Here is a 72,089-nt window from a genome sequence, read left to right on the forward strand (position 1 = left end):
TCTTGGAGTCTTTTTCCAGTTTTGGCAGACAAGTACTACAATGCACTTTCCAACCCTTTTAACAATTTGCAGACACTTTCTAAAATAGAAAGATGATCTTTCCATGCTTGCATTTTTATTTTGATATGAAATATCTTAATTTAATGCTCTATCAAATTTCCTCGGCTTCAAATCTAATATTATAGATACATCACAAGCCCATTTCATTCAGCGTCACAACAAACATGCACCAAGACACATTCACCAACAAACATTATTTTTGATTTGTCTAATATTGATAGGTTTTGAATTATGATTTTTTTTGTTGCTGCACTTGGAGTTGTAATTGAGGTATTTTCCTCTCAAATTTTCGTTGTTATATATATATATATATATATATATATATATATATATATATATATATATATATATATATAAGTCGAAGAGTTTCCCTTACTTAATCAAGAATGTGTCTATTGATTGACCTTTTTAAGTTGAGGTTGTTTACCACGACACTAGATTCATATTTTACAAGTGCTTTTGTTGTGCTTTTTGTAGGATGATAGCTGTTGTGTTTGAAGTTTGGAAAAATTTTACAGATACTATTGGATTGCATCTTGCTCAAATTGCGCATTAAATCCCATTGTGTTGATTTGTAGGCCTAAAATCACTCAGTTTCATGGTGATTAATTTATGGAAAGGGGGATAATTGTTTGTATTTTGAGCTTTCCATCTTGTAACTTTTTGTGTGTGTTATTTTTAGGTGTTTCGTTGGTTACGAAACAAGAGATTGTCAATATATATGATGTTGGTATTCCTCAAGCTCATCAACCAACGCAGTGATACCAGTCTTTAGAAGGAGAATGAGCTGGTTGATGCATTGTTAAAATGGAGTATGGATTATTAGTGTTTTACGATTGTAGTAAAGTGCTATGGTCGTGCCAAGGAAATAATTAGTTAAAATGATTAGTGCAACCTAAAATATTTCTCACATAATTCAATCCATTTAAACGTCAAAAATAACCCTTCTACTATCTTTGCATTCTTAGCTATCTATACCACGGGAGTCAGTTGGTTCAACTACTAAATCAGTACTAGACTCGTTCTCAGTTAGTCCTCTTCGAAGCTACTATTAGACACATCCACGCCTTCTATATCCCGCCCAACCAGCCTAGTTAGGTTCTCGCAACCAATTTGAAACTCATGATCCCGGATCCTGACCTTATTGGTTATCTGCCTAAAGTGGTCAACTTTTCATAACTCCACTTGCATCTATTCAGTCCTTTGTTACTCGTGCCACAGACTAGTTTTTGGCTGTTGTATTTGAACTCCTAGCTCTATCATAAACTTTCCTAAGTTTGCCTACCATATGGTGTGTAGAAATACTTTCCCAATCCTATTCCTTTTTGCCATCACAGCTAGTACAACGCAGTGAGGGTACAAATATAATTTTCAACAACCACACCTACGGCCTCTGATGTGCCTAGGGGCACAACATCTAACATAGGGATGGCAATGGGGGCGAGTGCCCGCGAGGGGCTCTCGGGGCGAGTGCCCGCGAGGGGCTCTCGGGGCGGGGGAGTATACCCCCACCCCATCCCCCGCCCCGCCACCCGCAAAACAAAAAATATATATATAATTATATATAATTTGTAAGTTAATTAGTTATAAACTTATGATAATGATATTATTAGTTAGATGTATTATATAATGTATATTAGTTTATGTAATATAATTGATATTATCAATTATATGAATAATTATACATGTCTACTAATAGAATTTATTAATTAGTTATACTAAATTTACTAATACATTTATACTAAATTTCTAATTACACTTAATAGAATAACACTTTTTTCTCAAAAAAAAGCACAAACACAATAATGAATTAGTGATTGCATTTGTACTAAAAGTGAAAATTTGACTATTTTAATTATATTTATTTCATCGTATTGGATTGTATTCAAATAACTTCTGTTTGATTGTTTTTATGAGTTTCAATTGTAAAATTACAATGAATAATAATTTGGTGATGTGTTGATATTTTAGTACTTGATTATTTATTAAAATTTAATTATAATAAAATTATATAATAAAATTTTATTAACTCCGCGGGGGAAGTGGGGCAAGGCGGGGCGGGGGCAGGGCGGGGCGGGGGGAGCGGGAGGCGGGGGACGGGGGGAACTAATAGACAACGGGGCGGGGGGCGGGGGCGGGGGACCCTTCCCCCGCCCCAACCCTTCCCCGTTGCCATCCCTAATCTAACAGACTGCCTGACCCTTTTTTGATAAGCAATAATTGGGAAGTGTATAATGAGGTGCCTGACTCTTTCATCTGGTCATGACGTATAACCACAATTATAAATACATGTAAATATACGTAAGGTTGCCATTTAAGTTCAAATAAAACGAAGGCTTTACATTTAAATAATTCATATTCCTAGAATTCGCACGCATAATTCAACCTAGACTTCGATGTCACTTACTTCAAAAGTAACCCTTCTATTGTTTTTTGTATTCTTTTGTCCCAATGTGGGGTGAGTGAGATGTCCCACTTGGACGAAAGAGGAAAATTGAATGAAATATAATTTTGGACCCATGAACTACAAAATAACTTGGTTTAACCACTTTAAACTTGTGATTCCATTTAAAAGTTATTTGGACCAACCTATGGATCCAAAGCATTAGAGTTAAGCTCTTTAGAATTGTTTAATAGGACACGAGTGTATTGTTAGACCAATCATCTGGTAAATTTTATGAATTTGGAATTGATCATGGTCTACATTTAGAGTATTCTAGATAAATTGAAATTGTGAAGTTTTGAACTAAGTCAAGCATGAACGCTCTATTCTGTTTGAAACAAGTCTTATCAAGCTTGAGCTTGTGTTTTCCTTTTCAAATCCTTCCACGACAGAAACAAACAACTTGGAGTTGAGTAGCTATATTACAATTATCACTTTAGACCTCTCAAAATGATAGCCTGAAGGAAATGAAAGAACTAAGAGAACCTAGCTAAAAACTAAACTAGTGGTCTCTATTTTGGTTCCATATGGTTTTGGTTCCGGCTTCTTCAGTGAATTAGAAAGGAATTTAAGAAATTGGGAATGTTAGATGATGAAAAAGAAAGGATAAAATTTGGTGTGGGCGAAAGTGAAATTTTGAAGCCTATTTATAGTAAAAAAAGAAAGAAAAGCAAAAAAAAAAAAAAAAAAGACAATACCATTGGAAGCAATGATTATTAAATAAGCCTAGTCCAACGATTATTACATAAACCTTTAAGTCCAACGTCTATCTAATAGCCGTTGCAACAATCTAATAGCCTCTAAGTTCCAACTCCATGTCCAAGCTTATCCTTCTTTTTAATGATGCTTTGAACTGAGATAGGAATTGCAGTTCCTGTTCTGGTTCTTTCTTTGAGAACCAGAATCGCAACTTCTACCTACCGTAACCTCTCCATTTTCGGTTCATATTCTGGTCTGAATCTGATACAGTTTGGTCTAGTGGGGTTCCAGTTCAAAATAGAACGGCATCTTTACTTTCAAATGTCTTAAACTAAATCTGCATTTTCCCCTTAATACTAGTATTTTTTTTTACCTCACGCTACGCGTGAGCGTGCCCAGGTGCTGGTTTGATGAAAATCACAAAATTCCTACTGAAAGTAAGATATGTTTACAGTTAAAAAACTCTGCTATTATTGCAAAATAGCACCAGTTAGAGGGGCTCTATACCTGTAGTGAAAAACTCAGGGAAACATATTATGACATATGAAAGACTATAAGTGTTGGAGCATCTTAGAAACGGTTCGAATGAATGTATACTTTTGAAGTTCTGGTTCCTGATAATTAAGTTCATCTTTGTCAACGACTAGGATAATTCTTGTCATTGATTTAAATGAAAAATGAAACAGAGGAGTAGAGCTTTAGCAATTATACCTGTGATAGAAAATGTTTCACCAACATCAGATGTTGTGTAGTTCAATGCTGGGACTAAGAGCCCACAAAGAGAATATCTAATCAAAGAACATAGCAAAGACAACAGAGAGACAATTATTCACATTGTCAATTGAAAAGCACCGAAGTTGGTAAATAATCTACTTTTCTTTTATGCATAAAAGTGCTTAGTTCTAAATGTGTTGATTGTGTCAATGCATAATGTAAATTATGTGGCATCTCAAAGGTCTAGTGTCCCAAGAAATATGAGCGTAGTTTCTTTCCACCAGTTTTAGATTATGAGGTTCAGATATTGAAAAGGTTCTTTGAGTCATTTTTTTTCGTTGTCCATAAAATGAACTCATAGTAGCAATGAGAATGATTTACACAATTTATGGTAAATACATTTCATACCTTCAAATGATATAATGCACTTAAAATAACAGTGCTGAAAAAAAACCTAAATCGACTCCTTGAAGCCTAAAAATTCGGACCTTTCAAACAGCCAACTTTGTCAAGAATTATGCACAGTTCTCTATAAAATCTGTTTTACGTATGTATAGCTATGTGTACTTTCAAAAAGCAGTAGAAGTTGGAAATTTGGGCAAAAATGTTTATTTAATATTGCATTATCATTGTAATGATGATCACCTCCAGTTTAAATTGTGATTTCATCCTCACTTATCTGGTAGGAAAGGTGTTCATTGATATCAATAATTCTACTCATTTCTTTTGCAAATATGCAGTTTGCTAAGGTGTAATGTAAAGGTTGCTTGGGTAGAGCGATTTATAAGTGTAGTACCTGTTGCAAAATTGATCATATTCTTCAATGTTGGTAATAGTTTGTAATGAGAATGTTGAAGTTCATTATCCCACACTGAAAGAGGATAGGGTGCTTATTGTCTATATATGCATCGTTGTCTTGTTTCCTTCACAAATTTGTTCCAAAATATTAGTTTGGAGGGAAAGTTTGGTGGGAAAGCTATTTCAGTTTATATCTCATACACTTGAATATGAATTGACAGATATATAAAATCTTGACAAGGGCACTTGGGCACTCAGGGCACCTTGGGGATTTCTTATTCGGATAAGATGTTAATTAATTAGAGGTAGTTAACGACGGTTACATTTAGCAAACATATCTGTTAATTGGTTAACTACCTATACACCTATTCAATAAGGATTGCATCCTCTGATGGTGCCTTGGATAGGTGCTTCAATCCTTTTAAATAGTAGGATTTTGACAGAATTAAATCACTTTTACTTTTCATTGATAGTTCTTAGACTTTGTTGTATCTTAGAGGTAATTTGTCTAATAAGAGCAAATAACACCTTAAAGAAAGTGCTTTCACGCCTCAAAGTCTCTGCATTTGTCTAGTTTAGTTTTGTTATTTATTACAATTCTCTAACATTCAATACATGGGTTGTTCATCCGAGGTAGATGTGTCTCTTGTGGTAATAGAAGGAGTGGAAGTTTCTAACGTTTGGTAGTCCATGCAAGGTTATTCTTCTTGTTGGTACTCTGCCAAATAATGTGGCTCTGTTGAAAGTGCAGTCATTGTACAGATATAGTAGTTAGGATCATGACGTCTGGGATAATGCCTTTCTTGCAACGATGTTGTTTTCTTGTTTGTAATCAGATATGTATATGTGTAGTACAAGATTCACAATTGATCAATAGTAGCACTGACGAAGAGTTTAGCCTTCAATCGATGAATTAACAGGAACATGATCATGTAGAAAAAGGTCCAAGTAGTGTTTAGCTTCAACAGTAAGAATTGTCAGGAGCTTGTGGTGAGGAAGAGAAGCGTTGATGTCAGTGAGAATGTTGTGCAAAGTATGTTCCATTATGAGAGCTTTTAGTGTTCTCTGGCCTCTAGTAGAGTTGTAGAGTTGTACCAGTTACTTATGCAATACAACTATACAAGGTTTGTTGTAAGAAGTTTGTCCACTTGGAAGAGCTTGTAGTCTCCTTTGATCTCTGGTTGAATTGAAGAGTTGTACTAGATGGTTCTGGGGTCCTGGAGATGGAATTGTCCATTGTTGGTACTGGTTCAAGTCTGAGTGGAAAATTTCCTTGTGATATGATCATCAACAAAGGCATGTGATGTGCTTGGTAGAAAGAAAATAACTCTAATATGCTTGTTCAACACATTTAGGGTATTTTTGCTTACTGTCTTTCATGTTCTAGAAAAGAGGATTATTTTGGAACAGCTTTTAGTTTGATCTGGCCCACAGTTGAATTCAAGTGTTGTACTAGATGTTTGTGCGGTGCTAGAAATGGAATTTGCTCAGTGTGGATACTATCTCAGGCTTCAGTGAAAAGCTTGTTAGCAATATAAGGATCAAGGAAGGCATGCAACGTGCCTAGGACATAGAAGAGAATTATAGTATTTGTGTCAAACGTAACATATTGATTGGGGTTATTTAACAAAAAGTGTTGATTATTACCTGGAACCATTTAGTGGAGAAGCCTTCAATGCTTAAGACACTGTTGAGGGGTGTCAATAACACTGGCTTATCCTGCAATGAAAGTGTAGTTAGACTTAGGTTGATGATAGTGTAGGTAAAAGTATAACTATGATACAAAAGATAATAGGCTGGAGAAGAGAAGGCATGGATTGTGTATAAACATGAAATCATTTGCTTCGCCAACTTTATGGTGTTTAACATTGGTACCCTGAGGTAATAACATTCATGACAAATTAGAAGGAAATCAAAGTCAGTGATGAGTATTTCTAGATGTGCATTTTGCAATTCACATTGAGATGTCCCCTTTCATGAGAAACCAGCATACTAACTTCAACCACAAAGTGTTTGTTAGCATATTTCTTGAACTTGTTCAAAACAGTAGTTGTTTTTAAGTCAAGAACAAGCAAAAATATGTGTATTAGTGAGGACAAAATACAAGCTAACTGAAGAAAGGGAGCATAAAGAAGATAATGAGAAGATTCACTAGCTTCTATTAATGTGCAACTCTGTGCACGCCTGTTCTTAATAACCTGAAACACGTAAAGAATTAGATTTTATCAGTCTAAACATGCAAGTATAAGAGGCTTCCAAAAAAAAAAAAGAGCACGCTCAAAATAACTAGTATTGAACAATTCCAAAATGCAGAATCAAAACTCATGCATTAGTTTTGGCCTGCAGATTTGATCCTTAAAGGAAAACCCAGTAGTATCTGTATGTTTTGGAATGCTTGTAATTGTTTTCTGTTAGGCTATTTGTTATAGTTGACTGCCTGGACAAGTGTTAACAGAAGTATATTATCACATAAAGTAATTTTCACATAGAGAAGAAAGCTATTTAGAAGTCAATCATTGTTATCAAAGTAGAAAAGCAGCTTGAAAGAGTTTTGTAATGGCATCAGTGAAGGTGACTATTATTATAATACTACTCCCTCTGTTCCATAAAATTTCTCATGTTTGTCACTTTTTCTTGTCCCAAATTAATTGTCATCTTAGAGAAGTCAACCCACTTTTTTTCAATGAAATTTTATCCCTACCCTTCATGTGGCCCGCCACTTATTCCTCATAATTATCAATACATCACATAAAAGATGGCCGCCACTAAGGATATAAAAGAAAAATGAAAATTCTCTTTCCTACTAATATCACTATACATAAATTGCAAGTTTACCCAAAAACAACAAATTTTATGGGCCGGAAGGAGTAGAATAAAAAGTGTAGGTTGGCAAATGATAATATCTTGTCAATTTCTTACCTGAATTTTTACTGATTGAGCTGCCTAGTTCTAAAATCATTAGTTGCTGTGGAATTTCTTTTGATACCTAGATTTCAGGATGGCCCTTGTGTTCACGCTTTTCAGCTGTGCACAAGATATAATATTGTCAGATCAGAATGTAAGAGACAGAATGATGATGAAATGAGGTGTAAAGGAAAGGGCAGCAGTTGTTATAAGTATGTTTGCTGTGGAGTATAGATTGTCCTTGGAATCCAGGAAATGCTTGCTGGAAAAATAAGGTGTGGTATTGTCCTTGAAGGTTACATTTCCTGTATTTTCTTACGGTCTCTCACTTTGCCAAGATCTGGCAGTAGAATTAGTATTGTCAATGTGTAGATTGATTCAAGTATGTAAAGGAAACAGCATTTACCATGTCTCTTGCTCCACGAGAATGGGGAAGCCGATAGAACTTTCGTAGTAGCAACTTTTCTACGACAGGTGAAGTGCAGATCATTGTTTATGAAAAGTAGATAAAGAGGAACTTATAATAGCTGGAGCAGTGGAACCAAATTACTTTATACAAGTCAAACTACGCAGAAGAAACAAGATAAGAATCACTAATTGTATAATATTCTATTCATGCAGTGACCTTGGTTAGAAGTTGCAGGATAGCTTCAATTGTTGGAAGGGCAGGGGTAACTCCATTTTTTGTTACGGCCATTATACCGCAAGAACTGGCAAAATATAAAGCCTTCCTCAACTGATTCTCGTGCTGTGAATATTCAAGAAGAATATTTCATCCCAAATGTGTTTTTGCTCTACCCTTACCGATTTAATTCTTAATAGTTGGCAATTATAGAGCATCATAGAATTTCTCCAAGGTTGTTTGTAGCTCATCAGTGAATGAATCTAAATTTGATTTGACAATTTGAAACCTTAAAAAGACACTGGCAACAATATCTACATTTTGAACTAATATAACAATGAAGGGTTTGAGGAAAGTGATGAAATATAGGTTAATGAATTTAACCATGTTGAGCTTAAAGTCTCAGAAGCAAAGAGTATTAAATGGCACTGGACATTTATGTAACTACACATATGTCAGCTTACTTGATAAAGATTTAGGTCAGAAGCCAATCGGCTTCAATAATCTGCCAAGAAATGGATCACCAGTGCCAGTGGTGTGAACAGGTTCAACTTTCAAACAAGGAACTCTTTGTTTAGATTGCTGTGAAAATGAATTTTCTTTGTGTGAATGTCGGAGTTACTCAAGTACTTCATAAAAATATTTGAGCTGATGCAAGAAACTGTCCTGAAACACATGCACATGTATTAGTTAGACATCCAGGGCTAAGTCCAAGCCATAGAAATATCCTGTTCACAAGAAACTGCTTCTTATCTCAGGCAATAAGACATGATACGCGTAGGAAAATTGAGGTGTAATCTACTTTATAATCTAGTAAGCCTTATTTATAATGGCTTAGGTTACAGGATGCTTTACTTGAGATTGGTATAGGCAGAATGTTCTTAACAAAGTAGTTAAAGTCCTATTCCTTTTTCTCAGGTGTTAAACAAGTTCAAAATGAACAGCATAGTTTTGCTAGCAGGGAAATCCATAAAAGTCTAGACATTTGTAGAGATAAGTAAAATCAAAACAGTAAAGCATTTACTGCTCCTATGACTCCTGGTAATAAACGTCCAAGTGACTTTTACTTTTGTCTACCCCTTTTTCCTTTCTTTCTGTTCATGTTATGATGTAGCTAATTATCCTCTCCACCAGCAAAATCTTGCTTAAGCAATTGTTTGAGCTCGACTTCCTCTGTGTTTGCATCCATCCAAGTATTGTACAATTATGTGCAAAAGACAAATTGTTTTCTAAGTTACACTATTTGCATAGTTTAAACTTCATGAACTCAACATTATTTTACTTAAACGGTAGGCGAGCTCTTAAGGACCCTTGAGGTCTTGGATTCGAATCTTACCCTGAATTTAAACCCCTGTGACTCACCTGGAATCACTGCGTGGGGCCGTGGCGCACTCCTCTGGTTTGGTGTGCCGGCTCGGGTTCTAAGGATTCGAGTCGAGGCATGTTTCGAATTACCAAAAAAAAATATATATATATTATTACTTAGCTTAGGGTCTCACGCATCATAATTGTTACATTAATCCTAACCCAAATGCAGGCAATTGTCACATTGAACAAGGGTGCACACTTTCTGAAGTATAGTAGAAGAGGGAAGCCCAAATTCTGCCCTATTTAGGCCATCCATTGTAAGCTTAGAAAAACCTGACATGAAATTTGTTGTGAGGCTCAACTGTACAAAAGCTCGTAGTTCATCTTGTGAGTACTAATAGAAAGTCTCATTCAGGGGTCAGTGGATGCATTCATCTTATCCGAATATTGTCTGATGTGTTCCTTGAAAGTGCCTACATTAGCTAGGGAAAAAGCTGTACAAGACATTGGGAAATTGCGGTAATCTTAAATTTATACCAGCTAGCTAGCATCTACTGGTGTCCTTAAGGGCCCGTTTGGGTTGCTATTTTCTAGAATTTTTGTAGAAAAATATACTGTAACAATTTAATGTATGTGAAATAAAGAGATAATTGAGAAATAAGTTTTTTTGTATCTATCAACTGTCAATAAACAACATTCTACTTAATAGTTTCTGAGCAAAACAGAAAGCGGAATGATGATATCTTTTGATTTCAGGACTTCAAGTTTCATATCAAGCAAATTATGGGAGGAACATATTTCTTTGGGAAGCAACTAATAAGTATCTAGTGAAACTTGAAATGAACATTATTTAACCAATAAAATTATTTGTTATGTACATTACCTCAAGCAACTTTTTAACATATCTAGTCTATGCGCGAATGTCGCTGTTTCCAATTGAATTCTAATTGCTGATGTGGCACGCTGGTATTGGCTAATTGGTGGTCGTCCGGCCCGTGCGAATTTCCAATTGATGGTCGTTCATTCCTACGCGTGAATTCTTTTGTTTGCTCAAACATTTAGCAATCCTTTTATTTCTTTGTTTGTTGTTTGCCTGGACTTGACAATTTGACAGCTTTTTGGGGATAATTAAACCACTTTCTCTCTTCGTAACAGCTTTTTTTGGTGGGATTTGATAGGGCGTTGGGCTCGATGCAACAAAAGTCTCCTCTTTCCCTCTTTGTTCATCGACCGTCACTCTCTAAACCTCTTAGAGCAACTTTCTCTCTTCTTCTTCATCTTTCACCTGAGAACAACAATGACCAAGATGGTTTTCTTCATCTTCCAATTGCTGGGAGTTTTGTTGGCTTGAAAAAAATAAGAAACGGTTTTTTTCTCTTTCATTTTTTCCATCATCGTCTTTCTTTACCTTATCTTCCTCTTCATCAATTATCCCCCCATTTCTCTCATCTTCTTCATTTTTTTCTTTTCTTTTCGATTTTGATTGAGAACAACTACAACAAGGAGGATGGTTGGGATTTTTTTTGGGTTTGTAATCTCTTCTTCTTTCTCTCTCTAGCCATTTGGATCTTTTTTTTGTGGGGGGTTTAGCAGTCAAATTTTTATATACCTTTGCTGTTGCAGGTGCAAAAAATTGGAAATGTCTTTCAGCCTCCAGCATCTCAATGAGAGTAAGGTTGTGTAACTTTTTCCCTTTTTATAAAGTGAGTCTCTTTTGTTTTTCTATTTCCTTCCTAAGTTACTGCCTGATTTTTCAGCAACTGGTAGTGGAATTCTCTAGAATGTATATGTTGGAAGAGCTTTCAGGTTAGATTTTGAGATCTAAAGAAGCCCTTACCGTCAAGATTTTGCATAAATCCGAAGGTTAGAATTTTGGAACCCCATCTCGTGTCTTGATGTTTTAACTAATATGCTCCAAGAGATCTAGGATCTTTCAGAAAAATATGGAGTGTCGTTTTATGTATTTGTATACATTGATTTATTGTGTTTTTATTTGTTTATTTGTTATTGTTATGGTATAGATGGAGAATTAAGAGGCGAATTTGACAGAAAATTTGCAGGCTTGGAGTGAATGGTTCCAATAGAGCAAAACGAAAGTTTCCCAAAATATCATACCCAAGGGTTCTCTCTCTCTCTCACACACACATATAAAGTGTGCGTTTTTATCTGTTTAATCCACTATTGATTAATTAAGTTTAAAATATGAAAATTTTTTACTGCAAATATCCTTATCTTAGTATAATTTGCTTTAAATTACTGGTAGTTTAAAATGCTTGAAGTATAATTTTTTTGTATTGAAAAATTTTGAAAGTAATCTTACTTGATGGTCAAAGTAGAACCATATGAGGCCCTGCTGTTGTTATTATCAATGGTTTCTTACTACAAGCATTTTTTTCTTTTATATTGACGATATTGAGGACTCTTAAATGATAGGGAAGGTGGGTATGTGATTTCTGAGGTATAAAAATTGCTAATGAGTCAGGAAATCCTGAAACAAGGTCTCTAACCCTAGGCTTGAGAAATCTTGAAGGTTTCTGAACCTCCTGATTTGGCTTGCCTCTCCGTGTTCTGTAATTTTGTTTTTCAAAATTAGTGATTTGTATCATTTTTATACTGTAATAGCATCACAAAGAAAGCTGCACCTTTTCTCTCTTGAATTTCTTTCTGATAGACGACAACAAAATCAAAAAGTTGGCTGGAACTGTTTTGCTTCAAATACTCTCATTGCTTCATTTTTTCCAAAGTATCTTTATTAGTCTTTTAGTTCTTTTTTCCTACTATAATTTACAATTTTTTTCCCTTTCTGATGGACATAAACAAAATCAAAAGACTGGCTGGAATTTTTTTTACTTCAAAAACTCTTCTTACTTCTTTTTTCTAAAGCATCTTTATTAGCCTTTTGGTTTTTTTTTTCCTCCTATTATTTACCAGATTAGTTGTCTAATTTTTTCCCTTTTATTATGTTGTGATGTTGCAGGTACATAATCTGGAAATTTCCTCCACCATCTTCATGCGGTTTTCTAAGCCTTGTTTTTCCCTTTCGGAGGTAGATTCTATAAGGTTATTTTCTAAAAAAGGTGTATTCTTTAACATTGTTTCTCATGCATGTTGAACCCTCTCAGTTTAAGGAAGAAAATAGAAAAAGCATATCAATGTTCCTGAAATAAATCACATGCTCTTATTTTTTTTCTTTTCACATGTAAATGCATATTTTTCCTTCGCCTCGTTAGCAGAATATTTTGCGCTATCTCGTTCTTTTGGCAGCTTGGCAAATTGATTCGATAATATTCTTAAATGTTAACTGAATTCTTTTGGCATTTAGGAAGCTTCATTTTATTTTCTTAAATTTGTTTCTAACAACCTTCCATTCTTTGTTTGCTCACTGCATATTCAAATGCAGTTTATTTTTGTATGATATTGTGCATTTTTTTAAATTCTTCTTTTTCCTTTGCTTGCATATAGTTTTGGGATAATCTGTTGTTTATACATTTTCCCCTTTGCTTGCTTTGTTTGTAAAACCTGTCATTCTATAATTCTTTAGGGGCCAGATTTTTTTCTTCTGATAGAGTTGTTGGACGATAGGCTCAAGGCAGAAAAGGGGCTGGTAATCTCCCCCCCTTCCCTCTATCGATTTCTCCCATTTCTCCCTCTTGTTCTTCTTCATCTCCCTTCCTCTCTCCCTCGAGTAATTATAGCTAATTTTTTCTATTTTTCTGCCATCTTCTTGGCAAAAAACAATCAATTTTTCCTTCCTCTTTCATGTCCTTTTCAGAAACAGCGAGAAAGGGAAGTTCAATATTTCGTCCCGACTATCTATGTGAATTTGTAGAATACAGATATGGTAATTTTTCTTCCCTTTTCTTTCTGTGATTAATGTATTTGTTGCATTTCAGTTTTTTATTTTTAGTTCCAAGAAAAACTTTTAATATGATCTGAGATGGTGAATAATTAATTATTAACTAGCTTTTAGATATTTATTTACTTTATTTTTTGTACCTACTTGATTTTTTTTGTTCCATTTTTCTTTTTCAATTTTTCCTTTCTTGGATTTCTTCTGCAGCAGGGAGGAAAAATGACCACCCGTGAAAGGCAACTATTGTGGGAAAAATATAAGTTTTGTTTTATTATTCTGATTTAACTTTTTTCTTTATATTGCTCTCTTCAAACCTAAAATAATGGTATGCTTTTTTTTTTAGCCATTTTCTTTGGCATTTGCTCTTTTCGAGTTTTCTTTTTGTCATTTTCTTGTGTCTTTCGTGCTGGTGTTTTGTTGATCTCCTACTCAGAAAAAGCAATCCATATGGTAACTAAAAAGATTCACTTGTTTAAAATAGATTTTTTGATCTTTAAAATGTCTTTCTATTTGCTTCAGTTCTTCCTGTTCCCTTTTCTTCATTGGGTTTTCAGTACTTGATGAATATACTTCTCCTTTGGGAATCAGGAACTTCCCTGTCAAGTTAATCATTGATCAACATTTTGAGTTACACTAGCAGTACCTATTATCTTTTGCTTGAAGATGATTAATGCAAAAGATATTAAAGCCAAATTTATAATCGAGGCAGCTAATCATCCTACTAATCCAGAGGCAGATGAGGTTAGTATGGAGGTCAAAAGGCATAGTGTTTCAAAGCAAAAATAACATGTGCAGGGAAGCAACTTAACTAACCTTGGCTTTACTTTACAGATATTAACAAAGAAGGGAGTTGTTATACTCCCAGACATATAGGCAAATTCCGAAGGTGTTACAGTCAGTTACTTCAAGTGGGTTCAGGTATCCATTTAGCCCTTCATTTCATAACAATCCAGAAAACCTCTGGTCTTAGTTCAACACCTGTAGTGGTTTTTTCCTCACAAAAAAAGCATGCTATGTCTTTGTGTTTGTTTTCCTAAAAATTTTTCTAAACTTCTCAATCACTATATGGAATAACCTCTCAATCACTATATGGAATAACCTCTGGTCTTAGTTCAACACCTGTAGTGGTTTTTTCCTCACAAAAAAAGCATGCTATGTCTTTGTGTTTGTTTTCCTAAAAATTTTTCTAAACTTCTCAATCACTATATGGAATGCAAGTCATGGTTTTCTTTTCTTTTCTTTTTTTATCTCTCTCGTAAGGATTTAGCTGACTTTTTCAATATATTTTTTTAGTAGATTATGTTGGACTTGGAGAGATGGCTGTGTTTTTCATTTTCTTTCTTCAAGTGGAAGATGATAAAGAAGATTGAAGACTAAATGATTGTGATTTTAATGGATGTTCTGACATTATTTTATTCACGAAGTGATTATTAACTTAATAATTGTTTTTACAGTTTCCATTTTTATCCCTATTCTAAAACTCGCTTCTTGTTTTAATGGCAGTTATGTGATAGAAGAAGAATGAACAACAACTATTGGTAGGTTTTTCCTTTTAGTAATTTCACGTCTTTTCTTCCATGCAAAATGTTTGTTAAACTCCTAGCTCACAAAGGGTATTCCTTATGGTTCCCTGGGTATTTAAGAACTAGAGAAGTAAGCATTTTCATGTTTGTTTCTTTCTCTTGTCTCTTTTATCTTGTGCTTCAATTATTATTATTTTTTTGCTAAACATCTAGTCAAGTGGAAACAATGGAACAAGGCTTTCTTTTATGTATGTGTATATGTGGTTAAAAAATAAATGATTATTTTGAGCAAGATAATGAATAAATTATAAATTGTGAGATTGGCATTTAATGGATGGGAAGATGTCTTGCTGGAGTTATCTCATGTCAAGAGTGTTCCAATCCTTTCTATCAAAGAAAAAAAAAACTATTCCCTCTTCTTTCTATGCAAAAAACAAATTTTCCCTCTTTGCTGGTGGGTGAAATACAAATTCCTGTATCTGCAACAAATTCTTGTATCCACCTTTTCTCAATTAGGCAACTAGAATTTTCTAACACCTTTATGTAAAAAAGAAAATTAAAATCTAAGAATTACATAGAGAATAAATTGCGTTTCAGGATTTAAAAAGTAAACTCTTAACAAATACCAAACTAATATATTGAAATTTCTCTGTAGCTTTTGCTTTATTTTTTGGAGCTCTTTGTTCTATCATTGAGCTTTTTAAGAAAGAAGAGAAAATTTTCTTTTAGTTTAAATTGATGTCCTATGTTCATTCATGTTGTCTTGGCAAAAATGTGGCATGAATGAAATATAACTACATGATTTATAGGCTAAAATGCATATGTTGTTTTTGATTTTCTGTTCTTTATTTGTTTACCTAGCATTCATGTTTGAGAAAAAATTGGTTGGCAGGAGGTATTTATCCGAATAAGATGGTGGCTCAAAATGTATCTGCTGTTTATTGGCTTTCTATTCTTTATTTATATATCCAACATTAATGTTTGAGAAAAAGTTGAATGGCAAGAGGTATTATTAATGGTGGCTCAAACTTAGGAGTAGGGAATGTGTTCTTGACGACTTTGTTTATATTTCATGTTTTACTATTTCCTTACAATTTTGCAATGAAGTGTGGCAAAAACTACGGGTGCGTTACCTGTGATTTAACAAGATTGTCATTCTACTATTTACACAAAATGTTATTAAATTCTAATATGATTCCTTCTTGGCAGATCTGATTGATATTTGGATAGCTGGAACTTGGAAGCCAATGGAAGCTTATGGAGTTTTGTCATGAATGCTTGATACTTTGTTTTATCCTTTCCAATATCTTTACCAGAAGTCATTAGTTACTTCAATAGCCACTTGCTATCATAGAGATATCAAACTTTGTGATGCTTTTTTTTTTTTTTGAAATTTTGACCACTAATACATAGTTCCACTATAATTGGCTGATTGAATGCGACAGAAGATAAGAAAGACGAGAGGCATTTCTAGATATAGCAGTCACTATTTCTGGATGAATGTATCTTATATCTTAAATTGTAACTTTTCACAGGTAATGAGATGCATTGTACAGTTGGTGAGCTTACCTCAATTATGTGTTATTATGCTCTTCAACTTTATTAGTGTTATTTCTTTTCTTAATTGAAATGTTGACAAAATGCTTCATTATCTACCACATACAGAAAATGATAAAAAAAAATAATTTATGGTTGGAAAAATAAAGCCAATGAGGGCTCTGGTCATATTAGCCTTTTAACTTTCCACTGGGCATGTTAAACTTGTAACTTCACACCGCACATAGTGCGGTGTTCCTCTCCTAGTATTACATAAACTGGGAGAAGAAATCTCAGGCTTGATACTATATAAGAGTAAGCCCCAATATTTTTGTGTACTCTTTCTTTTCCCTTAATAAGTTATTCCTCTTACTAATTACCTTGCCTAGTTTGTCCCTGACAACTCTTGTCCTACAAGGATGCTCATTTACAAGCCAACGGTGGAATAAATAAACAGAAAAATAAGGCATTGTCATTGACATTTATTAGGACCACTTAGTTACAAAGTCCCTACAATTAGAATTAAACAAAAAGATATGGCCTCAATTCTATCAAAATTAAGTTGAATCATAACCATGGTTCAAAGTCTCGACCGAGTCATCACCGGAACAGATCTCTCAGTTCTGATATCGAGATGAGATAACTCTGAAATATATGGATTGCCGAAAAATCAGCCGAATCACCGAGAACTCAGCCGAGAAGTTTTCGATATGGATAGTCTCGCTCGAGTCATCCAGAGTCAACTTTGCAAATTTACGTTTTACAGATTTTATTTTGCTTTTTTTATTATTTTTGTTTAGCATATTTTTTAATCTTTTTCACAATTTTTAGAATATTAAATGTTTCAAAATTTGCGTCTCACCGAAACTGTGACCGATATGTCAAGACCGATGTGGAACGGTCCGAACTGCAATCACGATCGCAACTTTGAACCATGATTATAGCAATAAATCCAAAAGAACTTAAGTCAACCACGTCAAAATTGAGAAATGTAAAGAACTAAACCATCTCAATTCACAAACATGAATTGTAAACCGTAGTATTGGTGTGGAATGGTGAATTAAACTAAAAAAGAAAAAAAAACCATAACCTGAAGACAAAAAAAAAGGTAAGAAGACCATAATAATGATTAGAATGAAGGAAATTAGAAAATCATAATCATATCTGACATAGTAAAGGTAATTGAGCAAAGAGTAACCATGTATAAACAACTAGTAGCTTTCACAGGTAAGAACTCATTTTCGTATCCCAACTAATTGCTTTGAATTACAAGGCCGAACGGCTCAAGACTCGAGCAAAACAGCAATCGGTAAACAGAGCATGCTATATCTAATTTGACAACCGACCAAAATGTCCAATTTAAACTAATCAATCTATGATCAAAACATTGTCCATTTGATCCGGTTTTCAAATGGATTTGAGGATCCGGATCAGGTCCATTTGATCCGATTTTGAGGATTCTCATTTTTAGCTTAGCTAGCATACAATGCGATTGGATAGTTGATTGTTTGACGTTTTTTAGAAGAAAAAAAACTACTGTAACATTTTTTTTTATATAATATATGTGAGAAAAAAATAATTGAAAAATATTTTAATGATGCAAGTAATATAATTGGATGGTTGATTATTTGACATATAATTTTTTAGAAAAAAAACTACTATAACATTTTTTTATGTGATATATGTGAAATAAAAAATTGGGAAAATCGCCAATTTAGTCCTCAAACTATTTTACTAAAACCGATTTGGTCCCTCAACGTTTTATTGCATGAATTAAGTCCCTTAACTAAAATCATTGTGCCAATTAAGGACCTATACGGCGTCGCCACCCAAAACATATGTATCTGTACAGAAACCGATGGCGAGGCAGGGGCAAATTTGGAAGTACACATCCTAATTTCTACGGGAAGCAAGACAGATCCCATTTTGCATCTGAATTGGGGGAAACCTGTGAAATTAGGGGTTTTCCAACACAAAACCCATTTTGCATCCAAAATAGCAGGCAAAATTTGGGGCTTGAAACCGATTCAAATTAGCAGCAATGGAGGGCGATAAGATGACGAAAACAGAGCGGAATGCAGAAATTGGTTCACGGGCAGCACAGGAAAGCAAGGAAGAGCTCGAGGATGAAAATTCCGACGGAATGGCAGCGAGGATTTCCGGTAAGTGTCGGCCTGCATGTGCGATGTTTGAAGTTAATTTTTTTGCTAATAAGTTGAACTTCGTATCTGGTTGTTGAACTACAGTTGGTAGATTTTGCCTTTTCTAATTTAAATGATAGGATTTTGGTAGATATGAGTTGTGGGGTATGTGTAGTGGACTCTCTTGTTATTTTAGTTTCAGTGGTCCCTTTGCTGTGAAAAATGTACTATGTTGTTGTTGTCATGCTACCTAATTGGGTTACAGGATAGTGACCGAGCATGTTGATGCCTAATTAAAAATTTTTTTTGTCTTTTATGCCAAAAAAAAAACACAGGACATGAGCTGGACTGCTTTACACTAAAAATATATTACGGTGGGGCATATTTTGGACCACCACAAGAAAAGTATGTGGGGGGGAGTATGGAATCATTTGAAGGTGTTGTTGCAAATGTAGTTAACATGGCACATCTCCATGGCTTTTGCACTCTTGTCGGATGTGACAAAAATGTGAAACTGCTTTATAGAGTTCCTTGTGGAGATTGTAGCTTCAAACTACGGAATATAGAAAGTGAGGATGATGTTATAGACATGGCATGTATTGGGAAACAAACTGGCATGGTTGAGGTGTACTCAGTGCAGGAATTTCATATTAGATTTATTGATAGTAAAGTAGGCAGTTCTAATGTGGATATTGGAGAGGCTGGTATATCAAATGAAGATGCTTTTTATGTTGACATCACATTTGAGGAGTCTACCACATTTGAAGAAACCACGGTGCCAATTGAATTAATGGAGGAAGAAAATGGCTATGGGGTTGAAGAAGATGTACAATCAGATTGTACAGAAAGTGAAAGCTTGGTGGATAGTGATTACGACTTTAGGGATGATGAAGATGATGTAATTTTCAAAAAATCTGTTGTCGATGCTGATAAAGAGCTTGAAAAAGCAAAAGAGACAGCAGAAACAGTTGTTGATGAGAGCAAGAATGAAGGCAGAAAAAATGAACAAAAAAAGCCTGTTGTTGGAGGAGCATTTAGACAGCAAAATATTCATGATACAACTACTGACTTCAAGTTGTACCATGAAGAAAATATTCAAATGCATGAAGAATCAGAGTCAATGAATTCTGAAGAGTTAAATAGCAATAATGAAACCTCGGATGAAGATAGTTCAAAGAGGAGAAAGCCAAGATACGTGAGGTTTAGACCTGAGCATGATATGGTTGATCCAAAATTCTTTGTTGGGCTGTTGTTTGATGATAAACGGATATTTAAACAAGCTGTTGATTATTATGGAGTTAAATGGGGTAAACATTTTAGGTGGGGTAAAAATGACGCGTCTAGAATGCGAGCTAAATGCAATAGTGCAAATTGTGGCTGGTTCATTTATGCTTCAAAAGAGGTTGATAGTGACGTTTTTGTTATTAGAACCATGGGACCATCTTGCAATTGTGGTAGGACTTTTCATCACAAGCGTGCCAATTCAGGTTTTCTAAGTAGACACTATATGGACTTTCTTAGATTAAATAAGAAAGTGAGTGTCACAGAATTTAAGAAGAAGGTGCACTTAGAGCTAAATGTGAATATCACAAGAGACCAAGTGAGTAAGACCTTCATGAAAGCAAAGCTTTTGATCTATGGCAGTTACAAACAACAATACACAAAGCTGTGGGATTACTGCGAAGAGTTGTTAAATTGCAATCCTGGCTCAACGATACATATGGAGACAACGGTTGATGATATAAGTGGTAAGGAAAGATTTCAAAGGATATACATATGCTTTGAAGCATTGAAAAAAGGTTTCAAAGCTGGTTGTCGACAATTGATTGGTTTAGATGGTTGCTACTTGAGGGGTCCACATCCAGGAGTATTGTTGACTGCTGTTGGGATTGATGCCAACGACTGTATCTACCCCATTGCATATGCAGTAGTTGAAATTGAGAATAAGAGCTCATGGAAGTGGTTCGTGGAGTTTTTGAAACATGACTTGTGCATTCATGAACAAGAAACATGGACTTTCATCAGTGATAGACAAAAGGTAATTACAATCTTCTTGTTTTTTGGATTACCTAAGTTGCAGTTAATGATAATATAATACGTATTTTTTTAAAAAAAAAATTGATGGTTACACCCTTAACAGGGATTGGGGTCTGCCATTCATGAAGTCACTCCGGGTGTGGAGCATCGGCATTGTGTAAGGCATCTACACAATAACATGAAAAAGTCGCATCCAGGTGAAACAATAAAAGCAAGATTTTGGGCTTGTGCAAGGTCATCATACATGCGCAAATTTGAGAGTGAGATGGATGCTTTAAAAGAGTATGACTACAATGCTCATAAGTGGCTGGTGGACAATACAAATCCAAGACAATGGTCAAGATCACATTTTACAGAAACAACTAAGTGCGATATCCTACTTAATAACCTTTGTGAGAGTTTCAATGTTGTGATCTTGGAAGCTAGAGAGAAAAAGGGAATGGATGAAAAAGAGGACTGATGTAATATGTCCAAAGATTCAAAAAAAGCTTGAAAAGGCAAAAAATGAGGCTGCCTCCAATATTGCTAGACACTCAGACGACAAAAGATTCGAAGTGCAGCATATCTACGGTGGAACCTATGTGGTTGACCTCGAAAGACGCACATGCACGTGTAGAAAGTGGGAGCTCACGGGATTGCCCTGTTGCCATGCAGTTTGCTGTATTCCACTAATAAATGCCACACCAGAGGACTACGTGCATAGCTGCTACTTGAGAGAGGCATATTTGGCCGCGTACGAGCCAGCTATTGCTCCATTACCGGGACCTAATGCTTGGAGGGATTCTGGCAAGATCCCGATCCTATCACCAAAGAAGTTGAGACTTCCTGGTAGGCCAAAAAAAGCAAGGAGGAGGGAACCAGATGAACCTCGAAAGAGCAATAATGGAGTGACTAAACTGTCAAAAGCTGGAGGTATACTAAGTTGCTCAAAATGTCATGAAAAGGGACATACGGCAAGGAAATGTCCATTGGTTATACCAGCTGAGCATTTAGTTGGCCATGGCACTGGAAGGGGTCCTTCTCTCAGCAGCAACAAATGCAGCAAATGTCAGCGGTATGGTCACAATCGAAGAACATGTCCAACTATTCATCCCGAGGGCCACTCTGATGTTGTAGGGGCTGACTTAGACCATAGCCAGGCTGGTATATGTCATCTTTTACATATTTTTAAACACTGCTATTCCGCCAAAATATTGCTAACAACCTTTGCTGTTTTGTCTAACTTTTTAAATTTTTCCCATATCAACAAGCACAACCAATGGATGAACAACCTGTAGCGGATAAACAACAACCAGATGAAGGCTGCCATATGGACATACAAGCTGTTGTTCATGAAGAAAATGGTAAATAAATTTGATGGCATATGGTTAATCTGCGAAAAGTTATGTTTCAGTGAATTTGAGGACATACTTAAATTCAATATTTTTTTCATTTCTTGCTTTGTAGTTTCAAGTACACATTCCGCTGAAGTTGTTGAACCGAAGAAGAAAATCAAATGCTACTTCTGTCGAAAAGTTGGGCATAACAAAAAGACATGTCCAACTATACAAGCACAAGGTTGGAGATTAAGGAAGGCAAGAATGGATACTTATGGTCCGTACGTTGAATCGGTTGGAAAAAAACGAAGAACCAAGCAGAAAGTAGGCTTTTTAGCATCAATATGAACTTAACATTTGCTTTGCTGCTTAAGTCATTGCATTCACCTGTTATTTTTTATTATATGCAGGCTCATAGACTCTTAGATGAACCAGATGATGGCAGTCAACCAGGAATAACACAACTTGACTAGCCATGCATGTGCGATGAAGAAGCTCCACTTAGACCATGACTGAATTAAAAAATTGGTGCTTTTGTTCTTTGGGTCAAGTAAATTTTGTATAGCTTTTGTTAATTTTGTGCTGAGGGTCAGCCCATATAAGATGATAGAGCATGACTGAAATTTATGGTGCTGTTGTATAGCTTTTGTTAGCATGGCTGAACCTATAATTGTGGGCAAGCTTTTGTTAAGTTACAATTGGCTTCTTTAGTGAACGAATGCTTTTGGTACTGGCTGGAAATGTACCTGACCACATGTATTCATGTTTTTACTTTTATATATTGTGTATGTATCAAAATGGTTGTTTGGTTGGCAGGTGAGATTGTTCATTTTTAAGGCAAAACTATGTCGAAATTTTTTGAAACATTTTAACACAATATAATGTTATGATAACCAGCAACTATGGGGCCAAGAAAATTGACTTGACATTCAATAAAAGGGGCTAGCTGATCTCAAAATTTTCCATGTCTAGAATGTTTACTTTTAGTTTCAAAGGATGGAGGACCACCTCAATAATCACGATGCTTCTTTTTTTTTTAAATATTTATATATATATATAGATATATAAATTTTTAGCCTCCCAAAATAAAGAGAAAAGGGTCCCGGCATGCTTTCTTTTTCTTACATGGAGCCCGGAGGATATGCTTGTAGTAGCATTTCGGCTACACAAAGTCAATAACAATTCATTTTGAATAAGAGGTGATATTTTCACTTCTCAATTACCCTTTAGTATTCCTTGAAGGCATTATTATTTATTAACTGAACTGGAATGCAAGAAACTAAAATGAAAATGTGAATAGTAATTTCCTTTTGAATCGTTCTGATAAAAAAAAATTAAGAGTGCCTATTGAGATAAGCATATGAGATAAGCATTTGTTTTAGAAATTTTTACAACACTCAAAGGAATTGACTGTTTGCAAGTGGTGGTGAACCCAATTCCAATCAAGAAGCAAACCAGCAGAGTAGATCATATCTGATAAATTTCTCCATCACAACAAGAAGAATAAACAAAGGTACGACAATACACAAAGAACATTACATTGCACACCAACTTGGCCTTGCAACTACGCTATTTATAATGCAACATTTTGAGTCCTAGTGCCACAGGCTTTCTTCTTGCATTGTGAACCCATACTGCCATTAATAAGATGCAACCTCCTATCAGTGCCAACATCAACATCTGGGCCTTTTTTCTCAACCTTTGAATTTCTATCCTCATTTCCTTGTTGTCTCCTTCGGCTTTCCTTAGTTCCCTTAACAATTTAGAAATCGTGTTCTTTGTATACTCCGGCAAGGGCGGATCGTACCATAAAAAAAATTTGCAACAATGAGCAGTCTGCATTCAAAATTAATCCATCATTAGTAATAAAACACTTAAATAAATACACCCTAACCATTACAGAGATTATTAAAATTTAAGCATTTGGGTGGTCTCATTACACCGTAATTTCGACATCCATGGAACCTTCTTGACGGATTTGCTGCAGTCCAAGAAGACACTATTCTGCAGGATTCTTGGCAATGGCACTTCACGATTTCGTCTCCATTGTAGTATTCAGCTTTTCCTGGGCTAGATCCTCCAAAATGTGAACTTCCATAGGCCCCCTTCCTTGAAGATCGATTTGTAGCTGAGCTGGACGATCCGGCATCCAAATTTCTCCATCTGTTATGCACTTCAAAGGATGAACTTGAAGACATTTTAGTTGTAACCTTGAATTTTTGAATCGGTTTCAAGCCCCAAATTTTGCCTGCTATTTTGGATGCAAAATGGGTTTTGTGTTGGAAAACCCCTAATTTCACAGGTTTCCCCCAATTCAGATGCAAAATGGGATCTGTCTTGCTTCCCGTAGAAATTAGGATGTGTACTTCCAAATTTGCCCCTGCCTCGCCGTCGGTTTCTGTACAGATACATATGTTTTGGGTGGCGACGCCGTATAGGTCCTTAATTGGCACAATGATTTTAGTTAAGGGACTTAATTCGTGCAATAAAACGTTGAGGGACCAAATCGGCTTTAGTATAATAGTTTGAGGACTAAATTGGCAATTTTCCCTAAAAAATTTGAAAAATATGTTAATAATACAAGCAATAAAATTTCGTAAATAATTTACAATCCAAACAAACTCATAAGAATTTCACCACTCATATGAATTTAATAAAATATTGTCACAAATTTTTTCACAAACAATGTTAGAAAAAGTAGTAATGAGTGATCTATTTGTAAAATTATACTTCAACTAAAAATTAAAACTAAAAATTTTGATTGAAATTTTAAGTACAAGATAAGTAAAGGGGGGAATTAGTAAACAAAAAATATGGCGAGGGTCAAATTTGAAAAACCCTTTGTTATAAATATAGACACCAAAAGTACATTTTCCCTTGTCTCTGTCGATCGATTCACGTCTGTCCGACGCTGAACCGAAGTTGTCCAGCGAGTCTCTACAGGAGGTCCTTTTTCCATGTCTCTTCTTTTTCTCCTTATTTTATTTTTGTCTAAAATTTCTTCCCAATTTTTTGGGTATTGTTCAGTTATGGCCTTTATCATCTTCTCCTTCAACCTGACTTTGTCTTGTACAAGAGAAAGAGTTCCAGTGGGTTCGAGTGTGGGGTGGAAGAGAGGTAGGAGGTGATTATGGTGCAAGTATAGTGGTGAGTGGTTGCAGGTGAGGAAAATAGCGGGTTAAGTAAGTGGTGCTGGGTGGAGAGGGAATTGGCAAATGGTGATTGGGATTTAATTAAGAATGTAGATGAGTAGCGGACATGTAGTTGCAAGGTTTAGTGAATTTTTTTCTTGTGTAAAAAATGGATTTCTTTCTTTTTTTTTTGACTGAAATTTGATAAATTGTCATGGAAATTTCATGAGGAAAGTTGTTTATCCATTTACTGCTGTAATTATGTGAAATTATTTATCATTTGGCTCGTGCACATGCATATTCTGTTCATTGTGATTCAGGGGTTTAATGTTTACTATACTCTTGCTTCCACTTTTTGGGAGATTAATTGCTGAACAAGAGCTGAACTGGGAAAAAGAAAGATGGTTAGACAAGAATGATGCGTTATCTAGTCAATCTTATTTAGATGGATACAATGACCCAACTGTTTTGTATGCAGTTCCCAAAATATTTTTTCTGAGTGCAAAATAATACTAGTTATGCTCATTTGCAGTTATAGCATATCCTTATGTAAAGGATGTTAATTGGAGAAAATTCTTTTTTATATTAGTCTGACTGTGATTTTGATTGTAGTATCGGTGTAAAATTGCTGTTCTTCCACTTTACCTTTCTTGTGACCCCAACTACAGTTTGTAGGATATGTTTTAGTATTGTTTAACAGTGCTACTACCGTAAGTGAAGCACGCCGATAAGTTAGTGTATACCTTGAATGTGTAAGGATTTTACTGGACTTCTGCCTTGAGAACTATGATCAGAAGGGTAGCCATGATAGAGGACAACTTCTTCCCCCCCCCCCCCCCCCCCCCCCCTTTAAACTCTTAATTAGCATTTTCTTCTAACTTCTTGATTTACTCTATTATTCATAAGAAAGCATCTTTCTAAGTTGTGATTATGGAATGAAATTAAATTGGTTACTTGCTACTTTGAACTGTCCTCTAACTTCTTTTTCATGTACTCTCGAGTTGGCATGCTATTTAGATGCATATATGAATCCAAAGTATGAAACAATGTCATATCTTACTATACTAAAGATGGATGCTTGCAATTGAGATTGGAATTGAATTCAATTGATTGTCCCCTTGTTGTCTTGTGATTGATTAGTGCCATCCATCCGGTTATTTTGTATTTTGGATGGATTTAACTGCTTTTTTGGTCGTTTAAGCTTCTTTCATCTTGCCAACAAATGCCATGTGAAAGAGGTGTGGCAAAACGATTCGTGGTTTCTGCTTCTTCAATATTATTGTTTTCTCCACCAGACTTTCTAAAACTCTAAAACTCCCTGACGGTTTCATCACCACACTGCTTCCCTTGCATTCTCAAGTTCTCGAACATAGATTCCTCACCTTAACCACCATTTTAAATTTGACAAAAAAAAAAAAAAAACAAAAGACCACCATCCTAATTGTCTCCTTGTAGGGATGATTGCTGGCCCTTTTTGGTCCTTGAAGTGCTTATTTTCTGGCGTTTTATTGGTCATTCAGTCACCTAACACGGTACACACAATATCTTCTTGTAGGCATGTGTCAGTTTTTAATTGTTTTTTAATGAGTTGAAGTGGTAGTGGGTGGTAAATGGTGAAGTCTTCTATTCTTTTTCTTTTGTTTGCCATTGGTTTCACTTAGTAGCAGACTTCAGCTTTTCCTTCCTTCCCCTCATCTCTTTTACACAATTGAATGCAGGTCCGGTAAACCCCACAGTAATATATTTGTGTGCAATTATTAAATTCTGTGTATTTGATTCTCCTCTGGTTGTTTAGTTTGTAACTTGTCAGTCATGCTTTTTCCTCTTCTGGTTTTCTAGGAGTTAATTTGTCCCTGTTTTCCTAATTCAGTCAAGTGAGGGTGTTCATCAGAGTTATCCAAGAGATGAGATTTATAATCTCTTCAGGTTTCTGTTCCCTCCCTCTTTATTATATTTTCCTAAAATTTCTGCAATTCTTTGGTTTAGAAAATTCCAGTAAGGTCTTTCTTGATTTTGTTTCTGGTTGTTTAGTTTGTATGGTTTTGTAGGAGTTCAATTTGTCCCTGTTTTCCTAATCCAGTCAACTGAGGGTGTTCATCAGAGTTATCCACAAGCTGAGGTTTATAATTTCTTCAGGTTTCTGTTCTCTCCCTCTTTATTGTATTTTCCTAAAATATCTGTGATTGTATAGAAAATTTCTTATCACATTTTGATTTTTGGTAATAGCAAATTTGATTGGTGGTTAATAAGCAAGTTATGCTTATGAATGGCGTCGGATAAGGAAAAATCTGGGTCTTTTATATTATTCTTTGTCAACATAATCTCAATCCAAGTATCTTCATTTTGTGGCTTATAAGTATTTTTCATATGTATCAAATGCTTCCTCTTTGTAAGCTTTTATGATCCTGCAACTAACAAATTTTGGTGGAAATATGCAACTGACTTTTGATTGGCTTTTCAAGGCTTTGAATTGTTCTCTAAAGTTGTATTATTTGTGCCTCTGGACCCAAGTTTTTTCTTTTCTTGGTGGTGGTTTTTTGGAGGTCAGTATTTGACTGTTAAGTTGGGTTGTGTTTTTTTATTGTTTTTGGCTTTTATTTGTTGGTATTTCAAGCAGCTCAGAATTTATTTATACTTTGTTCTGATTTTTTTTAAGTCTTTGATTTGGTGATATAGTTAATAAAGCAGCCTTGTGTGTTACTAATATGCAGAGTTTTTCTAGTTCATGTGCTATTCATATTCTATTTATTTTTAAGCGTACAAGGTATGGAGTAGACAATGATTGAATCAAAGTGAAACAAATACATCAGAAGAGGGTTCATTGTAATATGCATAGTTGTTTTGGTTTGTGTAATCTTCAGACTTGAAAGGTTCGGCAAAGTTGAGGGACTCACCTCAACACCTTTTAGTTCTGTGCCTTTTAGTACTAAGTGATTGTCCACTTTCTTTTCATTGTTACAGAGTCATCAGCATGATGACCGTCTCTTTCTCTCTCTTTGTTTTTTTTGGATGTGTCGTATGTTGCCAAATCTTGTTGGTAGATATTCATTGCCATTCAAATTCCAGCTGCTTCGTCATTTCTCCATTCTCATAGGACAGACACAATAAGTAAGAACAGATGCCTAAACCACTTGCTTTTAGCCACAGGTTCAGCAACTGATTTAATTGAGCACTAGACAAATTCCACTACTTGCCAACCAATTTATGGAAATCCATAAGGCTGGAAAACAAAGGCGTGAACCATTGCTCCACTAGAGGAGTGATGGAAGTTGTGTGTAGTTAGTGAATTTGGCCTTCTAAATTGTTGAAAAGTTATCTAAGTAGCATTCCTGTCCAAAATGTGTACTTGATTGCCCTTTGAATTACATGTCTTATCTGTCTTTCTAAGTATGGTTCCTGTTTAAAGTGTGTAGTTGATTGCCCTTTGACTCTTGGCAGGCAAATCTGTTTTAATATGATTGATGTCTTTCTACTTGGTGATTACATTGCATCAGAAATTCAGTATTGTTTTGCTCCCCTGGAGGAGTGATGGAATTTATGTGTAGTTAGTGAATTTGGCCTTCTAAGTTGCAGAAAAGTTTACTAAGTAGCATTCCTGTTCAAAGTGTAGTTGATTGCCCTTTGAATTAATCTCTAATCTGTCTCTCTCTTTCTGGACACTGTATGCTGGCTGCAAGAAGAACAAAATATTTTTTGTCTCTGTTTATGAAGGCAAGTCCTGAATTGATTGCAAATAATCTCTATCTACATATATAGATTGTTGTGTCCATGATCTCAATCAACTGGCTTTAGATTTGGACAGAGACTTTTTCCCTGTGCTTGCAAGTTGTGCAACATTAGAGTTGAACTAGGAAATAAAGGATCTTGGATGTTGGAATTTGTAAATCAAAATAACTTCATTTTTCAACTCAGTTAGGCCTTGCCTAGAAACTTGGGAGGGTCTCTTTCATCACAATATTTTGTCCTGCAGGAATTTGGCCTTGGAAGTTACAGAAAGGTTTTTTATCCACCAATGTTGTTCAAAGTGTGTAGTTGATTGCACATTGAATTACACCTCTCTCTCTCTCTCTCTCTCTGTGTATGTATGACAAAAGTTGGTAAATCCAACAGTTTCATAACGGAATCTTTCTATCTATCTATATATATATATATATATATATATATATATATATATATATATATATATATATATATATATATATATATATATAGATAGATAGATTGATGGATTGTCTCCATCATCCCAATCAAGTTACTGTCTTTAGATTTTGATGGAGATTTTTTTCCCTATAGTTGTAAGTTGGAATTTGTAAATAAAAATAAGTTCATTTTTTAACTCAGTTAGGTCTTGCCTGGAAATTAGAGAGAGCCTCTTTCTCACAATATTTTGTCCTGCAGCAATTTGGCCTTTGAAGTTGCACAAAAGTTTTCTCAGCACCAGTGCTATCCAAAGTGTGCAGTTGATTGTACTTTGAATTACACCTTTTATCTTTCTCTTTTTCTCCCTTTATAGGTTTTTCCCCCACAACTGCAATTTCTGCAATATCAGAACAGAGCTAAGAAATCTCACACTAGATTAAGCACATCTAGGAAGCCAAATATAATACAGTCTAGAACAGGGTTTCCCTGTGTAAGTGTGTTCCCATGAAATTGTGCACTGCTTATTTGTAATTGAAATGGCAATGCAAGTGTGAAAAACTGAAATGCTGCAGCAAAGCTGTTTAAAGATTTTATACAGATAGAGATATTTGTTTTTGACTTTAAAATACCATAACCTGATTTCTGCTGTGATTAATAATCCAAAAGCTTGACTGATACAGATATTTTGGTGAAAATTTCACTATTACATTCAAGATCCCAAAGCCAAAACTATTAGGAATTCGACATCTAGAAACAAATAAACAGAAAAGGAAGTAAAGACATCATGAAGGAAATGGGGTGATTAATTATGGTCTAAATTTTTGTCTATTCCTGAAGAGATAAGCATTAGAAATGGGGTGTAATAAGCATTAGAAAAGTTGGAAACATAGGAACTGTTACATCATAAGGCATTTTGTCTTAGAATTTAACAATGATTGTACACGAAGATATAGTTTTTAAAATTGCTGCAACCAAGATAAACAAAAGATTTAATTCAATATGACAAAATTATAAATGAGTTTACATATAGGCTTATATTCAAAGTTTAGTGGATAAGGATGATTTCTGTTAACGTAAAAAATTGTTCATAACAATACATGCTTTGTTAAAGCCATAGGCTAGATCATACACTATTGAGATGGAGAGAGTTGTCAACTATTGATATCTATGTATTTTTCTTTTTTTATTTGTCAAAAATACATTGGAACTCTTTGCTGGGCTTCTTTTTCTACTTGATGTGTTTGTTTCCTTAGACATTGAAGGCATTGTTTTCCAATAATCACCTGTCCTAATTTGGTTAACTTTCTTTTTTCCCCTGCACTGTCCATCTTGTTGGAAAGCCAAGCTAAAACTTTAGGCTTTGGTATTCACAAATATTATCCATTATCATACACAAGGCTGGAGATTTAAGAAATTTTTGCATGCTAGCTAGTCATGTCATTAGAATAGTGCTAGACATGTGGAAGGCAGTGGTATGAGTGCAATAATATTTGAACATGTGTTTTTCACTATTATTTTCTTTCTTAAGATCTGTCCAAATGCATGATCTTTTGCTAGTTTAGAAAATTTTATCGCTTTTGACATGAGAAGATTGGTTCTTATTGATCAAGATTCTATAAGATTGTTCAACGGTCTGTTGTTTTATTCATCTTTGCCTTAGAACCAAATAAATCTAGTTTCATAACGGATTATGATTCTATTTCCAGCACTCAACTGCTGATAATTTGTCACCTTTGAAATCCTTTAGGTTTTCTATTTCCTATTCGGAGAATGTGTTGTTGTTAGTGCATTTTTTACTTACAGATAGATGGAAAAGGTAGGCCCTTTTCATATAAGTAAACAGCTTCCTAAGGGCTGAGGTTCTCTGCAGGCAACCAGCCGGGTTAGAAACAGCATGGCTGCTGCCAGTGGCTCTGATTTATCTTCAGAAATGGAGGTGGATGCTTTTAGACGTCTTTTCCCTCTGTGTTTTCATGAGCGCCATCTGCTTAAATCTATTAGACCTGATGGCAGGACCCTTGGAAAAGCTAGAGATACAATCATATCCCTTGGTTAGTCCAGGTTTTACTTGCGTAAAGCTTTTTAAGATTTGCGGATATTACTATTTTCACCTAATTGCAATTGGTTTTGTTGTAGGAGCTGTTACATCGGCAAATGGATCTGCACTAACAAAGATAGGCTGCACAGTACGTTCTTATGCCACAGTGCTATCATGTCATTTTATTTTCTTGCAGTTTAGGTTTTTGACGTAGAATCTAACACATATCACTTGTTTGATGCTTAGACCATGTTGGCTGCCATTAAATTGGAGGTTATGACCCCTACAGTGGAGTCACCAGATGAGGGATGCATAGGTTCTCCTTGTAGCCTCTTATCATCCTTAATCTTTTATGGTTAATTGAATACTTAAACATGTAATTTTATACAGCTATAGATTTTCATATGCCCCCAATATGTTCTCCTATCGTTCGGCCTGGGAGGCCAGCAGACGCTGCTCCAGTTGTGGCAAAGCAGTTATCTGACACTATTTTGAGGCAAGTCATGCCAACACCTTCATACCTGCAATCAACTTCTTTTCTAATTGATGAACTACTTCCTATTTTAACCTAGTTTATACGTACTATTGGATAATTGATTTTGAATTGCAAGGGTAAAAATGCATTTTCTCTTGTAATCCATTAGAGATTGCAAGAGGTCTTATACACTGTAAATTGCAAGCTTAGGTATTTGTGGAAAAAGTCAAGCAATTAAACTTGGTGATTAATATTTCAGTGCATTGTTGAACATTTCTTTTGTTAACATTAGAATCTTTTGCATTTTCTACCTTATACAGAGTGCCATACCTCTTACATCTTCATGCATTCTGTTTCTGGATATCTATTTTCTTGTCTTTGCTGATTGTTTGGTTGAATATTTTATAGTTCTGGCATGATTGATTTGAAAGAATTGTCTTTGGTCAGTGGGAAAGCTGCTTGGATGGCTTACTTGGTAATGAATTTTGAGCTGCAACTGTTACATAACCTTTGTTTTTAGTCCCTTTAATTACTTTTGTGTTGAACTGAACTTTGTTGTGATTTCCTTGACGAAGTGTTTTCTCAGACTTGTGGTTTCAGTGGATATAACCGCTTACTTATTTTACCGACTTATGATGGCATAGGACATATATTGTTTGGATGCTGATGGTTCCCTTTTTGATGCTGCATTGCTTTCTGCAGTTGCTGCCTTTTCACATTGTAAGTTTATCTCTTGATTACTTATCAAAATTTTTCAGCCCAGTAGATTAATGACGCAAGAGAATATCTGAATGAGTAATAATGGGAAACTACTCTTGCTTGATGTGTTCACTCAACTTTTTTTTTTTTTTTTTGTCTTTCATGTTTGTCAACTTCAATTGGTGGTTTGGTTGTGTGAGGAATTTAGTTTAATCATGATAGACACTGCCATATGTGTAGGTTTTAATCCTCCTAATTCTTTTGTTCCTTGAAATATAGCCAGCTTGCCCGCACTCAGTGTTGGTCAGATTTTATACATTTTATTGCCAAGTCCTGGTTCTCCTTGATATTTTTTGTTTGCTCACCTAGAATAGGGTCCTTAAATATAGTAGCCTTGGGATGAAGGTTTTCACCATCTCCTGCAATTGTTTTGCTCTTACCTACTCTTCATCTTCACACCTTCTGATATGCACAAAAGTCGGTTTTTATAGAGCTGGTGTTCACTAAAAGACGAGATTATTCATCTCTGTAGTTAGATTGGATGGCAAAACTGAGGCTCCTGGTATTCCATCATAATAGCAGAAGATTGTGCTATGTAATTCTTGAGGTTCACATACTACCTGCTTGCTTACGTGAATTCCGTTGCTTGCAGTGCAAATTCCTGTAGTTTCTCTGAATGACGAGGGAAGAATTGTGCTTGTTTCTGAGGATAATGGGGGAGGGAAGTTGGAGAAGGAGCCAGTCAATAAAGAAAAAAGGAAGCTCAAGTTGGCTACAATACCATTTTCCTTAACTTGCGTACTTCACAAGAATTACATCCTGGCAGATCCTACAGCAGAGGAAGAGTCCATAATGGAGACACTTGTGACTGTGGTGTTGGATTCCTCCAGTCAATTGGTTTCTCTTTACAAACCAGGTGGCCCAGTTCTTGCCCACACGTCAGCTATTCAGGTTAGGTTACATCACCTTGTAACCTTGAGACGGGTGATAAGATTCCATAATGTTTCTGTAGCATGGAAAAATGTTTAGCTTTCTACTCATTTATTATGGCTATCCCTCCCACCTGCATATTCATCCTCTTTCCTTACACCATGAGAAACTGCTGACGAAGTTCACAACTGCAGGATTGCGTTGCATTAACAAGACAGAGACTGAAGGAACTTCAAAAGATCTTAAATGAAGCAATTTCTGATATGGAGGTGGACTAAAAGCAGGACTAATTTATGAATCCGTCGGTATCTAGGTTTTAATGGTATTTGTTTCTTCATACCCTTTAGTTTCCTCGGTTGATAATGAAATGAATAGCAAAATATCACAGAGGACTGTGTGTTTAGCCAATCTTTTTGCAGGGATTATAGTTGGAGAGGAATTAGACAAATAGCAATTTCATGGTGAGCTTGTAAAGGATCCTTGTGACTGAAACTTTTCTTGTCCCTTTTCTAATTTTGTTCTATCTTCATGTCAGGTTTACTGCTATTTAGATAACGCACATTGACTTAATTTGGCAATCGGTGACGGTAAGTCTGAACGTTTGTCTTTTCCTTTTTTTCGCACAAAGCACATGCAGAAATTTGGCATTATGTTAAGTTTTTCCCTTTAGTGCATTCAATAGAAATGCCCAATATGATAGGTGGGCACAAAGCATCTGATGTTATTTGCATTAGATTTACCCTGACAAAAAAAAAAAAAAAATCGTATTTTGCATTATGGCACCATTGAGTTCTATGGGTACTAGTTATGGTCTGGATCCTATACAAAGTAAACCTCAATTTCCCTTGTGCCAAATTGAATCGCATTATAATAGGATCTTTCTGTTCAGGAAACCAACCACAGGTTATTTCTTTTTTCTTTTAATCCCGTTTTTCCTCCTTTCACTTTTTAATTCCCAGATTGTCAAATTATGCAGTTTGAAAAATCCTTGTTTTTAATTTAACTTCCTCAGGCAGAGTAACCTTTGTCATCCACGTTATGCTAGTATTAGTTATTGGAGAGAAGCCTTTAGCAGCCTTTCCTTTCTAACTTCACTATCCATTAACTACCTGTTAACATCCATATGACTACTAGCATAAATTTGGAATAGCTATATATTTTACATGAATAATAATACAAATGATGATAAATTCCAAGCTACAAAGTGCTTTTTTTTTCCTTTTTGGGTTAGCTTTTTCAATCGGCAGGGCACATAAGTCTTAGTAATAAAATAAAGTATAGAAATCTAATAGTATCTACTTTTGCTTCGCGTTAGTTTTGTTCAGGAGTGCTCCATGAGCTTTTCCTACCATTGACCCCATGGTAAAGGTTTTTTTTTTTTTTTGTCCTTTAAATATTTTTAAAAAAATCGTTGAACGCGATATCAGTTTTTTTTAAAACATGATTATTAACCACTGAACAACATTTAGCATTCGAGAAATCTGCAGCTTTCTTTTGTTCTTACAGCATAGTAACAATTTTCTGATATTGTCCACCCAAATGCCTAGTCTCTTAAGAAGCATATGGATTATACCTGTTGAATGAGGTAACACTTCACGAGATATCATGTATGGTTTTTCAAACAAAACCATTAAGTTGTCTACATGCTTATATACATACATAATAGATACATATATCTATGTGTGTGCACGCGCGTACGTGTGTGTGTGTGTGTTTTCTATTTACACCATGCAAGGAAGCATTTGTATTTTCTTTGGGTTAATTACATTTACCTCCCCTGAGGTTTGACCATATTACCAATCAATCCCTATAATTTGTCCAAATAACGGTCTCACCCTTTGAATGATCAAACATTTAACAAAAATCCCCTTAATGCCTTAATGCCCTTATTGAGGACATGTTGCATTAAAAAAAGAACATATTTTTATTTTATTAACCGCATCCAAAAAAATAGAAAAAAGTTTTTGCTTATTATTTTATAAAAATCATATCTTTGCTTCCATAAATAGTTTTGAATCAATAATTATTTTAAATCTTAAAAATAAATATTAAAAATTAGATAAATTGAAAGAAAAATAAAAAAAAAGCAATTATTTTAAATCCTCAAGTATGGTTCGAATTTGTGGTTCAAGGCATGTTGCGGAGAGCACAAGGCATGTTTTTCTCAATTTGAACCATACTCCAGGAATTAAAATAATTTCTTCTTTTTTTTTTCTTTCAATTTATCTAATTTTTAATATTCATTTTTAAGATTTAAAATAATTATTGATTCAAAACTATTTATGGAAGCAAAGATATGATTTTTATAAAATAATAAGCAAAAATTTTTTTCTATTTTTTTTGGATTGCTTCAGGGTTAATAAAATAAAAATATGTTCTTTTTTTAATGCAACATGGCCTCAATAAGGGCATTTTCGGCATTAAGGGGGTTTTTGTTAAATGTTTGATCATTCAAAGGGTGAGACCGTTATTTGGATAAATTACAGGGATTGATTGGTAATATGATCAAACCTCAGGAGAGGTAAATGTAATTAACCCATTTTCTTTTCCCCTCCCCCTCCCCCCAACCCGATACCCGCCAAACAAATGAAGAATAATGCACTAGTGAAAGTTTGTGTAAACTTTTTATCAAGAGAACGATCTCTTTCAGTCAATCTTATCTTTTCCCTAATCAAAAGAAAAGAAATATATGGACATTATGTTTGTTTTACAGCTATATAAAAAGTTTCTTTCGTTTCTAATTTACCTTTTTTGAGTAACAAATCTAGAATATTAACTAATATACCAACTTTAAAATGTTAACTAAAACACACTAAATTTACAAATGTGAAAGTTCCTCTTTCTAGAAATTTAAGTATAGCCAATTATTGGATCGACTTGACAAAACTAAGGGTTTGTTGTGGGGGGGGGGGGGAGTGTGACAAGGGAAATTACCCGCCAAAAGTTTGAAGAATTTAATTTGGACAGCTATTTTTTTTTTTGATAAATTGTATATATATTAAGTTCTCGACCCTCAAGTCCCACCGCCCCTCCCCCCAAAAATCCCCCATGAAAACCTTGATATTAGGTCCTTGCCAGTTGCCACCTTAAACTTGATATTAATTAAGTGGTTTATTTTTTAAAAAATTGTTTTTATGTTTAAATTTTTAGAGATATTTAATATCTATTGTTTCAAGTTCTATATTGCAGTATTATGGTAATAATTTAATATATTTGACTTTAATATTTATATTAACATAAACTATTTTAGCTTAATATTTCCTTGAATTACTTATACAAATTTAGCTTTAGCAATTTAGATAACACTCCACTCGACATTACAAGTGATCCAGGGTTTGTTATCTAATCGACCAGGCCCTTGCTGGCTCGACTCGATTAACTAGCCACAGGGTTTCTGGAATTCCAGGCAAAACATATTTCAAGTACATGTACAACAAGTCAAGTACGATCAATAGCAAGAACAAGTCATATTAGGGCAAGTGCGGTAAAGTACACCCTTGCCCTATCATTCATTTTCATGTAATCATATAAGTCAAGTAAGGAACACATGTATCAAGTACAATTGGATATTTGGAAGCACTCACCACAATAGTGCTTCTAGTTCTCGCATCGAGGTGGTACTCCGGATTTGGAGTCCAAATCTGCGATAAAATTTCAGTTTGAGAACTTTGAAACACGAGTAGGATTCGAAACTTAAACGTTCCGTTCATTAAGAATCGATCAATTGAAATTCATTTGAAAGACACTCGTGAAACATTTGCTCGCTTTTCAAATCATAAGGTTTTGTAACATAGATGCTTGGAAATAACACTTGAGTTGAAAGCTCAAGGAAATTCAAGTTTACATTGGTCATTAGGCTTTTCCTCAAGGGTACAAGTTCGGCCATGTCCTAACGTATAACTCTCGACAAATAAGTAGCAGAGGTACTTGCTAGTTCAAGTGATAATCACTTAACCTATACTCAAGTCGCAAATATAGTTTTCTAGTTCTCGAGTAAAAATTCGGGCAGCATGCCCTTTGTGTTTACCTAATTTTTCAGCCATTTAGGTTTCATTATTTTTCCTCAACCAAAACCCAACATCATACATATCAGCAATTCAAGTCAAAAGTCGTTCCATAGGCTTACAATATCATAAGTATAAGAATTACAATAATAGCAAGTGCAGAAATACAATTTAGCACAAGACAGATTTGACGTATGAATGCGGAAATAACATATCCGAGGCTACGCTTATCGGATTGAGGCGCAACCTATGCCGTTTCGAAACTAAGATATAGGGTTGCAATGTTCATGAAGGTCACTTAGTCCAGTTCCTAATGTAACTTAGTCAAATCCTTAAATTACAGAACCAAAATCCAATTTGTCGGCTGATTAACCGCCTTACACTGTAATGGTCATATCTCAGAGTACACAAGTCTGATTCAGGTGTTCTTAGAGGCATTTTAAAGCTAAGTCAGAGTACTACAACTTTCATGTTTTGGTTAAAAGCTAAATCAGTACGCATTCTAGTGAAAAAACGTAATAAACTGGACAAACTGAAGAAACGGACTACTGAGGAAAAACTTAAAACAGTAAGGGTATTTTGGACTTTTCACGACCTACGTTGCTCCGATTGAGCTGAAATTTTGTAGGCACCTATAAAATATCATTCTCTACAACTTTCATTCTTTAACCGAAGGCCAATTCGGCCTCTATGATAGGGTTACAAATTCAGACAGAATGTTGGGAAAAATTTTCCAGATTCTGGAATTTTTTGTAATCAATGGAACTTTCTCAATTTTCTTGTTCTAATAACTACCAAAACACCTTATACAACCTCAATTGCAACATACAAGCATCATACAACAAATTGGGCAGAAATTCCTCAAGCCCTATTTCATCATATAAAAGGGGAAAACTTCCAAATTCATCACACCCACTTGCATAATCATGAAATCAAGCCAAAACTTAAGCTAAAAACACATCTTAAAGCAAGATTCAAAGCAACAAAGATCATGATCAAATGTTGGTACCTCAAAAGCAAGGCTTGGTAGAGTGATCCTTCACCCCCTTTGATATTTCTTGGTTCCTCAAGCTTCCCAACTCACACTTAGTACTTTAATCGGTTTAGAATTGGATTTGTTACTTGGGTTGAAGCAAATCAAGAAGGAAATGGAGTGTTTTCCCTTAGTGTTTTTCTTCTCCTTCCTCTCGGCCAGCAGCAGCAAAAATGAAGAGGAAAGTTGCTGAATTTTGGTGTTTAAATGGAAAGACTAAGTCTTGGTCAAGAAGCCTTAAGGTGCCACCACTATCTTCCATTTTTTCTTTCTTTCCCTTACATTTCTAGCCTCATAATTTCGGTCAAACCAGCTGCAAATTAGGAAGATATTTTGTGCAAAAGTCAATAAGCTTGTTTGGTAAAAAAAATGGTGGTCAAGTGGTGCGTTCAATAGGTAGTGCGCGGGACCCGCCGGTTCGCGCCGTTTTTCTTAAAAACTCACGTACTAGGGTTTTTACTTCCCATTCACTAACCTTATATCATTGCTCCTAGTCACATATTATTTCTCACTTAAAAGTTACTTTTAATCATCAAATTGATCCTTGGCCAGTACCGAAAAGTCATCCGGCGAAAAAATCGCGAAACCCTAATTTTGCTCAAATCTTGAAACCGAAGTGTAAAATCCTATTTTCTAGGTTCATCTGCACTTATTGTTGAACAATTGGATAGTAGGGTTTTAATACATAATAATTTTCAAATAAAAGGTATTTTTGAGGAAAAATATAGGAAATTTGTGGGTCCTCACACCCTCTCTCCCTTAAAAGAATTTCGACCTCGAAATTCATACCTTTCGTCGTGAACAGGTCAGGATATTTCTTTTGCATGTCCTTTTCTAGCTCCCAAGTTGCTTCTTCCACTTCATGATGCTTCCATATAACCTTTACTAAAGGAATCTACTTGGTTCTCAGGTCCTTCACCTTTCGATCCAATATTTGAATAGGTCGTTCTTCATAGGTTAGGGACTCGTCAAGTTCAACATCTTCAGGTGGCAAAATGTGAATTGGATCCGGATGGTATTTCTTAAGCAAAGAAACATGGAAAACGTCGTGGATCCTAGACAAACTAGCTGGTAGCTCAAGTCGATAAGCCACTTTTCCTATTCGCTGAAGTACATTGAAAGGTCCTATATATCGTGGTTGCAATTTTTTCCCTTTTCCTGCTCTGATCTTTCCTTTTAATGGTGTAATCCGAAGAAACACCTTATCCCCTATTTCAAACTCCAAGTCTTTCCTCCTATGATCGGCATAGCTTTTCTGACGGCTTTGGGCTGTTTGAAGCCTCTGGCGGATCACTTTTACTTTCTCATACGCTTCCTCAACCCATGGTATCGTGGTCGGATCTATAATTTTTCTCTCTCCTATTTCTTCCCAATGGATTGGAGATCGACATCTTCGTCCATACAATGCTTCATATGGGGCCATTTGAATAGAGGAATGATAACTATTGTTATACGCGAACTCAACCAAAGTTAAGTATTGGCTCCAACTTCCTTTAAAATTCACAATACAGGCTCTCAATATATCCTCAAGAGTTTGGATGGTTCTTTCAGATTGTCCATCAGTTTGCGGATGATACGCTGTACTATAGCTCAATTTAGTCCCTAGAGCCTCTTGCAATTTCTGCCAAAATCGGGATACAAACCTGGGGTCTCTATCCGATACAATACTCACTGGTACCCCATGTAGTCTTACTACCTCATCCATATAGAGTTTAGCAAGTTTCTCCAAAGGATATTTCATGTTCACCGGCAGGAAATGTGCAGTCTTAGTTAATCTGTCCACTATCACCCAAATTGCATCATGCCCCTTTTGTGTTCGTGGCAATCCTGACACAAAATTCATCGTTATATGCTCCCATTTCCATTCAGGGATCTCTAACGGCTATAACAAACCTGATGGCTTTTGATGATCAGCTTTTACCTGTTGACACGTAAGACATTTTTGTACAAACTGGGCAATCTCCGCCTTCATATTTTCCCACCAATATAGACTTCTAAGATCTCGATACATCTTATTATTCCCTGGGTGCACCGTATACCTAGAGCAATGTGATTCCTCCAAAATCTCCCTTTTCAATTCCTCATCCCTAGGTATCACGACACGATTTCGAAACTTTAAAATTCCATCAGGGCTTAGATTAAAATTAGGTAACTCCCATTTCTTCACTCTTTCTACCCATTTCTGCACTATTGGATCCTTCCCTTGGCCCTCTTTGATCCGCTCCACCAATGCCAACTTTATCTCAATATTTTCAAAAATCACCCTCTTCGGTTCCAAACGAGATTTCCACTCACAAACATCTTCCAACAGGCTCCACTCTCTCACTATGGAACTTGCTAGTTGAGTTTTTCGGCTTAAAGCATCTGCTACAACGTTGACCTTTCCAAGATGGTAGTTAATTGTACAGTCATAATCCTCTAAGAACTCTACCCACCGACGTTGTTTTAGATTTAACTCCTTCTGAGAAAACAGATACTTAAGCCTCTTATGATTCGTATAAATCTCGAAAGTTACACCATAGAGATAATGTCGCCATTTCTTCAAAGCGAACACTACAGCTGCAAGCTCCAAATCATGGGTCGGATAATTCTGCTCATGAGGTTTTAACTTTCGGGACGCATAAGCAATCACATTCCTATTCTGCATCAATACACACCCTAGCCCTTCTTTTGAAGCATCGGTATAAACCGTATAGCTATCGTTCCCATTGGGTAAAGCTAAAACTGGAGCCATAGTCAATTGTTTCTTAAGCTCTTGGAAACTACCTTCACACTTGGCATCCCAAATATACTTCCCTTGTTTCTTGGTCAAGTTAGTCAAGGGTCCTGCAATTCTCGAGAAATTCTTTATAAATCTGCGGTAGTACCCTGCTAAGCCTAGAAAACTTCGCACATCTGTGGGATTTTCTGGCCGTTTCCATTTGGCCACAGCTTCCACTTTCGCTGGGTCTACAGCAAGGCCATCTTTTGAGATTACATGACCTAGGAACGCCATTTTTTTCAACCAAAATTCACACTTACTGAACTTAGCGAACAGTTGGTGCTCTCTTAGGGTTTGCAATACTATCCGCAAATGTTGTTCATGCTCCTCCCTTGACCTCGAATACACTAAGATATCATCAATGAACACCACTATAAACTTATCCAAGTAAGGTTTGAACACTCGATGCATCAAATCCATGAATGCTGCTGGGGCGTTAGTTAAACCAAAAGGCATCACTGCGAACTCAAAATGCCCATATCGAGTGTTAAACGCCGTTTTTGGCACATCTTCCTTTCTAATTCTCAATTGATAATACCTTTGTCGCAGGTCCAACTTAGAAAACACTACAGCCCCTTGTAGCTGATCAAATAATTCATCGATGTGAGGCAAAGGGTATTTATTCTTAATAGTTACTGCATTCGGCCCTCGGTAGTCAATACACAACCTCAAACTTCCGTCTTTCTTTTTAACAAATAATACTGGAGCTCCCCACGGGGACTCGCTCTCATGTATGAACCCTTGTTCTAGCAAATCCTGCAATTGCACCTTCAACTCCTTAATCTCAGCAGGTGCCATACGATAAGGAGTTTTAGAGATGGGAGTGGTTTCGGGTACTAAATCAACATTAAATTCAATGTCCCTTTCAGGTGGCAGAGACTCCAATTCCTCCGGAAATACATCCGGGTATTCACTAATTACTGGCATATCTTCCAACTTAATCTTTTCTCCCGGAATATTAATTAGAAAAGCAAGATAACCACGTGCCCTGCGACTAAGCAATTTCCTAGCCCTTATGCCCGAGATAAGCGCAGAAGAAGCTATCATACCCCTCACGTCCAACTTTAGAGTTGCCTCCCCCGGTATACAAAATTCGACCACTTTCATCCTACAGTCTACTCGAGCATGATAATGTGCTAGCCAATCCATCCCTAGAATGACATCATACCCCTTGATGGCTAGACTAATGAGGTCAACTACCAATTTCCGTTCGTCAACCCAAATATCACAATTCCTATACACCTCATTCGCAAGCTAGATTGATTACCCGTAGGTGTTCTTACCTCTAAGTCATAAGGTAATCTTTCAACTTTCACATCAATTCCAAGCATAAATGCAGGATTAACAAAAGAGTGAGTAGCACCGGGGTCTATCAAAATTCTAGCTAATCGGTGGAAAACAGGGATTATACATTCTACCACCTTGATTGGTTCAGGCACAGTTGTTTGATCCAGCGAGTACACTCTGGCCGGTAACCTCGACCTGGCCCCTCCAGCAGTAGTCGGCTTTGGGTTTGACCTGGCAGTCGACTGGGTGTCACTGATCAGCGGACAATTGACCATCTGATGATCCGCACTTCCGCACCTCAGGCACTTCCGAGCCTTTCTCCAGCACTCGTCCTCAGTGTGGTTCGATTTCCCACAATACCCACATGTCACTCGGGGAGTGGAGGTTTGGCCTCCCTGAGTAAAACCTCTACCTTAACCCCTACCACCTTGGCCTCCCCTCTGGGCATTTCCTTTCGGAGCACTACCCCTAAACGTGTTCGAAAATCGTCCACCTCCAGCTCCACGATCGGATTTTGCAAGAGGCATGCTCCGCTCGCCTCGTACCGACCCTTGGGCTCCACTAGGTGCCCCTTTCCGCTTAGCATGGAAATTCCTCACTTGCGTCCTAGCAGTCTCTATCCTCAAGGCCTTCTCCAGAACCTCCGTGAAAGTATTAATTTGGACCGCTGCTAAGGGTTCTTGTAATTCCACATTCAGTCCTTGTATAAACCTCCGTACTTTTCTCGGCTCCGTAGCTATCAGTTCGGGAGCAAATTTGGACAACTTTGTAAACTGAGTCTCATATTCAGTTACACTCATCATTCCCTGGCGGAGTTTGATGAAATCGTCCTCTCGCTTTTCCTGGACGATGGGTGAAAGGTATTTTTCATTAAAGTCCCGCACAAAGTTTAGCCATGTCCATGCAGTTCCCTCTCTTTCCTACTTGGCTCTCACTACATTCCACCAAGCCCTAGCTGGCCCCTCAAACTGGAAAACGGCAAATTGGACTTGTCTCTCCTCGGTATAGTTTAGGGCAGCAAAAATATTTATCATGGCCTCCAGCCATTTCTCAGCCTCATACGGATCTGGCCCTCCTAAAAACTTGGGTGGGGAGAACTTTTGGAATCTCTCCAAGGCTCTATCCTGCCCCATATTAGGGTCTCTAGGTTGGTTTACAGGGGCTTGACCCTGTTGTTCCACCAATCGGGCTAAAATGTTAGTCATCTGTTGGATGGCAGTGGCCACCTGATCTCCCCCGGCAGTCTGGGGTTCAGGTTGCTGCTCAACCGCTGCCTCCCTTTCCTCTCTCCGTTCGGGCACCGGTTCTTGTACTTGTTCACCTTCACGGCGCCGCCTAGAACCGCGTTCTCGATTAGCTTTCTTGGTCCTACTTTTCTTATCTTCCATGTTGAATGTTAACCAACTAGAAACATATCAACAGGGTAAGGTACGACTCATATATCGCGTTGCAACAATATAACTAGAGGCGAATAAACACGTAAGAAACAAGCACTTTATTTACATATCAAACAAGTCATATATACAGGCCAGCAAGTCACATAGTCAAAGGCTATCACAGCCAAGGAACATAGAACAAAAAGTATTTACAACCACCATGACACGTCAAAAGCAAAAACAAAAGGAGACGTGTCGACCCACTATGTTCCTAACTATCTCACAAAAACTCCTCAAACCCTGATCCTAACAAGTGGTCTGGCTAGACGCCGACCCAACTGACTCTGAGGATGCACTCAACTTCTCCTCCGGGTCCTCCTCTGGATCCTCCTCAGGAGCACCGGGAGCGGCAGGAGCCACAGGCGCTTGGCCATCACTGGCCAAGTCCTGGAGCACATCGTCTACTAACGCCTCACACTCGATCAGAATACGGCCAGTCCGATCTCGTACATCTCCAACTACTTGCATCAGACGTCCAGTCGCCGCCTGAGCCTGCTCGCGGAAAGCATCGGTCCGCTGCTGCTCCTCCAGAACCGAGGCCTCCAACTCTCGGATCCGGACTCCCTGGTCTCGGAGTGTAGCTCGAAGACGCTCTATCTCTGTATAGCACCTACGATTGGTGTTACCCAATCGTCTCCGCTCGTCATCCACAGCGAGCACCACTCGGTCAGGATAAGAGTAGGTCTTCCAGCAATCGCAGCGTCGGATCTTGCGCGCTGGGGACCACCGCTGTACCGGCCCACCGGGAACATCCTGGTATGTAATCACGCGAGAGACGGGCCCCTCCAGATAGGGCTGGCCAGCAGGAGCGTTCGAAGGTATCTCAGTAGGTACGGGCTGAGACGGTCTCGCACCCTCGGAAGCGTCAACATCCGCCATCACCTAAGTTTGCAAATAACATTGCAAAAGTAAGTACGCAACACGAAAAAAACAAGGCTAAAGGCTAAGCTCAAGGATAAAACCCTAGCCTATCGTATCAAGCGCTCAAGCTACCTAGATCAATTCATAACCTAGGCTCTGATACCACCTGTGACGATCCCACCTCCCCCTAAGGCGTACCAAAGGGTTCGGCGGACCGCCTGCCCAGCTTTCGCTAGGACTCACTCACTATCTCAATCGAGTCATGTACACACATCCATGAACCATAAATAACATTCACAATTCAAACTTATAATTTACATTGATAGAAATCGAGGTACAAAGTCTCAATACACCAAACTAGTTCAAAACGTATACAATCCAAGTACAACATGTTCCATTCGAGGAATAGCGCGAGTACAAGTCAAAAATCAAACAACTAGTCTATGCTAGACTTTACATATCTCACACCTCGCTCGTACCCCTGAAAGGAAAACAAATGGAGTGGAATGAGCTAAAAGCCCAGTGAGGTTTCAAATAGCAAATTGACCATTATTTATAAGTACAAGTTTTCGATATAGCAAAGTAACGAGCATGAAGAGTTCATAAATGTGAGCAATAACACGTCAAGTAGCAATCTTAAAATGAGCGAGTGTAGAAGTTTTTCAAAAGAAACAATAATCCAATAAACAATAATCACTCCAAGGTATAAGGATACGGATGACTCTCAGGAGCCAAATTCCCATTGCATTACCAGAAGCTTGATCACGTAGTAGTTGACACTCCGTCAACTTTCAAGTAAGTAACCAATCCAGTAGACCACCACTTACACGACTCTCCGTCCACCGTTCAAACCCCTAGCTGGGCCCAAAATCCTCAAGAAACACGGGTGGTAATACTCGAGTATACCTGGGACTGGTCGAGAAATTCATCCAACGACGTTGCGTCCAACAAGAGATTACCAGGTCAGGTTAAGAGTCCTTTCCACCCTTAAGGTGTAGTACACTCTCCTGCCTAGTGATTAACACGTGCAAGCAAGTATTCATGAAAACATTTCAAGCAAGTCACCACTCAAAGGGCTAGTGTGATAAAGTACACACCTGCCCTAACAATTCACGCATGTGGCATGTAATCATATTGGTCACGTATCAGGTACAAGTATCAAGTTCAATTCGGTATTTGAAAACACTCACCAAAAGATATAGTGCCTTTACTGGTCACTTTCAGATTATACTCCGGGTTCGGAGTCCAAATCTGCGATAAAACTCAGTTTGAGAACTTTGAAACATGACTAAGATTCGAAACTTAGACGTTTCGTTCAATAAAATCAAGAAATTGAAATTCACTCGGATAGTAGTCGTGAAACACTTGTTTGTTTTTTAAATGGTAAAACTTTGTAACATTTATACTTGAAAATGCCATGCGAGTCGAAAGTACAAGAGAAACATATTCCAAATAGTCATTATTTCATTTCTCAAGGGTACAAGTTCGGCCAAGTCCTTCCTTATATACCTCGGAACAAGAATACTCAAGTACCCTAGATGGTTCAAGTACTAGTCGTCTCAACTCGACCCAAGTCGCAAGGATATTTCTATAGTCCTTGAGCGTAAATTTGGGCAGCATGCCCTTTGTGTTTACCTAATTTTCCAGCCATTTAGGCTTCATTATTTTTCCTCAGCCACAACCCAAAGTCACACATATCATAATTCAAGTCAAAAGCCGTTCCATAGGCTCATCATATCATAAGAATAAGAATCACAATAATAACAAGTGCAGAAATACAATCTAGCACAAGACAGATTTGACGTGTGGATGCGGAAATAACATATCCGAGACTATGCTTATCGGATTGAGGCGCAACTTATGCCGTTTCGAAGCTGAGACACAGGGTTACAATGTTCATGAAAATCACTTAGTCCAGTTTCTAATGCAACTTAGTCAAATCCTCAAATTACAGAACCAAAATCCTACTCGTCGGCTGTCTAACCGCATTGTACTGTAATGGTCATATCTCAGGTTACAAAAGTCCGATTCAGGTGTTCTTAGAGGCGTTTGAAAGCTAAGTCAGAATACTACAATTTTCATGTTTCGGTAAAAAGTTAAATCAGTACGGATCCTAGTGGAAAAACGTGATAAACTGGATAAACTGACCAAACGGACTACTGGGGAAAAACTTAAAACAGTAAGGGTATTTTGGACTTTTCACGACCTACGTTGCTCCGATTGAGTTGAAAGTTTGTAGGCACCTATAAAATACCATTCTCTACAACTTTCATGCTTTGATCTAAGGCCAATTCGGCGTCTAACATAGGGCTACAAAACCGGACAGAAAGATGGGGAAAATTTCCAGATTCTGGAATTTTTTGGTATTTAATGGAACTTTCTCAATTTTCTTGTTCTAATCACTACCAAAACCTCTTTTATAACCTTAATTACAACATATATGCATCATACATCAAGTTGGCAGCAAGTCCTCAAACCCTAGTTCATAATATCAAAAGGGGAAAACCTCCAAAACATGATAGCATCCATTATTCACCACCAAATTTGAGTTGCTAAGCTAATTTACACAAGATTCAAAAGATCAAAGACCATGATCAGATTTCATACCTCAAAGACAAGCTTGGATGAGTGATAATCAACCTCCTTGGAAAATTTCTGGTTCCCCTAGCTTCCCAACTCACAATTAGCACTTTGATCGGTTTGGAAATTTGATTTTCTCACTTGGTTTGGCTAAGATTCAAGAAGAAAGAATTTTTCTTTTGCTCTTCCTTTCTCTCTCTCTTTTGGTCGGCCAGCAGCAGAAATAATGAAGGGAAAGTGCAGAAAATTGGTTTAAGAAGGTTAGTTGCTCACTTGGCCAAGAAACTCTAGGATGGCGACAAGTTTCACCACCTCCACCTTTCATTTTTCTCTTTCTTTACTTGCTATTTCTAGCCTCTAATTTTCGGTCAAACAAGCTGACAATTAAGAGGATATTTTGCTCAAATATCAATAAACTTGTATGGTAAGAAAGTGGTGGTCAATTGGTGGGTTCAATCGGTAATGCGCGGGACCCGCCGGTTCGCGCCGTTTTTCTTAAAAACACACGTACTAGGGTTTTTACTTCCCATTCACTAACATTATCTCATTGCTCCTAATCACATATTATTTCTCACTTAAAAGTCACTTTTAATCACCAAATTGATCCTTGGTCAGTACCGAAAATTCATCCGGCGAAAAATCGCGAAAACCCTAATTTGCCCCAATCTTGAAAACGAAGAGTGAAACCCTAATTTCTAGGCTCATTTGCACTTATTATGGAATAATTGGATAGTAGGGCTCTAATAAATAATAATTTTCAAATAAAAGGAAATTTTTAAGAAAACGTGAGGAATTTTACAATTCCAGTGATTAAAATTAGGGTTTCAATTAAAATGTGAGAGATTTAAGAAAATCGGTTAGTCACAAGTAAACTAGGGTTTTTGACTAAAATATTAGGGTTTCTAGTCTTTTAAAACAAAATAAAGTTTTAAATCAAATCCGAAGAAATATACTTTAATATTTTCTTCACAAACAACCTCCTAATATTCCTCAAAAATGTAGGACCCGCAAATTTCCTACATTTTTCCTCAAAAATGCCTTTTATTTGAAAATTATTATGTATTAAAGCCCTACTACCCAATTGTTCAACAATAAGTGCAGATGAACCTAGAAAATAGGGTTTTACACTTCGGTTTCAAGATTTGAGCAAAATTAGGGTTTCGCGATTTTTCCGCCGGGATGAATTTTCGGTACTGGCCAAGGATCAATTTGATGATTAAAAGTGACTTTTAAGTGAGAAATAATATGTGACTAGGAGCAATGATATAAGGTTAGTGAATGGGAAGTAAAAACCCTAATACGTGAGTTTTAAGAAAAACGGCGCGAACCGGCGGGTCCCGCGCACTACCAATTGAACGCACCACTTGACCACCATTTTTCTTACCAAACAAGCTTATTGACTTTTGCACAAAATATCTTTCTAATTTGCAGCTGGTTTGACCGAAATTATGAGGCTAGAAATGTAAGGGAAAGAAAGAGAAAAAAATGGAAGGTAGTGGTAGCGACACTTGTCACCACCTTAAGGCTTCTTGACCAAGACTTAGTCTTTCCATTTAAACACCAAAATTCAGCAACTTTCCTCTTCATTTTGCTGCTGCTGGCCGAGAGGAAGGAGAAGAAAAACACTAAGGGAAAACACTCCATTTCCTTCTTGATTTGCTTCAACCCAAGTAACAAATCCAATTCTAAACCGATTAAAGTACTAAGTGTGAGTTGGGAAGCTTGAGGAACCAAGAAATATCAAAGGGGGTGAAGGATCACTCTACCAAGCCTTGCTTTTGAGGTAGCAACATTTGATCATGATCTTTGTTGCTTTGAATCTTGCTTTAAGATGTGTTTTTAGCTTAAGTTTTGGCTTGATTTCATGATTATGCAAGTGGGTGTGACGAATTTGGAAGTTTTTCCCTTTTATATGATGAACTAGGGCTTGAGGAATTTCTGCCCAATTTGTTGTATGATGCTTGTATGTTGCAATTGAGGTTGTATAAGGTGTTTTGGTAGTGATTAGAACAAGAAAATTGAGAAAGTTCCATTGATTACAAAAAATTCCAGAATCTGGAAAATTTTTCCCAACATTCTGTCCGAATTTGTAACCCTATCATAGATGCCGAATTGGCCTTAGGTTAAAGAATAAAAGTTGTAGAGAATGGTATTTTATAGGTGCCTACAAAATTTCAGCTCAATCGGAGCAACGTAGATCGTGAAAAGTCCAAAATACCCTTACTGTTTTAAGTTTTTCCTCAGCAGTCCGTTTCTTCAGTTTGTCCAGTTTATTACGTTATTTCATTAGAATGCGTACTGATTTAGCTTTTAACCAAAACATGAAAGTTGTAGTACTCTGACTTAGCTTTAAAATGCCTCTAAGAACACCTGAATCGGACTTGTGTACTCTGAGATATGACCATTACAGTGTAAGACGGCTAATCAGCCGACAAATTGGATTTTGATTCTGTAATTTGAGGATTTCACTAAGTTACATTAGGAACTGGACTAAGTGACCTTCATGAATATTGCAGCCCTATATCTTAGCTTCGAAACGGCATAGGTTGCGCCTCAATCCGATAAGCGTAGCCTCGGATATGTTATTTCCGCATTCATACGTCAAATCTGTCTTGTGCTAGATTGTATTTCTGCACTTGCTATTATTGTAATTCTTATTCTTATGATATTGTAAGCCTATGGAACGGCTTTTGACTTGAATTGCTGATATGTATGATGTTGGGTTTTGGTTGAGGAAAAATAATGAAGCCTAAATGGCTGGAAAATTAGGTAAACACAAAGGGCATGCTGCCCGAATTTTTACTCGAGAACTAGAAAACTATATTTGCGACTTGAGTTTAGGTTAAGTGATTATCACTTGAACTAGCAAGTACCTTTGCTACTTATTTGTCGAGAGTTATACGTTAGGACATGGCCGAACTTGTACCCTTGAGGAAAAGCCTAATGGCCAATGTAAACTTGAATTTTCTTGAGCTTTCAACTCAAGTGTTATTTCCAAGCATCTATGTTACAAAACCTTATGATTTGAAAAGCGAGCAAATGTTTCACGAGTGTCTTTCAAATGAATTTCAATTGGTCGATTCTTAATGAACGGAACGTTTAAGTTTCGAATCCTACTCGTGTTTCAAAGTTCTCAAACTGAAATTTTATCGCAAATTTGGACTCCAAACCCGGAGTACCACCTCGACGCGAGAACTAGAAGCACTATTGTGGTGAGTGCTTCCAAATATCCGATTGTACTTGATACATGTGTTCCTTACTTGACTTGTATGATTACATGAAAATGAATGATAGGACAAGGGTGTAATTTACCGCACTTGCCCTAATATGACTTGTTCTTACTATTGATCGTACTTGACTTGTTGTACATGTACTTGAAATATGTTTTGCCTGGAATTCCAGAAACCCTGTGGCTAGTTAATCGAGTCGAGCCGGCAAGGGCCTGATCGATTAGATAACAAACCCTGGGTCACTTGTAATGTCGAGTGGAGTGTTATCTCCTCGACTAAACGGTATACTCGAGTATTACCACCCATGTTTTGTATGGCGTGCGGGCCCGGAATAGGGGGTTTATCGGTGGACGGGAATTGGCGTGTAGTGGAGTTTATTTGGACTTGATATTATTTGAAAGTTGACGGAGTGTCAACTACCACTTGACCAAGCTGGAATGGAGCTGTAATATGAGTACTGTATCCTTATATGTGAATGTGAATCTAATACTACTTGGCTAGCTAAAGTACTATTTCCCTGATTTGACTTGTTTGCTCGCTATTTCACTTTTATTTTGCTATAACTTGGTTGCCGACCAATTTGATATTTGGGAACTTCACTGAGTTTTGGCTCACCCCGTTAGTTTGTTTTCCTTACAGGGGTACGAGTGACGCGAGAGACTTGTAAAAGACTAGTGTAGTCTTTTGTTTTGATTTTCGACTTTTGGTCTTGTACTCGCACTATTCCTCGAATGGAACATGTTGTACTTAGATTGTATACGTTTTGAACTAGTTTGGTGTATTGAGACTTTGTACCTCGATTCCTATCAATGTAAATTATAAGTTTGAATTGTGAATGTTATTTATGGTTCATGGATGTGTGTACATGACTCGATTGAGATAGTGAGTGAGTCCTGGCGAGAGTTGGGCAGGCGGTCCGCCGAACCCTTTGGTACGCCTTAGGGGGAGGTGGGGTCGTCACAGGTGGTATCAGAGCCTAGGTTATGAATTGATCTAGGTAGCTTGAGTGCTTGATACGATAGGCTAGGGTTTTATCCTTGAGCTTAGCTTTTAGCCTTGTTTTCTTCGTGTTGCGTACTTACTTTTGCAATGTTATTTGCAAACTTAGGTGATGGCGGATGCTGACGCTTCCGGGGGTGCGGGGCCATCTCAGCCCGTACCTACTGAGATACCTTCGGACGCTCCTGCTAGCGAGCCCTATCTGGGGTGGCCCGTCTCTCGCGTGATTACATACCAGGATGTTCCCGGTGGGCCGGTACAGCGGTGGTCCCCAGCGCGCAAGATCCGACGCTGCGATTGCTGGAAGACCTACTCTTATCCTGACCGAGTGGTGGTCGCTGTGGATGACGAGCGGAGACGATTGGGTAGCACCAATCATAGGTGCTATACAGAGATAGAGCGTCTTCGAGCTACACTCCGAGACCAGGGAGTCCGGATCCAAGAGTTGGAGGCCTCGGTTCTGGAGGAGCAGCAGCGGACCGATGCTTTCCGCGAGCAGGCTCAGGCGGCGACTGGACGTCTGATGCGAGTAGTTGGAGATGTACGAGATCGGACTGGCCGTATTCTGACCGAGTGTGAGGCGTTAGTAGACGATGTGCTCCAGGACTTGGCCGGTGAGGGCCAAGCGCCTGTGGCTCCTGCCGTTCCCGATGCTCCTGAGGAGGATCCAGAGGAGGATCCTGAGGAGGACCCGGAGGAGGAGTTGAGTGCATCCTCAGAGTCAGTTGGGTCGGCGTCTAGCCAGATCACTTGTTAGGATCAGGGTTTGAGGAGTTTTTGTGGGATAGTTAGGAACATAGTGGGTCGACACGTCTCCTTTTGTTTTTGCTTTTGACGTGTCATGGTGGTTGTAAATACTTTTTGTTCTATGTTCCTTGGCTGTGATAGCCTTTGACTATGTGACTTGCTGGCCTGTATATATGACTTGTTTGATATGTAAATAAAGTGCTTGTTTCTTACGTGTTTATTCGCCTCTAGTTATATTGTTGCAACGCGATATATGAGTCGTACCTTATCCTGTTGATATGTTTCTAGTTGGTTAACATTCAACATGGAAGATAAGAGAAGTAGGACCAAGAAAGCTAATCGAGAATGCGGTTCTAGGCGGGGCCGTGAGGGTGAACAAGTACAAGAACCGGTGCCCGAACGGAGAGAAAAAAGGGAGGCCGCGGTTGAGCAGCAACCTGAACCCCAGACTGTCGGGGGAGATCAAGTGGCCACTGCCATCCAACAGATGACTAACATTTTAGCCCGATTGGTGGAACAACAGGGTCAAGCCCCTGTAAACCAACCTAGAGACCCTGATATGGGGCAGGATAGAGCCTTGGAGAGATTCCAAAAGTTCTCCCCACCCAAGTTTTTAGGAGGGCCAGATCCGTATGAGGCTGAGAAATGGCTGGAGGCCATGATAAATATTTTTGCTGCCCTAAACTATACCGAGGAGAGACAAGTCCAATTTGCCGTTTTCCAGTTTGAGGGGCCAGCTAGGGCTTGGTGGAATGTAGTGAGGGCCAAGTGGGAAAGAGAGGGAACTGCATGGACACGGCTAAACTTTGTGCGGGACTTTAATGAAAAATACCTTCCACCCATCGCCCAGGAAAAGCGAGAGGACGATTTCATCAAACTCCGCCAAGGAATGATGAGTGTAACTGAGTATGAGACTCAGTTTACAAAGTTGTCCAAATTTGCTCCCGAACTGATAGCTACGGAGCCGAGAAAAGTACGGAGATTTATACAAGGACTGAATGTGTAATTACAAGAAGTCTTAGCAGCGGTCCAAATTAATACTTTCACGGAGGTTCTGGAGAAGGCCTTGAGGATAGAGACTGCTAGGACGCAAGTGAGGAATTTTCATGCTAAGCGGAAAGGGGCACCTAGTGGAGCCCAAGGGTCGGTACGAGGCGAGCGGAGCATGCCTCCTGCTAAATCCGGTCGTGAAGCTGGAGGTGGACGATTTTCGAACACGTTTAGGGGTAGTGCTCCGAGAGGAAATGCCCAGAGGGGAGGCCAAGGTGGTAGGGGTCAAGGTAGAGGTTTTACTCAGGGAGGCCAAACCTCCACTCCCCGAGTGACATGTGAGTATTGTGGAAAATCGAACCACACTGAGGACGAGTGCTGGAGAAAGGCTCGGAAGTGCCTGAGGTGCGGAAGTGCGGATCATCAGATGGTCAATTGTCCGCTGATCAGTGACACCCAGTCGACTGCCAGGTCAAACCCAAAGCCGACTACTGCTGGAGGGGCTAGGTCGAGGGTACCGGCCAGAGTGTACTCGCTGGATCAAACAACTGTGCCTGAACCAACCAAGGTGGTAGAAGGTACAATCCCTGTTTTCCACCGGTTAGCTAGAATTTTGATAGACCCCGGTGCTACTCACTCTTTTGTTAATCCTGCATTTATACTTGGAATTGATGTGAAAGTTGAAAGATTACCTTATGACTTAGAGGTAAGAACACCTACGGATAATCAAATCTTGCTTGCGAATGAGGTGTATAGGAATTGTGATATTTGGGTTTGACGAACAGAAATTGGTAGTTGACCTTATTAGTCTAGCCATCAAGGGGTATGATGTCATTTTAGGGATGGATTGGCTAGCACATTATCATGCTCGAGTAGACTGTAGGATGAAAGTGGTCGAATTTTGTATACCGGGGGAGGCAACTCTAAAGTTGGACGTGAGGGGTATGATAGCCTCTTCTGCTCTTATCTCGGGCATAAGGGATAGGAAATTGCTTAGTCGCGGGGCACGTGGTTATCTTGCTTTTCTAATTAATACTCCGGGAGAAAAGATTAAGTTGGAAGACATGCCAGTAATTAGTGAATACCCGGATGTATTTCCGAAGGAATTGGAGTCTCTGCCACTGTGACGACCCCACCTCCCCCTAAGGCGTACCAAAGGGTACGGCGGACCGCCTGTCCAACTCTCGCCAGGACTCACTCACTATGTCAATCGAGTCATGTACACACATCCATGAACCATAAATAACATTCACAATTCAAACTTATAATTTACATTGATAGGAATCGAGGTACAAAGTCTCAATACACCAAACTAGTTCAAAACGTATACAATCTAAGTACAACATGTTCCATTCGAGGAATAGTGCGAGTACAAGACCAAAAGTCGAAAATCAAAACAAAAGACTACACTAGTCTTTTACAAGTCTCTCGCGTCACTCGTACCCCTGTAAGGAAAACAAACTAACGGGGTGAGCCAAAACTCAGTGAAGTTCCCAAATATCAAATTGGTCAGCAACCAAGTTATAGCAAAATAAAAGTGAAATAGCGAGCAAACAAGTCAAATCGGGGAAATAGTACTTCAGCTAGCCAAGTAGTATTAGATTCACATTCACATATAAGGATACAGTACTCATATTACAGCTACATTCCAGCTTGGTCAAGTGGTAGTTGACACTCCGTCAACTTTCAAATAATATCAAGTCCAAATAAACTCTACTACACGCCAATCCCCGTCCACCGATCAACCCCCTATTCCGGACCCGCTCGCCATACAAAACATGGGTGGTAATACTCGAGTATACCGTTTAGTCGAGGAGATAACACTCCACTCGACATTACAAGTGACCCAGGGTTTGTTATCTAATCGACCAGGCCCTTGCCGGCTCGACTCAATTAACTAACCACAGGGTTTCTGGAATTCCAGGAAAAACATATTTCAAGTACATGTACAACAAGTCAAGTACGATCAATAGCAAGAACAAGTCATATTAGTGCAAGTGCGGTAAAGTACACCCTTGCCCTATCATTCATTTTCATGTAATCATACAAGTCAAAGTAAGGAACACATGTATCAAGTACAATCGGATATTTGGAAGCACTCACCACAATAGTGCTTCTAGTTCTCGCGTCGAGGTGGTACTCCGGATTTGGAGTCCAAATCTGCGATAAAATTTCAGTTTGAGAACTTTGAAACACGAGTAGGATTCGAAACTTAAACGTTCCGTTCATTAAGAATCGACCAATTGAAATTCATTTGAAAGACACTCGTGAAACATTTGCTCGCTTTTCAAATCATAAGGTTTTGTAACATAGATGCTTGGAAATAACACTTGAGTTGAAAGCTCAAGGAAATTCAAGTTTACATTGGCCATTAGGCTTTTCCTCAAGGGTACAAGTTCGGCCATGTTCTAACGTATAACCCTCGACAAATAAGTAGCAAAGGTACTTGCTAGTTCAAGTGATAATCACTTAACCTATACTCAAGTCGCAAATATAGTTTTCTAGTCTTCGAGTAAAAATTCGGGCAGCATGCCCTTTGTGGTTACCTAATTTTCCAGCCATTTAGGCTTCATTATTTTTCCTCAACCAAAACCCAACATCATACATATCAGCAATTCAAGTCAAAAGCCGTTCCATAGGCTTACAATATCATAAGAATAAGAATTACAATAATAGCAAGTGCAGAAATACAATCTAGCACAAGACAGATTTGACGTATGAATGCGGAAATAACATATCCGAGGCTACGCTTATCAAATTGAGGTGCAACCTATGCCGTTTCGAAGCTAAGATATAGGGCTGCAATGTTCATGAAGGTCACTTAGTCTAGTTCCTAATGTAACTTAGTCAAATCCTCAAATTACAGAACCAAAATCCAATTTGTCGGCTGATTAACCGCCTTACACTGTAATGGTCATATCTCAGAGTACACAAGTCCGATTCAGGTGTTCTTAGAGGAATTTTAAAGCTAAGTCAGAGTACTACAACTTTCATGTTTTGGTTAAAAGCTAAATCAGTACGCATTATAGTGAAATAACGTAATAAACTGGACAAACTGAAGAAACGGACTGCTGAGGAAAAACTTAAAACAGTAAGGTTATTTTGGACTTTTCATGACCTACTTTGCTCCGATTGAGTTGAAATTTCGTAGGCCCCTATAAAATATCATTCTCTACAACTTTCATTCTTTAACCTAAGGCCAATTCGGCCTCTATGATAGGGTTACAAATTCGGACAGAATGTTGGGAAAAATTTTCCAGATTCTGGAATTTTTTGTAATCAATGGAACTTTCTCAATTTTCTTATTCTAATCACTACCAAAACACCTTATACAACCTCAATTGCAACATACAAGCATCATACAACAAATTGGGCAGAAATTCCTCAAGCCCTAGTTCATCATATAAAAGGGGAAAACTTCCAAATTCATCACACCCACTTGCATAATCATGAAATCAAGCCAAAACTTAAGCTAAAAACACATCTTAAAGCAAGATTCAAAGCAACAAAGATCATGATCAAATGTTGGTACCTCAAAAGCAAGGCTTGGTAGAGTGATCCTTCACCCCCTTTGATATTTCTTGGTTCCTCAAGCTTCCCAACTCACACTTAGTACTTTAATCGGTTTAGAATTGGATTTGTTACTTGGGTTGAAGCAAATCAAGAAGGAAATGGAGTGTTTTCCCTTAGTGTTTTTCTTCTCCTTCCTCTCGGCCAGCAGCAGCAAAATGAAGAGGAAAGTTGCTGAATTTTGGTGTTTAAATGGAAAGACTAAGTCTTGGTCAAGAAGCCTTAAGGTCAAGAAACCTTCCATTTTTTCTCTTTCTTTCCCTTACATTTCTAGCCTCATAATTTCGGTCAAACCAGTTGCAAATTAGGAAGATATTTTGTGCAAAAGTCAATAAGCTTGTTTGGTAAGAAAAATGGTGGTCAAGTGGTGCATTCAATCGGTAGTGCGCGGGACCCGCCGGTTCGCGCCGTTTTTCTTAAAAACTCACGTACTAGGGTTTTTACTTCCCATTCACTAACCTTATATCATTGCTCCTAGTCACATATTATTTCTCACTTAAAAGTCACTTTTAATCATCAAATTGATTCTTGGCCAGTACCGAAAATTCATCCGGCGGAAAAATCGCGAAACCCTAATTTTGCTCAAATCTTGAAACCGAAGTGTAAAACCCTATTTTCTAGGTTTATCTGCACTTATTGTTGAACAATTGGGTAGTAGGGCTTTAATACATAATAATTTTCAAATAAAAGGCATTTTTGAGGAAAAATGTAGGAAATTTGCGGGTCCTCACACAAAAAGTGGAGGATGCTCCATTGCTACTCCTGCAAATACATACATTTCAATCGGCAAAGGCACATCTATACATATGCCACAATTGTTTTTGAGCTTAATTTTTATCACAAAATGCATGTTCATTGCCCTTGCTTTGTTTAGCAGAGTACTGTATATTATGATTGCCCAATAACAGAAAGAATTGACTCAAAATTTTCAAACTCATCAAGCCATCACGAAAGCTAATTGTGTACTCCTTCATATGCTAATAATTGAAAGCTCATAGTTTCATCAAAATTCAATAGGAAATTGTGCATGTCCTTATGGTATAGGCTGACTTGTAAATTGTTAACACAAAATATGAAGATTGTGACTGTTGCCTTTTTTTTTGCAAATATGATTGTTTGTCACGATGGTTCACTTTTAAACTGATAATTTGGCTCAAGTTCTAAGCTACAAATATAATCAGATTACACAACAAAATAGAATTCATGCATATGTGTGTACATAAATATTAGTTGAACTTCAAAAGAAGAGTATTTCTACTTCATATGTGCTTATATGTATATTAATGAAACTTTAAAAGAACTACTCTATTTCTCTAATTTCGAAGTTGGTCAAATTTTATACCCCTAAAGCATACATCAATGAAACAAAAACATTCTTTGGAATCACATATTCTAAAAAATCTTGTTGTAAAATTCATTTCATCATAATTATCATCAACTAATTCCCTAGCTTGATTTATTAAATTTCCCAAAAAAACAATGTATTACAACAAGAAGTATATTCTTTCAAACACTATTCTTTGTTTGTGGTAAGTTCGTGGATGGATCGAGTCTACCACCTGGCCATAGACCAAGTGGAATTAAAATAGGCACCCTGGTCCTAATTTTATTTCTTGTCTATTGGAGTAATTTTTGCTTGTTCATTTTGGGTTTGGAGATCTTTATCGGGTGAGATAGGAGCTTTGGACTTTGGATAAAGAAGGCAGGAAGAAATCACTTGGGATCCTCGGTTATATTTTTTTAGTGCCAATCCAATGCCACCACTAGAATTATATCAAGTGTCTTGTTGTCATTAGCACTTTAGTTTTTTAATAACTCAAATTGGTTCAAAGTTAACACAAGTTTTCTTATTCTCTAAAACTCTGAACCAAAATTAATAGTGCCAATCCAATGCCACCACTAGAATTGTGTCAAGTGTCTTGTTGTCATTAGCACTTTAGTTTTTTAATAACTCAAATTGGTTCAAAGTTAACACAAGTTTTCTTATTCTCTAAAACTCTGAACCAAAATTAACCGGCAGCCGGTCTAATTCATATATCAATAATTTTGTACGGCTGCTGCTTTGGGGAAAAAGAATAAGAAAACCCTCTGTGCAACTATGGCCTGTGCTTTGCTCTGTTTTCCTTTACTGATTGCCATTAAACAAGAGTGGCTAATCTAGAGACAGCCAACAATCATCCTGTTATTCAGAAGCTCAATCTTCAAGCAAAAGATTGATGAGAATTGGACAGCACTTTGGTACCAGAACATATTTAAGAAGCCAAAGAGAGGAGATGATTACACTATCCTACAAGCACTTTTGAGCACTGATATGCTCCTTCTGTTTCTTGCAACACTCTGTGGACTGGGATCAAACTTAACTGCAGTGGATAACTTGGGATAGATAGGAGAATCATTAGGATATCCCACAAAAACCATAAAGCGTTCGTTTCACTTCTCAGCATATGGAACTTCTTTGGAAGAATATTTTCTGGTTTCGTCTCTGAAACTCTTCTTGTCAAGTACAAATTTTCGAGAACTCTAATGATGACATTCAGGTATGCCGGCAAGAGAACTCTAAGGGCAATAAGGGCAATAATGACCAATAATGATGAGAACTCTAATGACGACCAAGAAGAATAAGGGCAAGCTTCATACATTCAGGTACGTCGGCAAGAGGAGGACATCGACAAGAGAATCGAAAACAGAGGGTTTTCTTATTCTTTTTCCCCAAAGCAGCAGCCGTACAAAATTATTGATATATGAATTAGACCGGCTGCTGGTTATTTTTGGTTCAGAGTTTTAGAGAATAAGAAAACTTGTGTTAACTTTGAACCAATTTGAGTTATTAAAAAATTAAAGTGCTAATAACAACAAGACACTTGGCACAATTCTAGTGGGGCATTGAATTGGCACTGAAAAAATGTAATCAAGGATCCCAAGTGGGAAGAAACCTGGTTGTGAAACATTTTGTTGACACTTGGACGTATTTAAAAAAGAAGAGGCCCAAGAAGGGATAATTTTATAAACCTTCCCTAAGATTTCTAATTATTTCACTAGCCTCCTCTAAAGTTAAGATTTTGGTAACAAAATTAGTCCAAATTATAAAAAAGTAACATTAAAAAAGTACTTTGAGAAGAGAAATGAAACTTTTATTTCATAAATACCCTTTATGCATGTATATAAATTGTATTAATAAAAGAATCAAAATAATTAAAAGATAGAAAAAATTAACACACACATTTTACTATTCAAAAAGTTCACATTCAATACATTAGACAATACAAATAAATAATAAAACTATACTAAGTATCACAAGATTTTGCAAAACAAACCAATCATATCTCTTAATATGAGGTTTGCTATAATTTTTGTGATTTTAAACAAAAAAAAATTTGAATTTTGCCTTTCTTTTTCTTCCTTTCTCCTTTATTTCCACGAAATTGGTTTACAACTATCATAACTTTAAGAGTTTAAAAGAAAATTTCTTCATGAATAACCTTCTACCAAATCCACTCTTCTTACATTGCGTATAACTCATTTTTAATCATTGTCAAGTTTTATCAATCATCAAATAGTGCCATTTGGTATATCAATTGGCATTATTTTGTAATTACAAGTCACCATTCATCATTAAAAAAAATTCCAACAATTACTTTCATTAGTTAGTTATTAATAATTAGTTAGTTCTCTAATTATTGAATCATTGAATATTAGTTGCTAATAAAACATAGGGCCTGTTTGGAAGTCAGGTTTTTAAGCAAGTTTTTTACCTACTAGTTTTTTAACAACTTTTGCTACAGGAACCCCAAAAAACTTCTCTAAGTTTTTTACCTACCCACTTCAAAATATACAAAACACACAAAAAAAAAAATTTCCTTCCCTTTTTTTTCTTCTTCCTCTCCCATCCCAACCCACCACTACCTCTCCGGGCTAGACTCCAGTTCAATTACCGCTTCCAATTCAATCTATCCATCTATCATGCTCCAGAGTTTGCTCCACTCCAATTCCACTGCTACTTCTGCTTCCAACCCCATTAATTCCGTTCCCATTCCCATTCTCCTTCCCCCAGCAGAAACGCTCGTCCCTCCTCCAACTCCTCCTCCTCTATGCAGTCCAAGCGCTCCTCCTCTGCCCACCACGAAGACCTCTCCTCCTCAAACGCCGCCACTCCTCCCTCGGCCCCGACAACCCTTCCACCTCCGCTGACAGAACCATCGACTTAGACAACGAGGACGACGACGTTGCTGACCTCGAAGCCGCCGCCGCAACCGCCTCCTTGGGTGGAGCAGCAGCTGGCGACACCAAGTCCTCCGGCCTCTGTCTCCTGGGCCTCCTCCTGCAATGCGTCGAGTGCGTGGCCATGAACTGTCTCGACGCGCCAGCAACCAGTAGGACCTGAGCCACGGGGGAAGCTTCTTGCGGCGGTTTGTGGAGGCACTGCATTACTACTCGGCGCTGTTCGATGTGCTGGAGGACGGAATGGGGACGGACAGTGTGGAGAGGCACACGGTGGAGCAGCAGCTGTTGGGGTGCGAAATCAGGAACATCGTGGCCGGAGGTGCTAGAGGTGCGGCCGGTGGCGGAGTAGGGGGTGGAGCACGCTGCGTTGCTGCTGGGAGGCAGAGGTAACGGGGAAGAAGAAGAAAGAAAAGAAAAAGGAAAGAAAAAAAAAGAAAAAAAAAAAGAGAAAGAGAAAAAAAAAAGAAAAGGAAAAAAAGTTTTTCGCCTTACAAAAAAACTCCTACAAAAAAGTTTTTCACCTTGTAAAAAACTTTTACAAAATTTTTTCAAAAACTTCTACAGTGCACTACAGTAAAGTTTTAGACAAACTCCCAAAAAACTCAGGTTCCAAACAGGCCCATAATATCTTAGGGTATATGAGTAATTTCTCCCCATGTAATATAAGTAGTTAGACCCACAATTCTACTAAGGGAGGTAAGTGTAATTTTACAAACTTTAGGGGAGGCTAGTATAATTGTTCAAAACCTCAAGAGGGGTTTCTGAAATTATCCCAAAAAAGAAGAACTTAGTACGTGGCATGTTAACATGTTGTGCATCATTCGGTCTCCAAGTGAGGCTGTAGACTGAGTCTACACAAGTTTCTGCCATACTTATTTATTGTTATTATTAGTATTTATTTTGCAAGGTCTTGGTAGTGACTCTTTGCATTTACTTGTTCAGTCCTAATTTGTGACTGTGGACCCTTCCTTCTCCCTCCTCCTAGGCTGCCACCATTGAGCAGTGTAGTCCAATGCAGTGTCTAACATCTCAATAAGAGGTTACCCTCCCTCTCCCTCTCTCTTTGTATTTTTAGGATAACATTGGTCTTGTTTCACAAGGCTTTGCTTCTTGAAAGGAAGAAGAAGAAGGAAAAAGAAACAATTGAAAGAAGAAGAAGAAAAATCCCCTGATAAATTCAATCTTTCTCAGCAAAGATGTCTTTTCTGGATGTTAACTATGTGACAACCCACCTCTCCCAAGGGCGTAACCTAAGATATCAGTGGGCCGCTTGCCCAATTCTCGTCGGGACTCGATAACAAATTACAAAATCAAACTCAATATCCAATCTTACTACAAAATACACTAAATATAACTAATACATACAGTTGTCGGTCGAAACAACTTAAAATACAAAAGAGAGTTTAAACTTACAAATTCACAGTCAAAATAATATAGTACCCTAATCATTTAGTCTAACTAAAACAAAAGTTAAGTGCTAATTTTCCGAATCACGAACCAAGCTTGTTAAGGAAAACAAAAGGAATGATATGAGCTTGCGCCAAGTGAGGTCTAAGAAAGACATGCAATTAAAAAAATAATAATTTCACAAGAAACACAAACAAGAGGTATCACATAAACACATCATTAAAATCGATACGTCAATCATTAAGGATACTTAGCACTTGCAAACACTCGATCAATCAGTAATTCAAGTAGTTGACACTCCGTCAACTTTCAAGTCCATGTAGAATCGCCACTTCACACCACTCTGTCCACCTTTCACCCATACCGGGCCTCCACACCAACAAAATTTCAGTGATTGGTATTACTCGAGCATATCCAGAACAGTATGGATCCAACACATATACACTACCCAAGATTCGCTAATCGAGTCAACCAAACCCTTGTCGACTCAACCTCGAATAACTAGCCATTGGGTTTTTGGTCCCTCCCTCCCATATCATTAATATCATATCACATTAACTTATAGCATAACAATTCAGTAGGGTCGAGTGTAATAAAGTACACATTCGCCTGTTCATACACAAGTTCAAAATGACAGTTCATAGTCATATCATTTTTTCTCAAACTCATTGACATATCAAGCATATATATTGTGCTACCACGCATTTAGAACACTCACCAAATAGTACTTAAGCTTCCATAGAAGGATCACCTGCACGTTCAATTTGCAACCCTGACAGACAAACACAACATATAAGTGAACCTTTAGTGTTCACAAAACCAATTCACTTAAGCACGAAAACTTTGTTTTCAAATTAGTCAAATTTTGTGTACTAAACACTTCAACCCATTCAGGCTTTCAAATCGGCAATTCAGGTAAAAATACAACTTTCATTAGGGCAAAAGCATTTCAAAAGTTTGAACAAGGCTTTCCACTCCTACAAGTTTTCTAGCAAGCAAATCATAGCAAAAGTCCACTTTTCAATTACTTACTTCACAGGTTTTGTCCCAAAGTCATCTTACTAACAAAGATCAAAATTGATACAGTCCTTGATCAATTCGTTTCGAGACACGTAGCACGTTTGCCCAAGGATCTAGCGAAATTGTCCAATGCTTGGATTGCGGGACCTAAAACCAAAATGGACGACACGAATTGGTTGAAGGGTAGTACAACGACGACTCCAACAGAGATGATTACTCTAATGGATAGGTCGGTAGAACAATCAAGGACCTTTGCGAGATTGCCCAAGAACCCTTGCCAAAAGCAAGTAAAGGATCGAATGCTCTCAATAATTGAAGAGAAACAAATCAGAATTTTATTATCAAAATTGTGTACCCTTTAACCGTACAATGTAAGCCTTTATATAGGCTAAGAGACTAATGAAACCCTAAAGAAAATAGGAAAGGAGGTTCGGCCACTCCTTGGACAAGGTGGCCCGACCCATGACTCAATAAAACAATCTAATCTAACTCAAAGCAATTGAAACCTAGCACTAAGGCCCAAGGCCTAGTCGGCCATCCCACTTGGAGGCCCACTTGATTCTTTATGGGCTTGGATCATCGTATAGACAACTTGATTATCCTCTTCCAAACTTTCAATGTCCCTATGGACTCCTTGTTGGTCTTGGACATTTCGCACAAGGGTTTGGAGTGACTCCTTGAAGTGTTTGGCCCATGCTCGTGTGACTGGACCCAATGGAACTTGAATTGGGTCATTACTTGGGCTAAAATCCGTGCACACATTAGTCCCCTCCACTTGAGAAAAATTTGTCCTCAAATCTGGATGGAAATGGAAGATACTACAAGAGCTGGTAGTATGAACCCCAAATCTAATGCCACCACATATTAGCCCTCTTAGACTGAATGATACTTGCATACGTCATGATTACTATGATTCGGTGCTCATGTCTCTTGGTTAATTTGAAAATGCTCACAACCAGGCAAGAAAAACTCATGACTTTATTCCAATGGCTCCTCTTGTTCGTATCATTCCTCTCCTCTTGAAAGCAATTTGCCCACAAATTGAAGCACGAATGGTGACTAGATGAGTTACATGTCTTCGACTCAATCTTGTTATGATGGCTACAGATATCATCTAATGCAAAACCCACATGCTAAGTTGGAAAATAATCCTTGTCGAACTTTGAATCTCACAAACCATCTTCAATGTATGCTCAACTTGATCGTTTGTGGTCATGAGGTAAGGGTCCTCAAAGTGGTGTGAAGTGTATCCCATGAAATCGAACTCCGGCTCGAACACACTTGCAAGGCACCAAGGCGGATTTGGTGATGTTGAAGCTTCATGTGGACTAAGAGCAAGACGAAAATTATAATGGTCATTAAGGTACTTGTTCTTTAAACGAATCCTTGGTACACAACCATCCCAAAAATGTGGAGTGTTTCCTTCAAGATGAGTTCGAATCAACTCCCCTTTGGTGTAGACTGATTTGAGTTGACATTGTTCCATGAATGGATACCAACAGGGTTTAACTCTTGGAGTACCAACTCCATGGAGGCTTGCAAAGTCTACAATTGATTTTGGAATGGAACACACCAAGATCAGCTCAACTTGCCTTTGCTTGATCTGTATCAAAGAAGAAACACTAAACAAAGCAAAGGTAAATTCGTTAGGAAAATAATAGGCTTTCACCGGGTTGCTCAAGATCAGCCCACTTTCTCTCTTTTCTTTCTTTTTACCACCCATCTCATCAGATTTTTCCATCTCTTTTTCTAGTTCAACAGCTGACCCTTTCATCTCATTGCTTTCAACTTTCTCGGATTTTACCTCTTTAGGCAGAATTCCCTCATCTAGCTTTTTCTCCATTCTATAACGCTCAAGCTCACTTTTCATGTGTGCTAGATCAATACAAAGCTGGTTATAAGTAAGTGATACTAGTACAAAACGACGACCATTTAATAAGAAAGAATACTTATTAGTATGTCCGTCATATTTAACTTCTCGCCTTGACATCCGTGCTTTGCCCAACAACACATGTGTTACTTGAATTTGGACTACATCGCACAACACATCATCCGTATATTTGCCGATTTGAATAGGTACAAGTATGTGCTTAGTAACCCAAATATCACCATGAGCACTTGTCAACTTGTACGGTTGAAGATGATCAATGGTTGGAAGATTTAATTTCTCAACCATGATAGCACTTGCAAGATTGACTTCACATCTCCCATCAATGGCCAAACTACAAATTTTATCTTTGACACCATAACGAGTATAAAACCAACCAAGCAATTGAGATTTGACGATGTCCAATTGTTCATCTACACCACGTAATGCCACTTCTTTGACTCCCTTAGGATCAGGAAGATAATGTTGTGAGCTAGCTTTTATGCATCTTCTACTCGCCATGAATGTATATGAGAACTTGCAAAAAGTTAGCAAAGAAACTGAAGATATTGCTTTTCACACTCCCTTACGTGTTTTCTCTCGACACTCGTGTATCACTCACAATTACTCACTCTAATTATCTCACAAATAGCTCTTATTGGCCCTTGTTTGCCTCTCTTGAAGAAATCAGAAAATTTCCTCCAAGGAGCTCCAATGTTAATGTCTCAACCACAAATCAAACAAAGGATGAAGCAAAGGTAAACTGGAGTAATTTCAGATTTATGGCACACTTGAGATGCTGGTAATGACTCAGGTAATGTAGGAAAACACCCTAAGATGATCGACAAAGAGACACGACCCAAACTCAAAACTGAAATTTTGGAAGCCTAGAAAGACTCCTACCCGACAAGCTGGAATTTTGTGCTGTTGTTGTGCCGAGTTCTGGTCAGTATTTGGAGGGAAAAAGGTGCTTTGGGGTTGTTCAACTAATGTCAGAAATGGTCCCTGAAATTCAGCCCAATTGATTTGCAATAATCAGCCCAACCGATTCTGGAAACTCACAAATTCTAAAGCGACTTGGATTAGGTGTTGTGGCGGTTTTAGGAATCTGATTTGGGGTGTAATTGGGACTGTCCAGGTCGTTTGAGGTTGTTGGAATACAATCAAGAATAGGAAGCTCAAGATATGGAAAGCCAACTAAGTTTTGGAAGCCCACCAGAAATTGGAAACTCAAACCAATCAAGAATAGGAAACCTGATTGCTTTTGGAGAGCCGATTCCTTCTTCTTCTTCTTCTTTTTCGTTTCTTTCTTTCCCTTTTTTTTCTCTCTTTGCGGCTCTTTCTTTTTATTTTCCAAGACTCAGATTGTAGCCCCAACAACTAGATTTTGGGATCAAGTTCAGATGGCCAAGAAAATAGGAGTTTTGCTTTCAAGAAACCCAAGACTTTGCCCAAGAACTCCCAAATCTGTTTTGGTGATTCAAGAACTTCAAGAATTCTGTTCAAGAAGCTCAAGAATTCCCCAAATCTACTTCTGGTATTCAAGTTTTGCAAGACACAACACAAAAGCTCAAGGTTTAAAGGCAACTCAGGTTCGGCAGTCCAAAGAGAAAGAGAATTCCAGCAATCGCGACCCACGAACAATGGTAAGCAACTCACTGTTTTTTTTTTCTTAACACTTTTGCTGGGTTATTTTCACAACCAAAGCAACACAATAAGCACAAGGAATAGACTACAATCTGGCCGAAATCAGTAGTAATTTGCAATAACGAGTTTCTGGACAGATTGCACTAAGACACAATACGCGATATAGAAGAACAAGGAAGAACCCTAGCGGCTGTTTTTTTTTTTAACTCAACAAACGAACCACAAAGGCACTTGGCCGAAAGAAAACAATTCCAGATTTGATTTTGGCTAACAACATGCAACAATATTTGACTTCCCTCAAGAATTTCCAAGATACTTGTCAAGAATTTCAAGAACGTCAAGTTGGTAAGCAAGAAATTCAAGAAGCTCTTAAATCTTGTAGATTCTCTCAAGATTCACAACCCTAACAAGTTTAACCCAAAAAATCAATGTTAGAAACACAAGTAAACAACTAGGATAACTCACAAGAACTTGGACAGGTTTGGACAAAAAAAAAAAACCCTAGCGCAATGAGAAACCCTAGCCGTAAGAAAAACCCTAGCTGCCCAAGGAAAACCCTAGCCGCCCAAGGTCTGACCTTCTTGCTGCCCAAGTGTCGCTCAACTACTCAAGTCAGTTTGGCCCGAAACAAGACACAAGATTATGGACAGAATTTGAAGACAACTAACGACTCAATGCCACAAACAAGTCGTGGCCAGATTTGACGCGCACGAGAGATGCTAACGGACTGGAATTTTTATGATCAACAAGCACGCACAATGGATACACAAACGACCAGCACTTGATGCAACAAACTACCACGGACAGATTTGAAACAAACGACTCAAAATTGACGCTACAAAGGACGAAACCAATGCAGACAGAATTGTTTTTTTGTTTTTCTTTTTGAAGATGGTAGCGGACAAAACACAAAAACCCTACGATAAAACAAGGATATAACGAAATATACCTCCACCTAAGCTCTGAAGCCAACTAATACAGTCCTCGATCAACTCGTTTCGAGACACGTAGCACGCTTGCCTAAGGATCTAGCGAGATTGTCCAACGCTTGGATTGCAAGACCTAAAACCAAAATGGACGACATGAATTGGTTGAAGGATAGTAGAACGATGACTCCAACAGAGGTGATTACTCTAATGGATAGGTCGGTAGAACAATCAAGGACCTTCGCGAGATTGCTTAAGAACCCTTGCCAAAAGCAAGTAAATGATTGAATGCTCTCAATAATTGAAGAGAAACAAATCAGAATTTTATTATCAAAATTGTGTACCGTTTAACCGTACAAAATAAGCCTTTATATAGGCTAAGAGACTAATGAAACCCTAAGAAAATAGGAAAGGAGGTTCGGCCACTCCTTGGACAAGGTGGCCTGACCCATGACTCAATAAAACAATCTAATCTAACTCAAAGCAATTGAAACCTAGCACTAAGGCCCAAGGCATAGTCGGCCATCCCACTTGGAGGCCCACTTGATTCTTCATGGGCTTGGATCATCGTATAGACAACTTGATTATCCCCTTCTAAGCTTTCAATGTCCCTATGGACTCCTTGTTGGTCTTGGACATTTTGCACAAGGGATTGGAGTGACTCCTTGAAGTGTTTGGCCCGTGCTCGTTTGACTGGACCCAATGGAACTCGAATTGGGTCATTACTTGGGTTAAGGTCCGTGCACACATCAAAAATTTAATATGGTTTCTTGAGCTAAACTGACCAAAACTTCATTAAAACAAGGATCCAAAGTCAAATCAATCCATAAAGTTGTCAACCACTAAATGATAGGATGCATTTTAGTGGGTATTTTGGGCATTATCGCACAATTAATTGACTAAATATTCTCCTTAATTGGCTGGATTCTACTGATATTTTGTTTTGGGCGCTAATTGCAGGAATAGATGCTGAAAAGTGCTTAAATTCAACTTTTAGAAGATTCATCGCACGTGGGGCCCGCTTGAGGAGTTGAAGACATTTAATTGTAATAGATGATATTTTATTGTTATTTTTACTTTTATTTTGTTATTTAAGAAAGGGGCCAATAGGGTTTTAGGGGAGGTTTTTTTCGGACTAAAAAAAAGAGACTAGAGAGCCGCAGCTCTGCAGAGGGAGCAGGAGACATTAGCACCTTTTGTTGACTTTGGGGATTCTATGAACTATTGATTGTTCTTTGACCAAATTGGGAAGTGGAAAACAATTACAATCTTCCAATCTCTCGTATGTTTTCTTGCGTGAGAGAAGAGAGAAAGTTAAAGAGAGCCGCAATCGTGGACTTTGGTCATTGCTTTTCATTCTGGCTTTGACCGAAGGAAATTGAAGCAATCGTAATCCATTGTCGTTCTTTTCTCTCTTCGGTTGACCGAAGTGAACGAAGGTCAAGTCTTCCGTTTGCCTAGATTAAAGAATTGACGGCTTCCTCCAGCTTTGCCGCATGGCCTGTACTCTAATTATGAGGAGCTAATCCTCTAATTCTAGCCGAGGGATCAACTGACGAATTGGTTCAACAATTACTGTGAGATCTAAACCATTGTTAATTGTTTTCTTCATTTATTGATATTTACATGTTCCTTGCTTTTAATCGCTATAGCCTTGTGTATGATTGGTTAGTGCGCAATAATTAATTATTCATATAGGTTATTTTGCTAACTAGAGGTAATTGAATCTGTAATTGTTCGTTATCTCTGTCTTTGTAGCAACTGGCGTAATTGGGTTTATGTCAGGGGAACATGCGATCTAGCTTAAATAAACCCTCGTAGCGTGTTTGTTAGCTAGGATTGGGCCTTTCTAATTAATAATGCAATCTAGAAATTAAATCCTACGGTCGTACCTAGGGTTGTTTTTGGGTTAGAGAAATAGCTAACGGTCGTACCTCAGCTATCGATAAATTAAGGAAGGGTTGGTTGTTTAGCGCGTGCGAGACAACTATAACCAATCTATTAATAAATGTTGGAATTATTTCTGCATCGATGATCAGTGCATGAACCATTTCTGAAGTATACCCTTGGCTAGAGTTTCTCTTAGTTATTCCTTTTAATTAATTATTTTCTGCATTTAGTTTGTTTAGTTGGCATTTGACACCAAAACCCCCCATTAATCTTGATTTGAAAAGAAACAAAATATCTTGCTAGTCCTGAGGAGACGACCCTGCTTACCACTGTCTACTAGTTAGCGAATTCAGTTAAATAATTTATTCAGGTATATCGGATTAAGCAAACTCTTCGGGAACAGGGTGAATCAAGTAACCCATTGCACACCTAGAGTCCCTGCTCCAGTACTCGAATTGATTATTGACTGTTTTAAGTGGTAGTTAGGTTTTATTTATTATTATTGCACAGGTTCGGCACCTGTCAATTTTTGGCGCCGCTGCCGTGGACTTGGCGTTTGAATTATTTGTTCCTTTTTTAATTCAGTTTTTATTTTGTTTTATTTTATTTTTCTTTTTCTTGGTATTTTTCCTAGTTTATGCCCCGTTCTTCTCGCACAGGTGACTTGGTATACGATCCTGAAGTTGAGAAGGCAGCGCGTAGGCGAAGGCAAGAAACCAAGAGACGAAAAGAAGGGCACTTATTTTCTGCAACCGAGTCAGTAGAAAACGAATTTAGCATGGCCAACACCCAGACAATAAGGGAGCTGGCTACCCCAGACCTGACTCATCAGCCCTTGTGCATCACGTTCCCAACTCTGGCTGAAAATACCTCGTTCGAGCTGAAATCGGGGTTGATTCAGCTCCTGCCCTCGTTCCATGGTCTTTCTGGTGAAGAACCCCACAAACATGTCAAAGAATTTGAAGTAGTCTGCTCTAACATGAAACCTCCTGGGGTTACTGTGGAGCAAATAAGACTGAGAGCCTTCCCCTTCTCTCTCAAGGATGCAGCGAAGGATTGGCTATACTACCTACCTGCTGGTAGTATCACCACGTGGGCACAATTGAAGAAGAAATTCTTAGAGAAATTTTTCCCCGCATCCCGGGCTGCAAGTTTGAGGAAGGAGATTTGCAGCATCAAGCAGTACTCCGGGGAGTCATTGTGCGATTTTTGGGAAAGATTCAACAAGTTGTGCGCTAGATGCCCACAGCATCAGATTAGTGAACAACTGTTGATCCAATACTTCTATGAGGGACTCCAGTCAACTGACAGGAGTATTATTGACGCTGCGAGTGGAGGAGCCCTGGCGAACAAGACACCGAGGGAAGCATGGGACCTTATTGAAGCCATGGCAGAAAACTCTCAGCAGTTCGGCTTCCGTGAGAGCAATCCTACCCGTAGAGTAAATGAGGCAGAGACATCATCCATCCAGCAGCAACTGTCAGAGTTGACGTCTGCAGTCAGGCAATTGGCCATGAGAGACACACCACGAGCAAAGGTGTGTGGAATCTGTACTAGCATGGACCACTGCACGGATTCGTGCCCCATTCTGCAAGAGAACGGGGCGGAACAGGTAAATATGGCCGGAGGCGTGCCCGCGCCCCGCAGGCAATATGACCCGTATTCCAACACATACAACCCCGGTTGGAGAGACCACCCCAATCTCAGTTACGGAAACAGGCAGCAAGGTTCATTCCCGAATCGTCCACCAGGATTCCACCAACCTTGGCAACCAAAATCTCAACCCTCATCCTCCAATACAGGAAGCTCCTTGGAGGACCTAGTCAAGAACCTGGCCACGACTACTACCAACCTGGTCACGACTACTACACAGCTTCAAGAGGAGATCAGATCCTTGGCCGCGAATACCGCGCAGCTCCAGCAGGACACCAAAGCTAACAAGAAGGACCAAGATGTTCGAATAAGTCAACTGGCAACTGCCATCAACCGCTTGGAGTCTCACGTTTATGGGAAACTGCCATCGCAACCCGAGGTAAATCCCAGGAATGTAAGTGCCATGACGCTGAGGAGTGGCAAGGAACTGGAAGGGCCTACAGTGAAAAATTCAAAAAGCAAAAGCGAGGAGGAGATAGAAAAGGAAATTGAGGAGGAAGGACGTGTTCGTGAAGATCCTAAGGTAACCTCCACCTCTCCACTCACTATTAGCTCTAACTTACCCCCTTTTCCTTGCAGGCTGGAAAAGACAA

The 72,089-nt window shown here is 37.9% G+C and overlaps 2 protein-coding genes and 4 long non-coding RNA genes across 16 annotated transcripts; 5 read left to right on the forward strand and 1 right to left on the reverse strand.

Moving 5' to 3' along the window:
• The first annotated feature begins 10,793 nt into the window (after positions 1–10,793).
• LOC113698797 (uncharacterized) lies at positions 10,794–11,365 on the forward strand. The gene is made up of 3 exons (XR_003450299.2): positions 10,794–11,075; positions 11,172–11,223; positions 11,306–11,365. It is a non-coding gene; the product is annotated as an uncharacterized lncRNA (long non-coding RNA).
• Positions 11,366–12,523: 1,158 nt separating this feature from the next.
• On the forward strand, positions 12,524–13,415 carry LOC140010307 (uncharacterized). Its single transcript, XR_011817594.1, has 3 exons — positions 12,524–12,594; positions 13,090–13,152; positions 13,321–13,415. It is a non-coding gene; the product is annotated as an uncharacterized lncRNA (long non-coding RNA).
• Positions 13,416–13,816: 401 nt separating this feature from the next.
• LOC113698234 (uncharacterized) lies at positions 13,817–16,348 on the forward strand. The gene is made up of 4 exons (XR_003450155.2): positions 13,817–14,142; positions 14,233–14,319; positions 14,905–14,939; positions 16,134–16,348. It is a non-coding gene; the product is annotated as an uncharacterized lncRNA (long non-coding RNA).
• Positions 16,349–21,780: 5,432 nt separating this feature from the next.
• LOC140010246 (uncharacterized) lies at positions 21,781–22,704 on the forward strand. The gene is made up of 3 exons (XM_072056813.1): positions 21,781–21,981; positions 22,085–22,278; positions 22,365–22,704. Exons 1-3 carry the CDS (start codon positions 21,897–21,899, stop codon positions 22,425–22,427), a joined length of 342 nt encoding a protein of 113 aa, XP_071912914.1. The 5' UTR covers positions 21,781–21,896; the 3' UTR covers positions 22,428–22,704.
• Positions 22,705–23,390: 686 nt separating this feature from the next.
• On the reverse strand, positions 23,391–24,361 carry LOC140010746 (uncharacterized). Its single transcript, XR_011817858.1, has 2 exons — positions 23,895–24,361; positions 23,391–23,790 (listed from the first exon to the last, which is right to left on the reverse strand). It is a non-coding gene; the product is annotated as an uncharacterized lncRNA (long non-coding RNA).
• A 458-nt stretch (positions 24,362–24,819) lies between these two features.
• LOC113697905 (uncharacterized) lies at positions 24,820–51,400 on the forward strand. 11 transcript variants are annotated; one of them, XR_003450050.2, is made up of 14 exons: positions 24,820–24,900; positions 26,925–27,011; positions 27,117–27,221; positions 31,096–31,276; positions 31,362–31,411; positions 31,510–31,579; positions 31,654–31,759; positions 32,147–32,213; positions 32,383–32,458; positions 33,090–33,388; positions 33,562–33,689; positions 33,772–33,828; positions 33,903–33,954; positions 51,199–51,400. XR_003450050.2 is itself a non-coding variant. In XM_072056607.1 (12 exons), exons 4-11 carry the CDS (start codon positions 31,120–31,122, stop codon positions 33,643–33,645), a joined length of 909 nt encoding a protein of 302 aa, XP_071912708.1. In that variant the 5' UTR covers positions 24,820–24,900; positions 26,925–27,011; positions 27,117–27,221; positions 31,096–31,119; the 3' UTR covers positions 33,646–33,689; positions 33,772–33,896. The 11 variants fall into 11 exon arrangements, 5 of the variants coding, with proteins under 5 accessions (XP_071912708.1, XP_027073311.1, XP_027073312.1 ...); XR_003450047.2 differs by having other exon boundaries at positions 33,787–33,828; XR_011817415.1 differs by having other exon boundaries at positions 33,562–33,828.
• Positions 51,401–72,089: the final 20,689 nt, after the last annotated feature.

This window comes from Coffea arabica, chromosome 7c (genome assembly GCF_036785885.1).
Source record: "Coffea arabica cultivar ET-39 chromosome 7c, Coffea Arabica ET-39 HiFi, whole genome shotgun sequence".
Taxonomy (NCBI): Eukaryota; Viridiplantae; Streptophyta; class Magnoliopsida; order Gentianales; family Rubiaceae; genus Coffea; species Coffea arabica.

Excerpts from the sequence above, each read along its gene's own strand:
- LOC140010246 (XM_072056813.1), top strand. The coding sequence starts at position 21,897 with ATGGATGAACAACCTGTAGCGGATAAACAACAACCAGATGAAGGCTGC. Across the intron at positions 21,982-22,084 it reads TGTTGTTCATGAAGAAAATG|TTTCAAGTACACATTCCGCT; the intron begins GTAAATAAATTT and ends CTTGCTTTGTAG. Across the intron at positions 22,279-22,364 it reads AACGAAGAACCAAGCAGAAA|GCTCATAGACTCTTAGATGA; the intron begins GTAGGCTTTTTA and ends TATTATATGCAG.
- LOC113697905 (XM_027217510.2), top strand. The coding sequence starts at position 31,120 with ATGGCTGCTGCCAGTGGCTCTGATTTATCTTCAGAAATGGAGGTGGAT. Across the intron at positions 31,412-31,509 it reads TAACAAAGATAGGCTGCACA|ACCATGTTGGCTGCCATTAA; the intron begins GTACGTTCTTAT and ends TTTGATGCTTAG. Across the intron at positions 31,760-32,146 it reads TTATCTGACACTATTTTGAG|TTCTGGCATGATTGATTTGA; the intron begins GCAAGTCATGCC and ends AATATTTTATAG.